Below are 61,675 nucleotides of genomic sequence, written 5' to 3'. Positions count from 1 at the left end.
TGTCTAAAGGTTTCAAATCCTCTTGGAAAACCCCAACACGCCACTTTTTAAAACTCAGTCAGTGAACTTCAAGTTACTTTTGCTGATTTATGTATTATTTTAAAAAGAAAGTTAGGCTCACATGAGGGAGGCTACCTTCTAAATCGTACTGTTAAGAAAACCAACCTCAATGGTACATATATAACCCTTTAACAATTAGATTTTATATAAACTTCAATAAATTTGTAATAGTGTACTATTTAGTTGTAACACCCTGTATGTAAAGAGCTTAATTCGGCCTCCCATCAAGGCGCTGCCATCGGTAACCTTCCACTTTTACTTGTATTCATATTGTTGATAGTTCCCCCAAATCATTTTCTCTCCCTTTTTATGCATATCTATTCCCTCCTCTCGATGCTCTGACTTAGACTTCTTTTCTCCTTCATTCAAAGAAAGAAGGGTCAGTCAGACGGACGGACGGAAAGAAAGAGAAAAAGGGAGAGTACAAAATTAAATTTAGGGGAAGAAGAAAAGAATGAATATGGAATCTATTTTGTCTCAGAAAGGGGAGGCATACGAAGGGAAAACTGTAGGCCTACTCAGTCAAAGGACAGTACACTTGACAAATTTATTTAGAACAAAAGGTACAAACTCGTCAAAAAGGTTCATATGACTATTTTTAACTAATTTTCGGAGGTAAATATATTCTATTTTTTTTTATAGAAATTCATATCCTGACTATGTCAACTAAGATTTTGAAAATAGATGTGCCAATATTTTCATGGAAGCTTTTTAATAAATCTGAATAATGTTTAGGCTTTTCAGGGGATTGATTAAACATTCCTTCGAATGGTATTTAAAAACTAAAAGTTGGAGTTTACCAAGAACCACCCAAACAAAGCAAGACAGTTTTGGGGCGGAGTAACTAGTTGACCCGTAGAGTTGTCGTAGAGGGTAAGATATTGCAAACTGGAATTTACTGGTTCTATTTGTTTAAGCTTTAAATAAAAAATACTATATACATATTAAAGGACAAAAGTATCTAGATAATATATCAATGTTTTCAAATAAGTATTTAACCTACATTTTCAATCGCTAAATTAATTAGATACTTTGTTATTCCTTTTATTCATGTTGGACTAAAATTATATATGCCGTCTAGTTATGTCTTATTCAGATAGATTCGGTTTACTGGATAACCTCACAGTGAAAATTTTAAGCACCTTCAATCCTTTTATCTAAGTTGTGCACACGATTCTGTATTTACGTATTGATGGCTGATACTTCTGTTCATAGAGTAGCTTCGCTTTAAAAATTATGGGTACGTACAGTCCTTTTATTCATGTTGGACACACGTATACGTCATGACGTCTAAAACAGAGTTACAGGTCATGACTAGACAGAGACAAGTATTATCCAAACTAAAACAGCGTTACAGGACATAACTAGACAGAGACAAGTATTATCCAAACTAAAACATAGTTATTATCTAAAGTAAAATAGAGTTACAGGTCATAAATAGACAGAGACAAGTATTATGCAAACTAAGATATATTTACAGGTCATGACTAGACAGAGACAAGTATTATCCAATCTAAAACAGAGTTACAGGATATGACTAGACAGGGGCAAGTATTATACAAACTAAAACAAAGTTACAGGTCATGAATAGACAGAGACAAGTATTATCCAAACTAAAACAGAGTTACAGGTCATAACTAGACAGAGACAAGTATTATACAAACTATAACTTAGTTACTGCAGGTCATGACTAGACAGAGACAAGTATTATCCAAACTAAGATAGATTTACAGGTCATGACTAGATAGAGACAAGTATTATCCAATCTAAAACATAGTTACTGCAGGTCATGACTAGACAGTTCGCCATTGTTTAGCAATCCGCAGATGCGGCTGACCAACAGAAAACTTAATGAAAAAAACATAAACGAAAAGGGCTGTTTTCTCCTTTCTTTTGGGTTTATTCCTATTTTCAATTTATCTAAAAACCTGCAGGTGGAGGGGAGGGGACAAAATTATGTTGTGCTATTTTAACCTATACTTAACCTAAGCTAACCTACAATAAGCATAAAAAAGCTTTTTTCAAAAGAGAAAAGTTTAAGGTCTAAATGCGACATTAGGAACCCCCCCATCTTTATTTAATAAAAAAAACTGTCTCATTTCCTGAAAAGCGTGGGGGGAAAAGGAGAAATAGAGTGAGAGAAAACGAGGGAAAAAAGAGATCAATTAAAAGAGTACATAGGAAAGGGTAAAAATCTAATTAGATCAAAAATGTATTGACGACAATTACATGAAAGAAAGGTCATATGATTAACTGCATTGCATATCATTTCAATCATATTTCTACTTAACACCTTTATAAGATTAACATGATATCTTTCTGTATGTGTGTCTGTAGCTCAAGATCTCACTAATCGCTGAACCGACATGGTTCTTCTTTACATATAGATTTACAAGTGTCTCTTGAGGTGTAGCCACAAATTTTACAATAAATTAAGAATATGATTTTATTGTATTAATTTAAGTAGACTTTATCTAAGTTTAAATGTACAAAAACCATTTTAATAGAAAGTAGCTGCGCCCCGTACCTCTTGGAATGTTGTTTAATAGCGATTTGAGGCTAAAGTGTTAACAAGAACGAGACGTGTTCGAACTACACCCTAATACAGAACCGCACACAGCTTCGTTTAAAAGCATTTCTACTAGGATTTGTGGTGTTATAAACATTATATCAAAAAGGCACCTTAGGAAAATAAAAGACAAAAACCTTCCCGAAAATTGTAAAATTAGGTAAAATAGACCTTAAATTTTGATAAATTATTCAATAGTGTTGAGTTTGTTTTTAAAAGGTTTCGTGATTATTTTCAAATATTTCCAAAATGGATAATAATAACAAATTTTATCAACTAAAACACCTCCAGGAATAGATATTAAGGGAGTTTATTCGTATTCTCTTATTAAATACCGGCCGTGGGATGCAGCAAAGGGTTTTGCCTGGGGAGTGAGGGTGTTACTTTATAGGGGTGTGTTGCAAAAAAATAAACAATTGGTTTCAATTTAATTTCAGACGGGTTGGTACTTCGTCTATTTATTGAAAAATGACAGTTGAATTTAGATATAAATACATAATTTACAGGTAGTGAGAACAAGTTGGGGAGGGGGGTACTGTCTCTTATCTGCATAAAATCCCAATATTACAACTTGAAACATGATATACAAATAAATAAAAAATGAGAGGCATAGATTTTTTAATGGACAACAGATGTCTTTTTTGAATATTCAGGTATTTTAAGGGATAAAACAATTGACGAAAAATTAATGTACATCCCCTACGATAATAACATGCCACTTATATGGATTTATGTTTGAAAAGTTTCAACCAACAAATGAAGGACTCTGAATGTCTCTAAAGTTTTTACTTCAACGAATCAGAGAACGTTTTTTTATAAAATTTGGTTGCCAGAAACATTTTGACAGAAAGTATAGCATGTATTGCTTATAAAATACTAAATATCCTATTCTTTTCAAATAAAGAAATCATTATTTTAAGATAACTACTTTCTTAAAACTTTTGATATTTGCCAATAAAAAGAAATTTTCATTCTCTACAGAACCAAAAAAAGGCTAATCAACAATCAACGCTTGTAAATTTTGTTATTGCAGCATAGAAAATCATATATTAACGTACAAAAAACATACATAACGAAAAACCCTAGTTATAAAGTACCTGGACAACTAAAGATATGGAATATTATAATTACAGTTAGAATTCAGAAATATAAAATAAGCATATTTAGGCATGAACACGACGTGTTAAGAAATAGGTATGTAATGTTATGTACATGATTTATACCTGTCTTTTTCTCTAAATAAATATTTACTATTTTACTATTTGTTTCAAAAGAGGCTTCGCCCGCACCTTTAGGGGTTCCGACCACACTTTTTCCATATTTAGGGAAGGGGGGGTAATGTTTATCCCCCCCCCCATCTCTTCCTCTAAGTGTCTTGTTAGCCTAATACCTGCCTTAAAGCTTTTACGAGATTTTACTGTATATTTACTTCCTGTTACTTTAGCATATAAGATTCGTGGCTAAGGTCCCAGCCTACAAAGCCATTTACTATTTTTTCTTTCGATGGATTGACCTATGCAAAATAGAAAGTTTTTCAGCTATTTGAAAATCTGTCATTCCAAAAATACAAAAAAATAAAGCAATTTGACATAAACAATATTTTTGATGCATTTTTAATGAATTTGCGTAAATTTGAAATTAATGAATGAAGTGGCGTGCATGAAGTTTTAAGAGGAGTGTGAGCATTATATTGCAAGGCACGCATATGTCAACGCCTTTTAGAAATGTTTGATAATGTGGCGCAAATTATTTTTGCTTTTGGTGAATTTTTTAACCTGATGCCTCACCTTGTCTACCTTAGGACAGGAATAAGGTAAAGCCAAAAAGCGAAATAAATCTAAAATGATATTTGGAGTGCAGATAAAAAGGCTGTCTATTACACAATGTGTTACCCTCTCAAACGAATAATAATAATGATAAAACGTATAGGTTTCGTGATTTTTTTTCAAGAATTAATTTCGTTGTTGGTATAAGGTGGCCTTTGGGAAATATTTCAGAGGGGTGTAGGTAGGGGTGTATCCACCCCTCTTTCAGTACGCCATTGTATAAATGTTATTGTGCAGTTCAAGAAATATTTAAAGAATGCAATAAGTCAGCAACATAATTTCAGTTTAAATTTTTATTTTTGTTTTTCATGTTACAATTCAAGGATAATAATGTAAATTTAGATTAAAAATTATCAAAAATCAAACTTAAGGATTTTATATCTTATCCAAATGCAAATTTATAATATACAATAATTATATTTGTTAAAAATTTATATATATAATTAAGATAATATGCATAAAGCTAAATGTTTTAGAAAGTTCTATTAAATTAAAATCTTCTTTTGATGATACAAGAGTAAGGGAAAGGTCCGTTTGTAAACCCTGCATCTGGTTCTAAAGATGGAGGTGTTCCATTAATCTGAAAGAAAATTATATTTAAATGCAGTAATTTTTTTTTTTGTTGGCTAGCTTAAGAAATATTTGGCGCATCTATCTATGTCGGGTTCGAATCTCGGAACAACAAAGTATCTTATCTAGATACAGTAAATCGGGTTCCTACTTTAATACATAGAACACGGAGAATGTCAAGCTCAAAATATGAGCAATCTCTTTACCATGCACTTTCAGACAAAGGACGTTCAATTAAATAAGTTGGCAATGGGATTGGAATGTTTAGCTCTAAATTTGCCCTTTTTATACAAATTTTTTTTTATTATTTACACTAACACTATTTCTTGGCAAGAATAGCTCAGAGATACACCAAAACAAAACCTCCTGTTCTTTCAGTTTTTCCTAATGTTTAAATAAAAATTTTTTAAGATTAAAATAGAACATGTAAAACCTTTCTCTTGTTACAAACATGATTTTAAGAGATGAAATAACCAAGCAACTAAAGCAATACAAATGACCAATGATAGGCCACTATACATTTTAATTGACCAATGGTAAAATTTTTATCATTTTTTATCAGGGACTATAAGCAGCTTCTGAAATAACTTACTGGTTTGAATTGATAGTTGAGCATAAGGTTTGCAAAGAAAAGAAAGTTTTCCATTCTAGCCAAAGTTTCTCCAAGACACCTAAACAATGATAGTTATTAATCATAGACAGTTTTCCGCGGATAGTAAAATAAAAAAATTTGATGACCCAATGCAGACACAGTCTGTCAATGTCAGTAAAAAGGTCAAACATTTAAACATACCCTATAGTTTAGAGAATCTGCACCTTGAAAGTCAGACCTCTATCTGTTATATCTTATTATTGTAAATTTACTCTGTCGGATTGAAGTGCAGCCGGACGATTAACCAAAGTTTTGCAGTATAGTCACAGGGGATGGCAAAGGAAGATTTATAGGAAATGTCATTTTGCGGATTTTTAAATCTTATTCAGGTTCAAGGAAAAACCTACAAGCGAAACACATCTAAAATGATATTTGGGGGGGCAGATGAAAGGTCGTCAATATTAATAAGTATTGGCCCCCAACGACCGCTGAAATTACGTAAAGGTTTCGTGATTCTATTTCGAATTAATTTGGTTGTTGGTAAAAGCTGAATCTTGTTACCTTCTTCTTCCAATTCCAAAAGGAAATAATCTGTCACTTGATTCAAACTTTCCATTTACAATAAACCTAAACATAAAAAAAAATATTTTTTACAGTTTTAAAAGTTATTTAGACAAAAAGACTTTTTCAGAAAGGTTTGTTGGATTGTTGAAAAATAAAAATGTAGGCTAAATTGCTTAACAAAAATGTTGGTAATTACAGCTATTAGTTGTTCAGCTGCATATTGCTTAGTAGAAGCTAGTACTCTATATGTTGCATAGACTTTGCAGAAACTTGCAGACAACCAACCTTTTATTTCCAAAAACCTACTTTGCTTTGAGAGATGCTGTTTACTGACCAAGACATTCAATTTTTAAAAATATCTGAAATTACCTTTCTGGTCTGAAGACCTCTGGATCTCCCCAAATCTGGGGGTCCATGTGCATTGTATGAGTGTTGTACATGATTAATGTTCCTTGGGGCACTATGTAGTCTCCTATCTTCACATCTTTGTGTCCTGAAAAAAAAATATATTAAGAGTACAAGTCTTATAATTTTCAATGCCTTTTCACTGGCGGATTTAAAGGTTAAAGAAAACACGCTACGGTCTTAGAAAATTTTTTTATATTCTTCACACTCCAATAATTTTGAGTGTAGAATCATAAAAACTAGGGGGACTGTAAATTCCACTGGTACCCAAAGAATTATACCTACGTTTCATTAAGATTTGTAGACAATACCTGCTCTAGGTGGACCAATGGAGCCACAGCTACATGTCTCCATTCTTTATCAAGATTTGTATACAATACCTGCTCTAGGGGTACCAAATGGAGCCACAGCTACATGTCTCCATTCTTTATCAAGATTTGTATACAATACCTGCTCTAGGTGGACCAAATGGAGCCACAGCTACATGTCTCCATGCCTCATTAAGATTTGTAGACAATACCTGCTCTAGGTGGACCAAATGGAGCCACAGCTACATGTCTCCATTCTTTATCAAGATTTGTATACAATACCTGCTCTAGGTGGACCAAATGGAGCCACAGCTACATGTCTCCATGCCTCATTAAGATTTGTAGACAATACCTGCTCTAGGTGGACCAAATGGAGCCACAGCTACATGTCTCCACGCCTCGTTCAGTGTTGCTTCAGTGTAAGGTATCTTCTCCTGAATGACACAAGACAAATTTAACAAGGAATCTTAAGGGATAGGACAATGGACAATAAATAGCCCGGCCCCAATAATGATGAACAATCTTCTGTAGATTATATTTGATGGTTTATAAACCAACCAATCAAGATTAAATAAGTACCCAAAGTTTTTAAGCCAAATAACGAAAGAAGGGATTATAAATTTTTGGATACCAGTGTTAATTTTATTTCAATGTCCCCTCCCTCCCTGCTAATCATAGAGTAATATATATAGAATAAGTGGATAATAAGACAGGGTTTTTTTCGTCAATATAGGTTAATAAAATAGTTCCTCCATGTCAGGGGAGGGGATGAGGTAAGTCATGAATTATGGATGGTGGGTTCGTTGTATTAGCCTTCTGGGAAAAACATTTTAGTAGAATATGCGAGAATATCTCACAATGTCCATGTGTTCTATATCCATTAGTGTTTCTAAAACTTACCCTATCATTCATATCAATATATTTTCTTCCATTGGCAACAGAATCTAGTTCAGCATGGACCTTGGCTTGGACATCTGGGTGGTGCATCATCAGAGCAATCAAAAACTAAACAAGATTGGTTTAACCTAAAATCATATGCCTTTGTATAGTAATAAGACATCTAAACCTACAATGCAAACCTCATGGAAAGATATTTAGAAAAATTTGAAATTTAGGAAAGTGCATCATCAGAGCAATCAAAAACTAAACAAGATTGGTTTAACCTAAAATTATATGCCTTTGTATAGTAATAAGACATCTAAACCTACAAACCCCATGGAAAGATATTTTGAAAAAATTGAAAATTTGGATGGTGCATCATCAGAGCAATCAATGATGATGCTGTGAGTATTGGTGCAAAAAATATGACGTAACAAAAAAAAATAGCCAATGAGAGGCCGTTATTGACCAATGGTAAAATTTATAGTGGCCTCTCATTGGCTAATTTTTTTTGTTACGTCATATTTTTTGCACCAATACGCACAGCATCAAGATTGGTTTTAGGTAAAATCATATGCCTTTGTATAGTAATAAGACAATTAACATTTTAAAATTTGGCTTGTGCATCTGGTGCATCATTAGAGCAATCAAAAACTGCCAATGCAATGTTTCAAAAATGTTGTTGGACTGTAAAAATAACTGATAATTTGTTTTATAAAGTTGCCTTTTTATGTCCGCATGTGAGTTTTTTCTTTTCAATTTAAACCATTTTTATTTCAATTAGTTGTTTTAAAAGACTTATAGGTTATGAAGGGGGTTGGGGGCAAACTGACCTCCTGACTTTTGCTAGTAGTTTCAGAGCCAGCAATAAATAAATCCATGCATGCATGTGCCAACTGTTCCTCTGTAAAGCTACCACCACTCTTCTCCTTCTCTTCAAGATACAGATCTGTTGTCATTCATTTATTTAAGATTGAATAGATGCTATGCACCAGGCCTCTAGGGGCAATAGATTCAATATGGAATCCCTGGACCTTGGAGAAGTTTCACTATAAAATTGTTAAATATTTATGAAGATTCTTAAATAAAATTCCTATGTAACATTTTTCGTCAGTATCAGCTGCCACCTTTTTTCTTTCGGCAATTGTTTCGAAAACAAATCTCTGTAACAAAAAAAGTCAAATCATATTTTATTAAAACAAAGACTACAAGCGGTCATAACATGGAATGACGAAATGAAATGTATTTAAATCATCTATTAATTCATCTATTTAGATATTAAACAAAATTATATGAAATAAATTATTTACAAACTGGTGTATAAAAAGATCAAATTAATATATTATAAATTGATATTGTATATTTATTAAATTATATAGTTACAGAGTGAGGGAATTAAAGCCTTTTTTGCCAATTCTAGGGAAAAAAATCCCTTACCTTAAAATTTTTCATTTCATACTGGATTTTGTCAAATTTGCTCTTGTATGGAGGCATGTATCTAAAATAATAAATATAATATGTATTAATGCATTTTTTGACAAACCATTTTAATGTATGATAAAAATGTTCTACTTATAATAGAGGACTTATTGTTATTGTAAAAGCAACTTTTGCAGAAAAGTTCTGCTTACATGATAGATGTGATTTAACGAATTACAAGAACATTTATATGCAAAAATGGATGGCCTACACAAAATCTGAGAGGGTAAGTGAGTCAGTGAGGAGGTAGTTAGAGTTGCTTTCACTTAAAAAGATGCTATGCATTTTAAAGCTTGAATAAGTTCCAAAGAATCAAAGCATTATAAAATAAAACAATTTTAGATACTGAAATTATTACAATATTAGGTTTCCGTCAAAAGACTATTATTATAATTTTCTCAAACGACAGACGTACAGACAGAGCCTAGTTATAGAATAGCTGCGCTAATAAAAAAATTAAGAAAGGTTATATTTACCTGAGAAAAGAGATGTTTCCCAAAGGTTTTCCAACTACATCCTTACCCATATTCATAAATGCACCAACAGCAGCTGGAATAAAATTATTAGAATTTAAACAACAAGATTAATAATACACAAAAGAAGCGCAGTAATAACAATCTAAAACTTGAATTTTGTAAGATAACAAGTAGTTCAAGTATAACACAATCCAAAAGAAGAAATGCAAAAAGTAAATAAACCCAGGCGGAAACTCGAGTTCTAGGTTTAATGCTTGATTGACATAGGAATCTTCATCTAAAATTTAACCTTCGATCATAAATATCAGACAAGTTTTGAATTGACGGTCATAAAAGCGTTTTTAGTCAATAAATCTAACAAATTAGAAATCACAATACCTATCAATTTTTGCATTTTTGGGTCATCATATTCAAATCTGTTTCCACCAATCAGATTCCAAATTACATTCAGCGAAGCACAGTTTAGAGTTTTATCTAAAAATATTATTTGTTTGTAAAAATAATTACAGATCTTGAAGAAAAAAAACATTATCAGAAAACAAAATTAAACAAGGTTGACAACATCCATAAAAGCAAAGCTCTTAAATCAGAAGAAAGGACAAACGAAAAATAACGCTTGTCAGAACTTAATAAGTAGAACATTAATTTCTAAATCTAAACAAAATTGTACAAAAATGTATTGCATAATTGCAAAGTTTCAAATTGATAGGATAATCCTATCATGCCTAAATTAACGAAAAGAGCTAACAGTTACGGACGTACGGACAGTAGGACGGACCTAACCTAAGTATAGAAAAGCTTCGCTTTTAAAAATAGATAGTCAGATAGAAAATGTTATAAAAATGAGAACAAGGATGACAACATCAATAAGTAGCAAATCAAGAATTGACGTAAGGTGTATTATCAATCAAATTATCTGTGAGAAGAAGAAAAATGAAGAGAAATTCATAAGAATTAAAAATATTAGTAATTATAAGAATCACGAAACCTTCGAAAAATCAATTTAAAAATTTTTGTGCATTATAGAGTAGCTTCGCCCCTAAAAATATTCCTCATACAAAACGTAAAAAAAATAAACAACTAACCTAATGTTACTACACCATTGTTTTCCACGATTCTCTAAAAATAACAACGGTTAAATAAAAGTGTGTATGTATTCTGTTTGTAGCTAAAAGTCTAGTTAACCACTTTTGAGTGAAACTCCTCAAGGGAAAGTTTATAACTATGTTGTAGAGAGGTTATATCAACCATTCCAAGACAAATATCCCCTGAAAAAATTCCCCCCCCCCCAAAAAAAAAAAATGTGTACTTCATTTAAAAATAAAATAGTAAGTGCCCATCTAATAGGTTACCATGACAAAACAAATTTTAGAAGCTGAGCTTTTATAAAATTAGGCATTCTCTATATACCTTGATGTAATGGCCGTTTTAATAGATAATATGCCTACGATTAAAGAAGACATTATATGAAAAAAAAGATTTATAAGACACAGATTGTTTCATAAGGTTTATCTTTTATGTAGCTTTTATGTAAGAATGTATTTTGCACTGTATAAAACCAGATTATTTATTTTTTTATGTAAGGCTTAATCAATATGCATATAAGTGAATAAGTTTTATCATGGGGATTGGAAAATAGAAAATATTTTCTCGTATTCATTCGAAACCGATGGATAAGAATCGGTTTTCATCTATACGAAAATACTATGTCTAGCATCGTTTTATATACAGTTTTCTACGAATATAATAATGTACAATCATAAAATTAAAACAAGTTTTTTTAGCCCGTGCCTTTTCGGCATCTCGGGTTTTATTTACGAAGCGAGAAATAACTATTATCTTCCCCGATTTCCATGTTAGTAATTTTGCCTCAAATTATAATAGTGTCAGGAAAATAATTTCGAGTAATATAATATTGGCATTTCCCTCCTAGGATAAAAAAACATACACAAAATTTTGCGCAATTTTAAGACAGTTTAACATCGAAATTATGTTCAGATTCTAAAACATATTCAATTTAATTTAAGTGCTGTCTTTCTATAATAATTTACTAGCGGCTAAGCTCCTAGTATCTAGGAGCTCTATATTCTAAGTAGTAAAGAAAGTAGGAAAATAGCCTAAAACCAAACTTTGATAGAAAAATTAAATAGCATTAAAGCATCCAGTTACCTATAAGAAGCTTCTATAAAACGGAGAACTTAATCGAAATCTTAAGCTACAGACAAAAAAAACTTACTACTTTACATAACAGGTATGATTATGAGCTCCGCCCATTATCAAATCCGGAAGTTTAATTACCTGGTCAATATCTTTTATGAGCAGCTGTAGTTCATCCAGAATAGATTGTTCAGACCCTGTTTTTCCAAACCCCAGGTCCCTCAGTGACTTCAATGTAAATCTTCTTAGTTCGCGCCACTTAAATAAATATATAATTAAAGAATTAGTTTATAAACACCAGGAAGATAATATTAATAGCGAAGCTGCTCTATAATAATCATTAGTAGTAGTCCGTATGTCCATATTCCAATAAGAAATGAAAAATCTTATTGCTTCATCTGCATTTCAAGATAATTAGCTGAAATTTTTATAAAATTTGTCAAATAGCAACTAAAAAAATGTTGAAAGTGGTGTAGAGGCCGTTACTTTAGAAAAGACTATATAATTATATTCGGAAGAGGTTTTTACATTTTGACCAAAACAAACATCTAGCTGTCCACAAAACACCATACCTGGAACTTGAGATCAGCCTGTTCATCCATGCCTCCAAAAAAGAATCCAATAGTGCTTGGATCTGTGCTGGGATCAAACACCAGGAATTTACTAGTACCTGATGGCCCCCTTAATTAAAAATGTTATGTTGTTATACAATTTTCCCCTGAAAAAAATAAGGGATTGGTAGATGTTTTCCTGTGCCTAACCCCTGTGGGCGATCTTAGCTCTACAGGGGCCCTATACCTGCGGTTCTAATGTTGAATAAAAAGATTGCTTGCACTTTTTTTCATGGCAAACAATCATAGCCTTACCTGTTATCTAGCTCTTCATTGTTCATGGCCTCTTTAATATCTAAAATCATACATAATTTTAGATCTATTTGACTATGATGTGTAATTATTATTATTGTTAAGTTACGATTAAATTAATAACATAGGTGTTTAACGATATTTAAACAGACAAGCAGAAAAAAAATTACTACTTTATTGTTTAGAATTAAAAACTTACCTTCATATTTGGATAAAATCATCATATTTTGCAGACCAAGACATATTCTGACTACAGGCCCGTACAACTGACTGCAAAAAGTAAATAAAAGTAACATGATATCTATGAGTCTAGGCGTTTGTCTCAGTGCTGAACCGATATGGTTGTCCTCGTAGGTCCTGGAATAGTTTTAATTTATTTTGGAGGATTTTGCCACTCAAGAGAAATCGCCCCTAGAAAAAAAAAACCACAACCCAAAATTGTTTTATACATATTTTTTTAAAAGCTAATTTGGATTACTTTAGTCCAAAAGAGGCCTCTAGTGGCGTATCCGCTAGTATTAAATAGAAGACAATGTAAGATAGATTTGTGTTTTCAGGTAAAATTTTACCTTTGATGACTAAGTTTAGAGTTTGAATGTGTGGTCTTTAGTTGTAGAGTAGATGCGCACGGCTATAATTTACCTGAGTTGATAAAATGCTTTGTAAGGAACAGGGTCCAAAGCTGCCATCGCTGGTATGCTTCCTAAAAAAAGACATAAGTTAATTGTTGAAATGCGTGGTGTCAAAGACTATTAAACGTAGAAATATTTTTTCTTGGTTTTTATTTATAATTCAAAGAAAATTTCTAATAATGGAAGATATATCATTTCTTTGTTATCTAAACACAGTTTGACTCTCAAAGATATATCGCATCTGCAGCTGTTGTAGAAAATAATACCAGTTTAATAGAAATTCATAAAAAAAATCATTTGAATAATACATTTAAAGCATAAATTGGCGTTGAAGTACATCGTGTTTTTATAATGTACATAAAACTAACTCAAAATATATACATTTAAAAATAAAATAGTCTAAAACTAGATCGAATTTTTTTAAGGGGTTATTTCTCTTGGGATGGATGAGATATTCTCCCCCCCCCAAAAAAAAAAAAAAAGTTTAAAAGAATCCCTGTACCTATAAGAAGCTTCACTATAAAGAAAAACCATATCATTTCAGAGGTTAGCTACAGACAAAAAAAAGCTTACTACTAGGATGATTTATTATGATAGAAGAATAAAAAAAATTACCCAATATAGGATACAGGTAAGGTCCTGGAGGGCTGTTTTTCCATTCTGTTGCCTTCTTTGTATACAATGCTGAATATTATACAAAGATTAAATTTAGTTTCAATAATATGTTTAAAAAAGATTTATTAGTCCTGTTTTTACACTACTCTTAAAAAGGACTATTTTTTTGTCATAATTAATGTCAAGTAAGGCTCGTCATCCACAGGAAAATCAACTTTTTACAATTGTAAAATTCAGTTTGAAGTCTAAAACTGGCTCAAATATAGCAATCTCAATTTTCAAATAAATTTCCTTAGCATTCGAACGGCCGTTTAAATTGTAAGCTTAATCGTGGCTGACGCGCGGCGTCCGAGCCCTGGTCAAAAGTATCCTTAACAATGTATGGTTCAATGTCAAGAAATAAGGACAGAAGTACATAACAATCTGACGTATAAACCATCGCTATAGAGTAGCTTCTATGAGATTAACTTTTCCATTATGGCATCGAAACCGATTAATATCCGCTGGATATGAACTGGTTTTCAGCAAAACTGAAAAATCATGTGTAGCATCGAATTACAGAAAATTTTCCACGAATATTAAAATGAGAATCATAAAATTAATACCAGTTTTATTTGCTCGGGTCTTCGACCCCTCGGGTCTAACAAAATTGGTTTTAATCTTATATTTTTTTATTTTAATATCCCCGGAAAGCTGTTTATAATAAGATGCGATAAATGAATAATACCTATAGCAAGAAAAACCACAGCTATCACTAAAAGCATAGAAACAGCCATATCCTAGTTATCACACGAAATAAAATAAACTAACCTAAAATTTAAAGGCGAATTTTAATGTTTACAACCAACCTCCTAAAAATGTATGTATATGAAAATGTTTTCAAGCCAATGTTGTATAAGGCCCATAGGCCTGTAACGCTTGTTATGAAAGAGGCTGCAATTATACAATTTTTGAATGTTATGAAACAAAAAAGAAATCTTATATAAAATACACTCTCACACACAAACACACCCACGCGCACGCTCAAACGTTTATTTATCTTCGTTTAACAATTGATGATTCAATTTAATTTAAATTCAACGAGATATTTGCAGAAAAATAGTGTAACTACACCATACTTAAAGTATATATACAATATAAGTTCTAAAGTAACTGTTATTTTTCTTATTTTTCGATAAATATGAAATTGGTTTGGCCAGTAGATTATATTAGTTTGTAAAGTTTTTAAAGCACTATTTCTTAATCGATTGTGTAGTGGGTCTTACTTGAGATACTTGTAAAATAAGCAGAATGGCATTTTCGTGATCCTAAACGCGTGGACAGATTTTTATGAAATTAGTACCATTTTAAAGCGTTAAATTTTCTCTATTGATTTTTCTTTTATCTGAATTTTTAAGCCCACAAATGACGGATCTCGAGTTTTAATTATGAAACATTTGTACTTATTATATTCTGTTAAAATCTTGTGATATCTCATATGAGGCCATATTTTTCCAAGAAATCAATATACATATAATGCTCCGCATTTATATGTATATTTGACCTTTCTATCATCTACGCGTGTAGGTTTTAGGCGATATTTAACTTATGTACTTTTGTAGAAGAGAGCTCCAGTTATCCAGGGATTTGGCATCCTCAATGCATCACGGAGATTTCCCCTGCACAACTGAACGTGACTAAACGGGAAACTCAACATACACTCCGGCCTGCTGATATATCCTACGCAGACCTACGTGTATCCCTTGCCATCCCTGTATGATCAGAAACGCCCCCTCAATACTTCAATACTCTCTGTAATTTTCCTATATGTATATTGATATAATATGTATTCATTAATTTTGTGTAAACTATACTTGTCTATTGAAAATACATCAGTTCCGCACAAACAGTTGTTAGTAGAGTATCAACTCCAATTTGTGGGCAGCTAATCATAGCTGCAATTAATTATCCAGAAACATATAAAATCCCCTGTGGGTACTTGCGTGTAGTATTCGTTATTTAACTTAGCGGAGACGTACAAACGAAGGGAACGAGTTGCTTCGCTCTTGGATCGCTTCAGCCACAACGTTACCATTCCAACGTGAAGTGCCGCCACACCGCTCGAGGCGGGCTTTAATAGTTTTTAAAAAGCTATCTATTACGTCCGATCTGCTACAGATTGGATTGTACAAATCAGTTTATTGCATATTGTCTTATCTTTTAAGATCCCTGTTAGGACAAACATTTTTTTTTTTGTAATTGATAATTAATTTAACTAGTTGCAGTACCATAAATGTTATTTTTTTTGTCACATATTTAGACAAAATCAGTGTGAGCTCTTTATACGGTTATGAAAAAAAAATGAAGTCATGCAATAAAAATGACCAATGTTAGGCTAATACACAGACCAAAGAACCAATGGCAGCCCAGTAAACATTTTATTTACCAATGGTAGACCAGTATGACTTCATTTTTTATAGTCACTATAAAAAGATTTATTACCGGTTAAACATATCGTCACAATTTGTGTGATTGTTGTAATGATATGCGGTTCTAATGACTATAAGTTATGTATAATATGTGCGGAATTGAAGACTCACTAAAAAAATCTACCTAACAAATCAAGTTATACGCTTTGCTATGACACCAGTCACGTGCGCAGCAATTCACCAGGGGAGTGTGAAACCATGGGGAATAAAAAATAATGATGGTAGGACTTCCCAATTAAAATTTTAAGGCGGGGGCTAACACCACATCACACCCCCTTACCGCACGCCAATGAATTACACTGGCACACTTTCAAACTTTAAATTGTGTTTAGCTTGTTATATCATTATCCTTGTTTTGAATGAGATTTATTGTGTAACTGCTTATTATCAAACTATTAGGTTAAGTAAATATGATAATAGCATTAATTTTTAGTAGCGCAGTTACTCTATAACAATACTTGGATGTTGCACCAGATTTAATCTAATATGTGATACTCGCAACATGCTAAGATAACAATACCCTTCATCCACCCTCTTTACGTCATCCCCTTCGCTTTTACTGGAGGAACGAACTTACCACAAATGAGGTCTATATTACCAACTTAAATTGACGACATATTTTATATATCCTTTTCTAAAACGGATTTTGATTCATTATACACAACTGACAAAAATGTCATATTTCGGGATTTATTAACAAAAGAAATAACTCAAGTTTTTGTATTTTGCTTAAAATATTCCTGATTTTCTTTCTGTTAAAGTGTTGTTAAGCTTCAAGTGGAATTATTTATTCTGATTCTTCTTAATAATTATTACATTTAAAGTAAATATTGACTAAAAGAAACCAAGTATCTTTACATTTATTAAAGCGAGAAAAATTTATCCCATAAAAATTGATACACGACTGAACCCCTATCTTTGATAGCAGTCTTGAAAATCTAATGTATAAAAGAAAGGAAGGACGTACAATCACTAGTTATAGAGTAGCTACGTTTCTTTATTAAAGTTAATAATATTTTTTTCTATAGCAACATAGTTTTTTTGCATGTTTTTTTTTCTATATTATATCTTTCATAAGAATGTTTTATAGATGCTTTGTAATGGTTATGAAAAAGTTGTTTAGCCACTTTCTTATTCGAGTGCCATGCGTAGAAACAGGGACATTTTAGTTTATTAGTTACGCAGCAATAACAAAAACAATAATTATGAATAAAAAAGAACAGGAGATTGTGATGCGTCAATAATAAAATGACAAATTCTATTCTCAAATAGATTTTTATTCATGAAACGCATGATTTAAAAATATGCTATTTAAATGATTGATGTTAATTTTTATATCAGCATAAGATAAAGGGATTGTAAATACTTTTAGAATAATTTCTTTGTTTATTTTGCCAGTATAGTAAGTCATCATAACTTTTTATTTTGCTGCTTAGAATCTTTGATGGCGCTAACTACATCTCGCTGCGTAGAATCCACAATGTAAGAGTACCTTCAAACACTGATGATCTGAAGGACAGACCCTAATTATATAGTAGGTATATTCAACCAAAAAAAATTGCAAAGTTGCAAATCTATCAAATCAATTGTTACGCATTAAAACATGCACTGTCAAAATTGTTGGTTTTATATCGATATAAAATTTCAAGTATTTATGTCTACTATATGGCTTCTATGAAAAGTGATCGTGGCAGATATAATATCGATATACTTTTTTTGAACTATATTTTTTCCAGTTTTACATCGACATGGCTTTAATAAAAAGTGGCATTGGCTGACATTAGGTAGCGTCGACAGTCTAATGTCTATTTATTTAGAGTTTTGGATGTGAATAAATATATGATAGTTTCTTTTTTTTATAGGTTTTATGTATGAGCCAGCCAACATATGGATGAGACATAGTTATAGAATAGTAATAATAAAACATTCATAAAACATCCATTTTCCCCTGATTTCTATGAATTATAAAATATGGGCAAAAGTATTGGTACTTCAGTAGGATAGAGAGACAAGTATTATATAAAGGACAATTGTGGACATAGGTAGCGGAGCAATAACATGCGTACAAAAATAATTAAATGGATCATAAGCTGATACGTCCTTTAAGGTTTTTATAATAGCACTTTTGTGGGAGCAATTTCTCTTGGGAACTTAAAACCTTCCTGGAATCTATAACACAAACTTTACTATAAAGAAGAACAATATCGGTTCAGTGGTTAGGGGTTTCTTTGGGACAGGCAATTAGTGTTTTTTTTATGAAATGGTCTAGTCCCTAAAAGAATACTTAATTGCCCAATCTTTATAATATAATAAAAAATTTTCAGTTTCTTGAAATTCTTTTGATTCTTCATAAATTTCTGTTTGAATTTGCTTCAGAATACATTTCCATGTATCGTATTGTGTGTGTGTAAATTTAGTGACCATGGAATCTTTTTTAAAAAAGAAAGCATATTATTGTTAAATTTTTATTAGTTCATAGTAACCAATAAAGGTGAATAATATAACTGCATTTTTAACAAAAATAGTCCATTTTGTAATAGAAATAATTATCCTAATGAAATTTGAAATATTTTGGAACAGGTTTATGTACATGTGAGCTAAACTAGTGACTAATTCTTTTATTTTATTATTATTATAATTGTATTTTTCCCTGACTTTTAACGCCGAAGCTTTTCTACAATTTAGGCATGTCTTAACTTCCGAGTAAGATCAAACAAGTGCAAACTAGAACATGTATTCCTTTGACAAATTGGTATAATTTGAAAAGCATTGCAGCTCTATAGTCTTTACCAGAAAGTCCTGACATTTATGCTAAACAAGTTCAGTTTTGCTTTAAATAGTGCATTTACTCTGTCCTTTTTTACTGAAAGAGATTTAAATCGATTTTGCGGATTTTTAAATTCTATTTTATGTTGATAGAAAATTATAATTAAGAAGTGAAAATGGAGTTAAACATGGAAATTATAATAGTATTAATAGCAGGTACAATTTTAACAAATAACGAGCTATTGAATTGTTTAAAAATAATAAGATCATCTTTCCTAAATGTCTGCAGCTACTCTATGCACTAGAGTTTACCGTTTGTCCGACCACATGACAGTCTATCTGAAGGAGTAATGAATCATACACTTTTTATAAAAAAAACTTTGTTTGATTTAGAATTTATGGATCGGGAGAGGTTAGGACAATATCAAAATATCATTACCAAACTTTACTAGTAATAGTTGTATTCTACAAATGGCAGAATTGTAATCCCTATAATTGGTGTAAGATTAATCTATTGTCCATTGTCCAATCTCTATATTACTGATACAATCGATAAAAATGCAGATAAAAAAAAAACTCGTGTAACAGATAAACATACAATAAAACACATCCAATTATGCTCGCTTTCAAGTTTCGAGTCACTTTAACTTTACTAAATATAACTCAAGATATAATTTTCAAAGGCTCTTGATTGATGTTTATAAATAATTCTTTAATTTTTTAGTTTTGTTTTTGTTTGTTCTGATAACTGTTATCGGAGTTGGAATCTATATTATGAAAAATAAACAATTTATTAATGCTAACAACTTATCGAAAAGGTTAGTTTACTTATTTCTCTTCAGTTTTTGTTTAAATGGATGTTCTTATTTCCAAATATTCATATTTTTTAGCAGGCAATCTTCTGTAGTTGTATTTCCCACTTAGAAATCCCATTTCAACTACAGATGTATGGACGGACGGACACGATATCAATAACGTTTATTGTTTAGTTTAAGAAATACAAAAATAATCAGAAATCTGTATCAAAATATAGCAACGGAGTGTATTTTATTTCCTCAGTAGCCTAATAAATCTAATGTTAAGTTATGAAATATGCAGCTTGCCACTGTAAACCGCATCTGAAAAAAAGGGATTGTTAGCCGCGCGTAAGCCACCTATAAGCTGGAGTGATATTGACGATTTATAACTTCTTTAAATATGTCAATTCTTCTGATCAGTTAATTAAAAAAAAAAAGATGTGTAGCCTTGGAGCTTTGAATTGTCATTTCACTGCTTGAAATCTGTGTGTTTTAGAGTTTGTTTCTGCTGTAACCCCCAACAGACATTAGACCAAAGGAATATATTTATTTTAAAATCATGCTGAATGTTTATGTTTAGTGTCTCATCAAGAGAATACGCATCTAATCTATCAAGTCCTGTCTAAAATTAGTGCTTTGCTATTTGTATAAAATCATAAACCATTATCTAAACCAGAGGTGGATTCTTTTCGCAGATTTTTTCTTTCGCCAAAATTGTTTTTGTGAAAAAATCCTCTAAAATCACATAAAAAAATCTACAAAAATTAAATAAAATCATAGAAGAGTTATTAACATAAGATTTATATAATTTTTATAGATTTTTTATGTGATTCTGGAGGATTTTTTACAAAAACAATTTAGGTGAGGCAGCGATGCAGCGACCCTGATCTTTTTTAAGAATCCACCTCAGATATTTTACATAGACATAGGGGAGGGAAATTTTACCGACAGAAAAAAAAACTATTTGGCCTCAAGTTTGACCAACTGTTAGAAATGAATTTTTAAAAGTAACCCATAAACCAAGAATTCTTCATATGCCTACAAACTCACATTTTGAATTAATAAATTTATCTGTTAGAAGTAAAAGAATGGGTTGCTGTCCAAGTAGAAAGAATAATATTAGCAGATACTGTAATACATGCACAGGTACATAGATTCTTTGTCATGAAGTAGTTAGATGCAGGAATCTTAAGGGATAAGACAAAGGATGATCATTTTTCTCAAATTTTAGTCAAACAAACTAATCAAACTTTTATATAAATACTCAAAGTTTGGAACCAATGAATAAGATAACGTGGTTACAAAACTTTGGATACCAGTCTAATGTACCTTTCCTCAATGTGTTATGCAAATGCATGTGTATGTCTAGAAAGATCTCTAAAAAGAAACTTGGAAGACATGTTTTCTCCTATTTTTTTCATTCTCAAATCTTTAAAGGCCCAATTTAAGAGCAAATATGAAAGAGGAGAGGATATGTTAAACCTTCTTTGTTCATTTTTTACAATATTTACATATATTACCCATATGATTTTCTACAGATTTTATATCATTTCAGGGAAACTGAAATCCCAATTATCAAGAATATTTCCTTTCTGTAAGTGTTTAGAAGAAACTGTGGAGCCTTTACACAGAGAACAGGAGAATAGAATAATAATTTATTTGATAACAAGGACAATTATGTTTATCTTAAGTAGCGCGACAATGACAAATTTAGATAAATGTGAATTTGGGGGAAAACTTTAGGGTCTGATTCTGAACTGTGCACTATTGTACATATGAGTTATACAAATATTTTTTATAAAATGTACAAGACAAAACGGATTTATAAACCCATACATTAAGTTAATTTGAGTTTTAGTGGCTATTTGACCCTAAATTTGTATACATAAGGAATTAAAAAAAAAATTATAGTATCTATAATACAAAGTAGAATGATGTCTGTCTGTCTGTCCATTTTTCCGTCTGTCTTAAGATCTCGGTAACAACTGAACCGATCGGATTCTACTCTTCAGGGTATATACCTATTGGTCCTGTGGTGGTTTTAAGCTATTTTCTTGTGGGGTGGGACACCCCCAACCCCCCCTTTTTAATTTTTTTTTTAATTACCTCATGGGGCAAAGCCCATAGAGGCTAGGGGCGAAGCCGCTAGTGAAAAAATATAGCATTAAATAAAACAAAATTTTAAGTATGAGAAAAAAAAATATATGTACAACAAGATGTTACATTAAAAAAATTGAAAATTACACTTACTTCTCATCTAAAACTAATTATTATTCTTTGATCAGGAAATATCTCCAACTCCTTCTAAAAAGCCTTCAACTGCCAAGTAAGAATTTTAACTACCTTTCATTAATACCTTTAATTAATACTGTCCTAAGTTATAAATAAGTAATTTGATGTGGTAAAATGTTTTTGTTCAATAAAGATCCCATGAACGGCTTTTCTGAAGCTTTGTATGGTCATAGCAATAACTATTTTTTTAAAAACTATTAACAATGATATGGGGGCTAGGGGCAAATCCAAAACAGTTTAATGTAACATTTTTAGTATCGAAGCTACTTTTTGTTTGTTTGTCCGTCAGTCCGTCAGTCAAGCCTTACCGCTATACGGGAAATGTGATTTTATCAGCTGCTATTGAAGATAGATAATTAAGATTTAAAATTTTACCCGTCTGTCTGTCGGTTATTCTTCAAAAAAAAAACATAGAATTATGACGAACCCCAAACTGTCCCACTTTGAGAAAGACGATTCTAGTGACGTCATATACGTTTAGTGAAGAGATTTTCTTCCCCCCTTCCCTTTTTCTTTCCCGAAACGTATATGACGTCACTTGAATCGTCTTTCTCAAAGTGGGACAGTTTGAGGTTCGTCAAAATTATTTTTTGAAGGTTCCGATACACATTTGTTGTATTCCTTTATGTTTTAGGAGACTGAACACAGACAGATACATAACATTAGATGATCATCTTAATGAGATATTAGATAGAGACGATGAACCAGGTAAATTTAAAACTAGTGAAGCTGCTTTTAGAATTACATTATCGGTCCAGTAGTTGGTAATTTCCTAAGCTAAGTTACCTACAGACAGGCACCCTGCTACTTAATGTTGTTAATGGTGACCTAATATCCTTGGGTGTTTGGACAGAGAAGGGTGCGTAACAGTCATCCTTAGTTCTTCTGGATTGCTGGACCAGGACCTGGACAGTACATCACGTCGATAAGGTCCTTGACTGCAATCCCGCACGTACGAGGTAATTGAAGGTACCCTGCTACTTTCCATGCAGATTACATTGACTAAAACACAAGGGACGATGAACCAGGTTAATTTTTAAATAGCAAAGCTACTCTATTACTCTTGTTGTTACAGTGGCTGTCGAGATGTGAATTTGAAAATGTAAAAATTCTAATTTTATTATTTTAGAATATGAGATAAAAGAGAAAACAGGACAGACTATGGAATTTCTACCTGATGATAATACAGTTATAAAGGTAAATCTAAGTCTATGTGCATAGTTTTAGGTCTTTTTTCACACGGCTTTGCTTTCGCCTATTAAAGACATACGGCTGCGGCAGTATGACAAATTTGCAGCTGAGGTAAAAGCTCTTAAAAAATATATAAGTTATAATGGCTGCAGTTTTGTTGACTCTGCCGTTAAAAGACGACATTTAACGCATACTTCATGCTGCGATATGTTTTAATTGCTGTGGCTGCTTAGCCCTGTAATAAACTGTTCCCATTTTTATTACTATATATTCTTAGGTCGAAGGAACACAAAGCCGAATTACAAGAATAACAAAGTAAGTCAGTAAAAAATATTTGTTAATGTATAACAATAGAAATATATATATATGGATATGTGTGCATTTTATTTTTATTATCACGTCCGCATAATGTTAACAAATTTACAACAACAACAAAAAATGATAAATAATAAGAAGTGTATAAAAGAGTGAATCAAAGGTAAATGGTCATTTTTGCTTTTTTTTATAATGAGTATAGTTCTGAAATTATTTGATAATAGGATAAATTAGTGGAAGTGAATACAAATACACACAGAGTATATGAAATTAAAGAGTACTGTGTGCTATAAAAGGAATTTGTCGCATCGTATTATAGTCAGCTTTCCGCGGATATCAAAATGAAAACTGGTTTTCATTTTTATGATTTTTATTTTGATATTTAGGAAAATCGTCCGTCATACGATGCTATACACAATTTTTCAGTATGGCTGAGAACCGGACTAATCCGGTGGATTTTAATCGGTTTCAAAGCCATTCTGAAAAAGGAATTTTTAGTATTAATATTTAATGAAATCATTTAGGCATAGGAAATTACAATTTATCATATTTTGGTTTTACATTTACTAACTTAAAACAGATTAACTAATGTTTAATGGAGGGGAAATTGGACTTAAAATTATAAAGTCACCCAAGTTTATTGGAGAGCTTTATCATATGTTGGTTTATTAATTTATTTTTTTACAAAAGGGACATTTTGGTAGTTGGGGATGCTTAACAGTTTATTAGCCATTGTCTTATCCCTCAAAATCCATGTATTTAAGCCTAAAATAGACTTACTATTTTAGGTTGTTAATTACCTTCTGTTTGACAGTTTGTACACTTTTAATAGATACAATTTATAAAGAAAATGTCAGAGATGCACATAAAACATTTAGTTGAAGACTGCACTTTAATCAACCCTGTTAAAATTGGAAACATTGCTAGCATACCACTCTAATTATATTTTTTTAAAAAATTATTCACTGGCTTAACTGTATGCATTTACAATAACTTAATGTAGTAAAAAACGCTTTTGATTGAAAATGGGATTGTTAGTTTGTTATAATACAGAATTAACAAATAACGAAACAAAATTACTGCATTACTAAGACAAGCACCTGACATATTTGTGCAAGTAAATTATTTTGATTTAATTTTCAGGACAAAGATTACTATTGGAGATGTTTTGTCGCAGCATGAATTTTTCTCAATCCACACAGGGGAGTTGCACCAGGTAATTTTCAAAATTTGTTGGAAACATTTAAGGCCCAAGTGAACAGTTAGGTACATAATTATAGAGAAAGAATTGTACTTTTTTAGGAAGTTAACATACATTGTTTTGCAGATATTGTGAGTAAATCTGTACTAATGTAATAACTAGCTTGGCTGAAATTCACGTTGACATAATACATCCAATTTCAAATATTACTAAATTTGTCATTTAATATGACTGCAGTTTTATGTTTACATCACATAAACTCCAGCGTGTGTAAAGCTTCTTAAAGGGTCTTTTCCCAGAGCTCGGCAGCCGAGCATCACCCACCTGTAAGCCTCAGGGAATCAACCTTTTATATTTTTTTAAAATCAGCTTAAACTCTAAACCTGACCCAAATATAAATATGTAGAAATCCCCCTTTTCAAAACATCCAAACAGGTTTAGATTTGTGGGTTAGTCGCGGATGCTTTTCTCAACCCACCTTAGAATCATAAACTTATTCTTACCTAATATCGTTTTATCTAGGACAAAATACTGGTGTATGTAGTTCCACTGTACCCTCAAATATTTGAAGAAATAAAGAATTATATTATGGATAAAGATTCTCAGCTACCAACACTGATTCAGCATCCAAGATATGTTAGGTCATGCTTCAATTTTATATCTATCTATCTATCTATTCTTGCATACCCTGATGATATGTTTGTCCCAGCTGGCTAATATAACGATACTCCCAACATTCTTATGACTTAACCCCATCCCCTCCTCTGAATGTAGGAATGTATTGATCAAAATCTGAAGACTATAATAGCAACCTAAATAAATGATAAAAATTACCCTGTCATAATATCCACGTATTCTATATTCTATTTCAGATCAATCTACCTTTTTTAGTCCTGCGTTTTGTAAAACTGGATAATATCATGAAAAGTGGGAATGTCTTGACAAATAAATAGATATTAGTCATAAACAGTCAGAAGTGCATGTTGTTTGAGTTAAAAATTTAAATAAATATCAAAATATGTCCTCTGAAAGAACAGTAAGGATTTTTTTATTATTCAATGTCTCCCTTACCCATTAACAGATTGATTTTTCATTTTTAGTGAAACTTTACATAAATATAAAGATGGTTTTAGACTGTTTTCGACTATTAGATCCTACAGGATCACCGGCTGGTAAAATATATATAATTTGTAATGTTTATTTTATTTAGGTACCTTGGAACTTGCTTTAATCACAAGAAGTATGTTGCCTATGTTTTAAGGTAGACTATTTAAAACTTTTTAGATATTGTTTTGTCTGTCTGTCTGTCATGCTTAAAAAGATTTAAACCTTTTCAAAAGAGGTTTCGTGATTTTCTGTGAGTTTTGCATAACTGGTATATAACTTACATTTTGCATTTGTCCATTCCATGATTTATGGATGTTGTCATCCTTGTTAAGTATCTGTCTACATAAATTTTGATGGAAAATAATTGTTTTTCTCGTATTCATTCGAATCCGGTGGATAGGAACCGGTTCTCATCCATACGAAAAAACTATGTCTAGCATCGTATTATATCCAGTTTTCTACGAATATAGAAATGTACAATCATAAGATTAAAACTAGTTTTTTTAGCCCCGAGGTGACGAAGTACATTCTATATCCGCGGAAAGCCGTTTATAATACGATGCGAGAAATAACTATTCTCAATTATTATTAAAAACATACTGGTTACATTTAGTGTGGAAATTCATATTGTCATTGAGCATTAACTATACAATTACTTGTCTGTCTGCTATGCAATGTTTAATATAGATATTCTTTTGATGGAATATGAAAGTCTTCAGCTTATATATATTATAAATGTTCTAAATTCTAACTTTAAACTTCTTTAAACTATTTTTATCACCTCTCCCTTGCAGCAGCTTGGCTTATCTTCTTGAGTTAATATTTGTGAGCTTCGCCACTCATGGATCTCATTTAATTTATTATTTTAGTGACTATATAGCTGGGTGTACATTGTTGGATTATCAGAAGACTAAACAACTTAGAGAAGTTTTAAGGTATTAAACTCTTGACACTAAAGATAGAAATTTTCTATACTACATGTGTTATGTGTTTAAACAGCATATGGATAGGATTGGTTTTCTGTTACTATTCTCTATTTATTATTTTGCTCTCTATTTTCCCTAAATGTATTGTGTTGCTTCCCCTCAAAGTACCATTGGGCAATGAAACCTTCCTGCTTACTTCTGATATAAATTGAAAAAAATGGGGTTAGCGCAGTGGTTGTGTCTTTTCCCTATTCTTAACCCCTTTGGGGGACCTTGACCATTCGGGGACACCATGGAAACTGTCCCAATTTTGTATAACTTTTGCGGAACATGTTCCAGTTACGTCATATTTTTCTTTCCCGAAAAAGGGAAGAGGGAAAGAAAAAAAAGGGAAGGGGGGAAGAAAAAAGAGATGGGAGAAAAGGGGGTTTTCCCCATCTCTTTTGAAGAGATTTTCTTCCCCCCTTCCCTTTTTCGGGAAAGAAAAATATGACGTAACTGGAACATGTTCCGCAAAAGTTATACAAAATTGGGACAGTTTCCATGGTGTCCATTCGGGGCTTTAATTTAGCCTATAATTAGCTTTGTGACTTACGGACTTAACTATCATTGTTTAGGATAACAGAAGAAGAGAAGTTGGAGGGAGCTGTAGATGTTGCAGAATCTGTTTATTATCTTCATAATCTTTCCTCTCCCATAACCCATCAACATATAGCTACCAGGTAATTATTACAATACTGTTAGTAGCACAACTACTCTATAAAGTAGATGTTGCAGAATCTGTTTATTATCTTCATAATCTTTCTTCTCCCATTACACATCAACATATAGCTACCAGGTAATTATTATAATACTGTTAGTAGCACAACTACTCTATATCTCTATATAGCTACCAGGTAATTATTATAATACTGTTAGTAGCACAACTACTCTATATCTCTATATAGCTACCAGGTAATTATTACAATACTGTTAGTAGCACAACTACTCTATAAAGCATATGTTGCAGAATCTGTTTATTATCTTCATAATCTTTCCTCTCCCATAACCCATCAACATATAGCTACCAGGTAATTATTAAAGTAGCGAAACTATTCTAAAATTGGGAAACCGTGAATTTCTCAGCTGGTATTCAAGATAGACAGCTTAAATTTTCGTTGAAAAATGCCTATACCAATGACAAATAGAATAAAATGATTTGATCTGTATGTCTATTGGCCATGTGTACAAAATACATAAATGAAGTTTTACTTTATACGTTTACCGATACTCCTCCACTTTGTGTGTTGAGTAATGCTTAATTACTTTACATTCAATAGCTCTATTGTTTGGCGATTTTTATCATCTTTTAATCATGATTCTTTATATATGATTTAAGGCCTAAAATGTGCTTGAGTTAATATATATCCAGTATGACAGACTTCCATTTTGAACTTAGAGTTAAGGACTTTATGAACAAATCATAAAGTTAAAATTTTGTAATGATACAATTTAATCTTTCAGAAACATTCTTGTGGATGGAAAAACTTTAAGGTTTAGACTGAGAGCCCCTGAAATACAGGTTCGTTTTGTTTTTATATTTTGGCGTATTCTCTCAAAGTGCCTAGTCGAACACAAAAACTACTCTACTATCCCCTTTTTGACATAAATTGATAACAAGGGAGTGAGATTGTTTTATATAATAATAATTTGTCTATCTGTCTGTTTCTACAGAAGTATCTATCTATATGGTTTTCCAGTTTACAGTAAAGTTTTCATAGGTCCAGGGAAGGTTTTTAGGGGAGGATAACACCATCATACCACGAAGTTGCCACAGAATTTTTGCTTTCTTTTTCTTTATAAAACTAAAATTAAAGGTTGAGGGACAAATGCCACCTTTACTCAAATGTTGCTTTTATTTACTTAACCTGTATTTTTCAAAATAACTGGATAATTTCATTTTTTTGCAGAGTCGAGTTGAGGACATGGTTTGGTGTGCACAACATGGAGGAATAAAAGACTATCTAGATAGGTGCAGTTTTAGTGATTATGTTCAGGGAAAGAGGGGACATTGGGCTGTTTAGTACACTAGTCTCCAAAGTCTTATAATAACTTTTTCTTATTCGCAGGCTTATCAATCTTGGGGACTTCTATAAATTTTGATTGGTTGGTGCATAATGTTAATTGTCCAAACTTTTCAACCACTAATTGTAATGAACATAACTGATGATTGTGAGTATCAGCATTGTGGATGTACATCAATTTATCGTTTTTTGTCTTATCCCTGCAGATCCCTGGTTTGTAGGCTTGTTTATTTCTAAATAATAATGATTTTCAATTCTTTTAATTTCATTAATTATTGATTAATATTCATGCAAAACGGAATTAATTTTGCATGTTTGTTAACTTTGATCTTTAGGAGTAACATGTTGCATATGGAGCAGGCCCCAGAATTGATATTATCCTCCAAAACAGCTGATCTTAAATCAGGGATCAAGACAGAAATATGCAGTATTCTATTCTTATCAAATTTACGACTAATCATTACAGGTTCATATGCTATTAAAACAGGATTAACAAGGCTTTCAAAAAGTCTTCAATAACAAAGCTCTAATAATACAAAGGAGGCGTGTAGCTAGAAGAAAAACACACTCAAAAATGAAATTTAAAATCCGTTTACGTATGCAGTTCATTATTAGCACAAACTTAAACAATTTAGGTGGCATTCATTCATACAGGGTTTTCAATATTTCAGTATAGTATGCAAAAAAAAACGGCTAAAAACGGTCAATGGCATATGCATAACATGAATCCTGAGTATTCACACATAAAAAATAAGACCTTCATCATTAATGGTAGCTGAGATAACTAAAACATGCTCTTGACTTGATCTGAAATCAGATATCTGGGCCCTTGGAGCGGTCATCCTGGAGATTCTACTGGAGAAAAAACTCTGGGATGTAGGAGCACTAAGGAAGGGGGCGGATCAGACTAATATTTTTGATGTTTTAAGGTTTGATATCTTATAAATAATTCTAAAATTAAGCAGTTTTAGTAGAATGTTGAAGAAGGAACTCTTTTATCTGAAAAAACTTCAAATTGTCTCAAAATTAGTCATAAAACACATTGCAATATAACTCAATATTAATCATTTTCACCTATTAAATTTTATCTTCCCTAGAAAATCAATTCATACTTAACCAAAACTTGCATATCTTTTAATTTTGCATCAAATGGGTGTTAAAATTCAGTAAGGCAGTATTGAAAAAAACACTTGTAAATTCCTGTTTAAGCGCCCTATTGCAAAGAACGTATTTTCAATAAAGTTAAAATTTTCAGGGAAGCAATGGTAAAGAGATTATCTCCAAGTATTTTGAGTGAACTAGAAAAAGTTCCCAAACTAAAGTTCCTTTCTGACTGTTTTCAATATTCTGCCCCAGGTATCATCTATTTTAATGGCAAAGCTACTCTATTAACCTCTAGGTATGTGTGTCCATACTGAATTAAAATAGGTAAAAGTTTAAGGAAATAGATAAATGAGGAACTTAATCTAAGAGATGAAAGTATCTCATTTTTAATCAAAGAAACTTGTTTTACATAAATAAAAAAATATTTTTTAGATAAAATACATTAGGTACTGGAAAGCCCCGCAAGAATAGAACCCGTAAAGTTATTACCACCAGCAGGAGTTAGGCATAGGGAAAAAACTTCCATTCACTTTTATCTCTAAATTGTTGAAAAATAAGAGAAGAGGGGCTTAGTTGTGCTCAATAGGCACTTTGATCAAATGCACTGAAAACTATTTCTATAGCTATAACTTATCACAATAATAATTTCTTTTTAGTTTTTTAAATTTAATAATATATATATATTATAAATTTTTAGAAAGACCCTCTTCAACATTTATCCTGCGTGGTATGCAACAGTTTCTAAGTGAGGTTAGTTTCTTTTAAAATTTCATCCAAAAGAAATTGTATAAATGAATCTAGGGTCTTTAGTTGTGTCCTTAAATATCTCCAAAACTGCAGTTAGTTTTCTATTATTTTACCAAAATAAGGATACTAGTTAGACCTATTGATTTGATTTTTTAAACCTTGATATATAGGCTAAAGAGATGTATAGTAGAGGTAATGGCGTCACTACAAGTGTTCTATTCCCTGCAAGTTTATATATACATATATATATATAGGCTAAAGAGATGTATAGTAGAGGTAATGGCGTCACTACAAGTGTTCTATTCCCTGGACGAAGAATTCAAATAACAAATTTAAAATATTCTCAAGATCCATTAGTAAGACAACAGGTAAAAAGATTTTTTGTTTCTTGGTTTCGTTAAGAATTGTTAAACACTGAGATTGAGTTTTCTAATATAGGTAGGAATGCTTTAAATATGTTCCACGGTGTTTTTGTGTTATTTTATTTTTAAACTCAGTGGTGGTGAGGATTTAGGCTATAATTCTACCCTGTTTTTTTACCATCGAGCCCCCCGATGCTAGGAGCGTAGTTGAGAGTTTCTCTGAGAGGAAAGAAATGTAAGGAGAGCTAAAGTATTTACTATTATGCCAATCAATTATAAATTTTGTGTAAGAATATGAAACGCTTTTGTCAAGTAATTTGCCCTATAATTTTTCCTTTTTAAGTTTAGGGACAATCTTATACTTGCATCTGAGAGTTTTTTCTTGGAGAATAAAATAGGAACATAAAGACCATTTTAAAAATGTCTAACTTCCAGCCTGTGAAATAATGAAAAACTTTAAATGTCATAATTTGTTTTTTTTTAATTATTGCTGGATATTTTGTTTCTATTTCTAATCTTTAAGATTATAAAAATGACTACACATAATTTAAATATTTGTAGGTTGAGTGGAACGTACGACAGGAACGCGGAATGAAACGTAGGACGCTGCTTATAGGAAACAGAAATTATCTGGGGAAGGAGTGGGCTACTCTGTCTGCTAACCCTATGAATGATATCAAGGATGTTAGCAATCTTCTAGCAAAGTAAGATATCCTTTCTATATCCTGACTGACACAATTGACTTTTAAAGTAATATCTTTTTTATTAAACATTTTTTTTTATTTTATGTGTCATTATCTTTTTACTTTGAATAAAATTAGAACAAGGACAATTGTGCTAATATGTAACATAAGTACTGATTTTATATTATAAGTGCTAAATCTTTAAAAATTAACATTTTTAATCCTGTTGTATAAAGAAGTAAATATTTTTTTGGCAGAAGCAAAAGATCTCCAATCTGGTAGTACTTTTACAGGGATGCCTTATTAAGGTATTTTCCTGACCTCCCCGTCCACCCCATAAGGCTAGGGATCAACTAGAATCAACTAATATGAATCATTATTTTGTAAATGTGACATTGACAATATTAATTTTGTACTAAAAATTATTGTGTCACTTAACTAACAGCATACAGAGTCATTTATCACTATGGGTTCTAACAGTCATCATCTCGTTGTATGAGTAGCTGCGCTTATATATTAATTATTTTATATTCAGGGGTGGATATGGCACCAATAATTATTATGAAAATATTAATTCTACAAAAGAATTCATATTTGTTATTCAGGGGTGGATATGGCACCAATAATTATTATGAAAATTTTGATTCTACAATAGAATTTATATTTGTTATTCAGGGGTGGATATGGAACCAATAATTATTATGAAAATTTTAATTCTACAAAAGAATTTATATTTGTTATTCAGGGGTGGATATGGCACCAATAATTACTATAAATATTAATTCTATAGAATAATTTATATTTGTTATTTAGGGGTGGTTATGGCACCAATAATTACTATAAATATTAATTCTACAGAATAATTTATATTTGTTATTTAGGGGTGGATATGGCACCAATAATTACTATAAATATTAATTCTACAGAATAATTTATATTTGTTATTTAGGGGTGGATATGGCACCAATAATTACTATAAATATTAATTCTACAGAATAATTTATATTTGTTATTTAGGGGTGGATATGGCACCAATAATTACTATAAATATTAATTCTACAGAATAATTTATATTTGTTATTTAGGGGTGGATATGGCACCAATAATTACTATAAATATTAATTCTACAGAATAATTTATATTTGTTATTTAGGGGTGGATATGGCACCAATAATTATTATAAATATTAATTCTACAGAATAATTTATATTTGTTATTTAGGGGTGGATATGGCACCAATAATTACTATAAATATTAATTCTACAGAATAATTTATATTTGTTATTTAGGGGTGGATATGGCACCAATAATTATTATGAAAATATTAATTCTACAGAATAATTTATATTTGTTATTCAGGGGTGGATATGGCACCAATAATTATTATGAAAATATAAATTCTACAGAAGAATTTGCCAGTCTTGTTTCTTCATATGTGGATGCAGGTTATATTTATTTACTTAATGAGTAACATCTGCACAAAATTCAGAGATCTAAAGGGATAAGACAATGACTGATAAATTAATGCACATTCCCATTCTAGATTAGATTACAAAAAGGAATATAATTTACCTCCAAAGATTTTGCCCAAATTTTGTAAATAATGCCAGGTTCAAACTTGTGATGCTAGGCTCCGAACTTGTGAGTCCCAAAAGTTTTTAAGCAAACGAATACGAAAACATTATCAAATAACTTTGGAGACTAGTGTATTAAACAGCCCATCGTCCCCTCTCTCTCTCTCTCTCTGACAAAATTAGTTCATGATCCATCACTGCTTCCTGCTTTACTCAGACTTTACTGTTACCTGGCCTTCTACTATATACCTGTCTTAAAAATCTTATTACTGTTATTGAAATAGGGAGTATGTGGACGTTATAAAACAAATTGGGTATATTCCCTTTCGTGTTAAGTAAATAGTAATGGATTTATGTTTAAATTGAAAATCTAAACTATGTTTTCCTTTATTTGTTAGTAAACAAAGACCCAGAAGATATAGATATTCTGTTGTTTTACTATTCTGGTTATGGAATACAGGTAAATATAATTAATTATTGGGTGTAAGGAATGTTGAGAAATTCTTAAAAGTAGAACCAGGTTCTTCAATTTTCCAACCTTATATAAAAGTAACAGTTTGTCTCTATCTGTCTGTCTGTACCCTAAGGTCTAGCTAACCACTGTATCGACTGGGTTATCCTTTACAATGAAGCTTCTTTAAAGGCCCAAGGAAGGTTTTTTAAATTATTTTCCCAAGAGTAATCGCTCCTAGAAAAATTACCCCAATCAAAATTTCTTTTTGAGAATAATTAGAGAATAATTATGTTGTCTATTTACCCCTCACCCCCCCACTTACCCCAAGTACCCCTCCCCCCATATTCCTCTAGGGACGTAGTCGCTAGTTTTAAATAAAGTATTACCAAAACATTATATTTTAGGGTATTCCAGAGAGTATTGAAAAGAAGTTGAAATATGGAATATTCAGTGAAGAAGGAGGTATCATTTATGACACAGCTCTAGGTAAACATCTTTATTAATTGAGGCTCTATTTCAATTTCTTGAGGTTGATTTAATAATCTATTTTATACTTTATTATTTTTATTTTTTAGGTTTTATATTAGGACTTCACCTTACAATAGAGAACAGGTGGATTAATCTCCCCTTAAATTTTCGAGTTTAAATAAACTAACTTCGGCAAATAGTATAAATCCTTGCTTTCTAAGTAACGCTATTAAAATTTAAAATATAGTATAAACCCCTTTAAAGATATATAGGCTAAATCCTATAAAATTGCTCAGGTTAGTAAAGAATTTCAGAGATTTAAATAAATATGTAAAAACTTCTAGGTTAGAAAATTTAATGGGATCTTACTCAATGATTTTATATCTTTAGTAATGTGCAATGAAACAATGTTTCCTGTGGCAAAACTTCAAGTCATTATCTCAAATCTAAATCCAAGGTATTTATGATAATTTTGTCACACAAGAGCGCAGTCACTCTATGATTTAGTCTTAAAGCAAGTCAATTCAATTGAGAGTTATTGAGACACTTTGCAATTATTTAAAATAAATATTTTTAACATTACATTTCCTGAATATCCTTGAATTAATTCTGTAAATGTGTTAAACATTATTCTGTTTATATTTTTCTGTTTTTATATTCCCTTGTCAGGGTTAAGCTAGCCTTCCACCAAATATGAAAAAAAGGCCTGCCTTGAAAGTTTTTTTAAATGTAAGAACCACTAGAGATTTATAAGATATCCTAGTACGACAGACAGATATACATCCTACCTCTACGTCTACATATTATATTATTGATTGATGATTTCATATTCAGAGTAAAACGAAGATTGCTTGTTTTGGATACAAGAATAAAAATAAAAGCAGGAATTGGAACACTTCCAAATACACCAGGTACACAGTTTTTAGAGAATTATTTTATGAGTTGAGAGGATATTTATCATTCAGTTTGATCGTCTGACTGTTGTTTGTTTTTAAGGACGTTAACTCCATAGTTTGATTTTACAAATACTTCGTACTAAAACTTCTTGGGAAGGGAATATTACATAGTGTGTTGAGTCTTTTTACTGGCCAAGGACATTGCTTTATACTATACTATCACTAGAAATGTCTTTAATCTATTTATCCACAACATTAAAATTTTCTTTTATTTAGGAAGTTTTATTTCTGATGATTTATCAATTTCTGGCTCCTCCCACTTCACTAATTCATCAAAATCAGGTATTTATTATAGAAGTACAACTACTGAATGATCATTTAATTTTACACGATAACTATTTAGCTTTTAAATTTTATTGCTTTTTTAGGTTAGGAGTTCCTTTAGGTTAGGAGTTCCCTTGCAGGAAAACTAACCCTTTAGGAAAAGCCATCAAGGGCTAGAAATATTTTTAGTAGCGAAGCTACTCTATAATTTGAAATGTCCGTCTGTCCGTCTGTCCGTATGTCCGTCTTAGTTTGGGGGAAACGTGATTTTCTCGGCTCCTATAAAAGATAAAAGGCTGAAATTTTTTGACAACATTCCCATTATCAAGGAGCACAATTAACTATAAAACATCATTGGCGATAGGACCGCTTTTTAGCAGGTTTTAGGCTATTTTTGTATTTTTCACATTTTTCTCCATATCTTTGGTGTGTATGGTCCGATTTCCAAAATTTTTTCAGTTTTAGAATCAAAATTAAATTTCCTATCGTTTCAAGAAAACAACTATGACGGTCAGACTGCCTTTAAGCAGGTTTTAGGCTATTTTTGTATTTTTTACATTTTTCTCCATACCTTTGGTGTTTATGGCCCAATTTCCAAAGTTTTTCAGTTATAGATATCAAAATTAAATTTACTGTCGTTTCAAGAACACATCAATGGCGGTCAGACTGCCTTTTTTGCAGGTTTTTGGCTATTTTTATATTTTTCACATTTTTCCTCATGTCTTTGGTGTTTATGGTCCGTTGTTTTAAATTTTTGTAGTTAAAAATATCAAAAATAAATTTCCTGTTTGTATCCAGTATGTAATTTACTTTGACCGTCAGTCTGTTAGTCATAGTACTGAAATATAAAAAAAATATTAAGAAATTAAAAACTAATGTTGAAAAGGTTTCGAGATTTTTTCCTAATATACATTCTTTTGTCAACTAATATCTAAATTCCTATTTAATTGTTTATGATTCGCTACTTATGGATGTTGTCATCCTTGTTTTTCTTCAAAATTTAAAATGATGGAGAGGAAGAGGGGTGGTGGTCAAGAAATATATTTGAATACATGCATTTAAAACATATATCCTGTAATGTAAAGTAGTAAGGTTTTTTATCTGAAGCTAGAGATCTGTAGAATTGCTGGTCCAAATTGGATGTACTTTTCGTGGAATCTTATGGATATCTTGGAATTGTTTTATTCTATTTTCCTTTCTTCCCTGCCCTCTCATAGGCAACACAACTAGCATAGAATGTATCATATATTATGTATAGGAGCCTCAAAGAAGTTGGATTGGGAGGTTGGTAAGATTCCCGAAGAGACCGAGGCTAAACTAAACTCTATGTTTACACTAAGGTAAGATACCTGAAGAAACCGAGGCTAAATTAAACTCTATGTTTACACTAAGGTAAGATACCTGAAGAAACTGAGGCTAAACTAAACTTTATGTTTACACACAGTAAAGATTCCTGAAGAAACTAAGGCTAAAGTAAACTCTATGTTTACAATCAGGTAAGATTCCTGTAAAGACTAAGGCTGAACTAAACTCTATGCTTACACTCAGGTAATATTTCTGAAGAAACTGAGGCTAAACTAAACTCTATGTTTACACACAGGTAAGATTCCTGTAAAGACTAAGGCTGAACTAAACTCTATGCTTACACTCAGGTAATATTTCTGAAGAAACTGAGGCTGAACTAAACTCTATGTTTACACACAGGTAAGATTCGTGAAGAAACTGAGGCTAAACTAAACTCTTTGTTTACACACAGGTAAGATTCCTGTTGAAACTGAGGCTAAACTAAACTCTATGTTTACACACAGGAAAGATTCCTGAAGAAACAGAGGCTAAACTAAGCTCTATGTTTACACACAGGTAAGATTCCTGATGAAACTGAGGCTAAACTAAACTCTATGTTTACACACAGGTAAGATTCCTGATGAAACTGAGGCTAAACAAAACTCTATGTTTACACACATGTAAGATACCTGAAGAGTCTGAGGCTAAACTAAACTCTATGTTTTACCTAAGGGAAGAGAAAACGAGGCAATGATAATAAGTGATAATATAGTTGCTACAAGATTAAGATTATAAATCATTCTCACAGTAATTTTCATATTTCAGGACAATTGTGACAGACCCTAATTTGATTCCAAAAGCAGTGGACTCTCATCCTAGAAGGATGAACGGTTACCTTACTGGTTGCTTCATACAGGTCAAAATCAGCAGTTTTCATTAAAGAACCTTGTCGAGCAGAGAAACCCCCCCCCCTTCTTATTTTAAATAAATTTATATGAAAGTTAGTTTTAAGTTTGTTTGGTTTTTGCTCAAGGTTAAGTTATATTGGTTATGTGGTAGCAACGCAAACATAGGATAGTAGCAGGGTAAATATTTGATAACTAGTAGTTTGTAATTATTTTTGGTATATGATATTTACACCTTCTTTTATTCCCTTTAATTGGACGTAACGTTACTTGTTTTATTCTGAATCTTATATTTTTAAATACATTTCTGCCTTAGGTTATGAAAGGAGAGATTCCAAATATTTCTGAACTTCCAAGATTCTTGACAAATCAAATGCAGGTTGAGTTTTTTTTAGAATATCCGCGGCTGGTGTAAAACTTGGTATGTTTAAATGACCATGTTTAGATTAGATTAGATTAGATTTATTATTCTTGGGTGTACATACAGAGAAAGAAAAATAATAAATGAATTAAATGAGTATTATATACATTATACATTTATATATACAGTCAAATTTTATTGATATGGTTAATTTATAAAAAAAAATTCTTCCCAAATTTCCTAAAAATTAGGAATTATGCAGTAATGTGTATTCACACATTGTTTTCATACAGGCCATATAAGTAAGACAAAAAATAGAAAAAAAGATAATAAGCAATAGATAAAATCATATTGGAGAGGAAAGAATGATAATAGGAAGGATTGATTAGGGCATACAAGTCTTACACCATTATTGTAATAATAGAAATTTAAGAGATGTTTAACAAATAAATTTTAACTAATGAATAATACACACAACTGCCTAAACAATTTATTGTTTATTTTCTAGAATAGATTTAATTTAGAATGTGACGCAAAGATCCCGGGGATATCATACTTTTAATTTTTTTAGTAGGACAAGAAGATCCCGGCCCCACAAAATTATCTTATCTCAGCTTATACCAACAACGGAATTACTAAATAAAAAATCATGAAACTTGATTTTTAGCTGTTCAATACATAGCAGAATGACGACCTTAACATCTGCCACCAAAATATTATTTTAGATTTATTTCGATGGTTGGTTATACCTTATTCCTGATCTTAGCCCTATTTATTTTAGTATAAAACACGAAGATCCCGGGCCCAGACGTGTATCGTATTCCTAGTTATTCTAGAATGACATATGAAGATCTAGGGCCCAATAGGGTATCTTATCAGCTGTTTTGTTTTAGAATGAGGCACGAAGATCTCGGGCCCACAAGGGAATAGAGTGCAAAGCAGAGTATTCCAACATTGGAAACATATGGGATGCTCCCCTCGTAGCTAACTAATTATTATCATAATTATAGAAAAGCTTTTCTATAGTTAAGGTCCGTCCGTCCGTACGTCACAGTTAGTTCTTTTCGTTAATTTAAACAGGTTAGAATTGTTCTATCGATTCCAAACTTTGCATGATAATTCCTGTAGTAGTAAGGTACAATTTAGAAAGCGTAGCAACTCTATAATCAATACCAGAATGAACGAATGTCTATTTTAAACATGTTGATTTTTATCTTTTTTGACAACAAATTTTTGTACGTTAGAATTATCCGATTCTTCTGATTTTATGAAAAATGATTCCTATTACAACAAGGTACAATGTTATAAGCAAAGCATCTCTATAAACAAGTCCCAAAAATGTAAGTATGTCCTTAGAAAGTATCATCTATTTATGCAGTTTTGCAACAAATTTTCTTTTAATATTTTTTGTACTGATGCATATAATTAATATTCTGCTAATTCAGTTCTGACAATCTACAAGTGTTAATGTTCGTTTGTCCTTCCATTTCAGAGCTTTGCTTTTATGGATGTTGTCATCCTTGTTTTATTGTATAGTGATGGCTTGTTATTGCTGCGCTTCTTATGGATACACTTGTCCTCAATTTCTTATATAATTAAACCTAAAAATCTAAATAATTGGCGATTTCCCAAAAAAAGATTAAAAATGGATTGTTGATAACTGAAACTCCCCCCCCCCCCTCACCCCCATCCATCCTCTTAGTTTTTCAATGCCATTTATTTGTTTATTGTGTTAGTCTAGGTAATGTTAAATTATATTGGGTACTGGCCACCAATATAGGAAAAAAATTATCCGTTTCATACTTTCAATTTATTTAAAAAATAAGGGAAATAAGTTTCAGTGCTCGTCAGAAACTCTGAGGGAAAGCACATTATAATTTTTAGAATCATTGTATTACATGAAATTTTTATGATATCAAAAATGTAAAAATTCAAAATTTTAACTGATTTTTAAAATATGTGATACTTAGATATTTTTTAAAACATTGAACATAAATTTAATCTAAATCACTATAAAGCAATAAAGTTTGTAAAATAAGTCTTTAAAAAGACATTTAAATTGCGTTTTTCTTCTTACAAAGTTATTTCTTGTTTACTTGAGAAAGACAGAACAACAAAGAAACTTATGTAAAGTAGAACCTTACCCAAAACGAGATTGATTACATCAATAAGTAGTTAAGCTGATAAGTTAAAGATAAATTACTTGCAAGTATAACAGACGGACAAATTGATTTCATGATACTTTAATTACCTCGTACGGGCGGGATTGCAGTCGACTTGATATACTGTTCAGGTCCTGGTCCAGCAATCCAGCAGAACTAAGGATGACTGTTACGCACCCTTCTATGTCCTAACACCAAGGATATTGGGTTAAGTAACGGGTGTCGGCCCGAGATTCGAACCTATCACCTTCCCGACGACGAGCGGATGCGCTACGTGGTGAGCCACGGTCGCGGGTTTGATTTTATGATAATAGCAAACTGGAAAATACAGTTTGCTACAGAAGTTTGATGGCCTTATAGAGAATTACTTATAAACTAACTGACAATGAAGCTGTAGAGTAGATTGTCTATTGCCGGCAAAAGCTTCATAAAAATAGCCACATATCTTTGAAAACAGCCGAGTAAAAACATTCACTTAACAATTAAACACACGTTGACCTTAGCACCGCATTTAACAAAGCTGGATCTTTAAATCATTTTAGTGGTGAGCCAGATCGGGGTGAGTCAGATCAGGATGGCTCACCTCGATCTGGCTCACCACTAAATGATTTAAAGATTCAGCTCAATAAAATAAGTTAATCTTTTGATTATATTCTAAGAATTTATTTTTATAATGAAAAAACAATAAACTTATCATTACAAAAATATACATTATATAAAATAAAATAAGATAAATATAAACCTAACATAGATAAAATCTTTTAATTATATAGGAATTTAGTTAAAAAGCAATACAATGTGATAAATAGTTCAATAAAGCTATATGTTTTTTTTATAATTAAATAACCTGATTTTCTGACATGATTTACATTCAGTCTAAACAAAATATTGCTTAGAAGCATTTCTTTAAGTTTGGTTTTTAGCATTAAAAAATAAACATTTTATATCTTATAATAGAATACATAAGTTAACAAATAGTTTACAATCTTTTTGATTAAATACATGATTTTTGGGATTTTATGTTTTTTGGAGATTCAATACAATATTAATGTAACAATTAAAACAACATTTCAAAGCAGCAAAGCTTAAAATCTTTTTTTATATGTAATAGATATAAATTATCATACATTTTACAATTATTACTTACCTCATTTTTTAATTAAAAATGTTTTTTTGTTGTAAAGAATTCTAAAAGGAATGACAAAGTAATGATTTAATAAATACTGATAACAATAAAGTAAAACTACATCATATTTATATCATTAAAAGCTTGTCTACAATTGAGATTCAATTAAATACTGTTTATAAAAATACTAATTTTATATAGATATAATTTACAGCCTATTGAAATAGATATTACAAAAAAGAAGTTTCATTATAATAGTAATTTTAATAAATATGTAGTTATAATTTAAAGCTTATTGAAGTAGTCATTGCTAGAAAAATCTTGTTTTACATAGGTACTGTTTAAAGGCTTTGTTTTATTTTTTGGTAAAGATTTTTTCTAAATATTATATTTGGAATAGATTGTTCGAGTAAAGAGGTATTGCTTGAAAGTAATTTTATTGTTTTAAAAGTAAAGTGTGTTAAAGTCAACGAGGTTTTGCTTATAAGTGGTTTAAGGGTTTAAACTTACACATTTTAATGTGATTCCAGCTGTCATGTTTGAGCAATAAAAATAACTATTACATGTTCGAATATTGGGCATCAATGGTTACATTTATAAAAGTTGCTTGAGCAAAATGGAATTATAAAAACTCTTATTCAAGGGGGTTGCTTTAAGTGTCTTTAAAAAAAGATTTAGTTCATGAGGTTAAATGATATCTAGGATTCTTTAACTATGTATAATTATAAATATGTATATAAAAATAACATTAATAATTTATAAAATGAAATTATTAACTATTCTAAATATCAAATGATCAAATATTGAGCATTTAAAATATTAATAGTTACAAAATATTCTTATAGGTTAGATATTTTTTATAACTATGTCTAATAATAAATATATGATGATAGCAGGAAATACATAACGGTAGGTAAACAAATTTACTTTTGTTTTGAAAGAAGGTACTTACATATTTTAATGTTATTCCAACTATCTCATTTGAACAATAAAATTACAAACTATTGTTAAATACAAATGTTCGAATATTGAAAAATCTAAATTATCAATAATTACTTAAAACTTTGGTATTTATAAGGTATTGCGTGATTTATGTTAAAGCATTTTTTAAAAGAAGTTTTATTTTTAAAACAGGAATCATTTGTAAGGTCTTGTTTGAAAAAATATTTATTTGAAAATAAATCAAAATAGTCATGAAAGAATTATAAAATTCCTTGCTCAAAAAGATTTTGTATATGTTTTTTGAAAAGGTTTGGGTCAATGAGATATTGTTTAGGAGCATAAACAATATTAAAGTTGAAACTATGTCTAATAATGAATATATAATATGATATGTATATTACAAATTACATAAATATTATGTTTACAAGTAACTATTGCACTTTTTACTAAAAAGATTAATAAAATTTGGTACTTCAATACTTTTTAATACTTCCCTTTAACACTTTGGGAAAAAAAACTATTGTTACAAGTTATTGCAATTTTTTTGGTCTAGTTTTGATGAGGACAGTCAGTTCAAATATGGCTCAGCAGCTGTTAAAAAGCCATTGAAATCATTATTATATCAATTTAAACCATGTGTGGTAGTGAGCGACCAACGACGTAGAATAGCATAGCTACGCTTTTTTCCAAAGTTGTACCAGTTCAGTGGTTTGTTTGTTTGCTGGGTTTAAAACGTGACCACCTACAAAAACGTGGATCTATTGTGTTATTCACCTGTCTGCCTGCCCAGTATGACCGCTGAGATAAAAGGGAAGGGATTCGAGCCCCAACCCCATGCCTAATAATTACTTTTAATGATAATACCAATTTTTTTAGCTGAGCTCTGACAAAAAACATATTCTCTGTCAATTTTTTTCTTTGATTTAGTTGTCTTTTTTGTTGTTTAGATTCATAACTCCGTTCCTTCCTTCTCTGCTAACTTTCTGATAGACGTTGGGGAATGCTTCCTCACAGAATGGGAGGCTGGCTCGAACCTTAAAAATCAATTAAGTAATTGTTAGAATTAAAAACCTTATGATAACATAGGATTTCAAATAGGGCCAATCCTAAAAAAATTCTATAATCTAGAGCTAGGTTAAGGCTACCTATCGAATACGTGGATTTTGTGACAGGGGAATTTTTCTCGTTAGATCATGTTGCTTGAATAGTCCTCAGATATTGGTAAATATGTTTCTCCATGGTCAGGAAAGAGGGTGAAATAGTCATAAGGGGGGGGGGGGATTAGCCAGCCGGGAGAAACACATATCAGGATATGCAAGGATCTCTAACAATATCCACGTATTCTATACCCAATCTTAAGTCTTACACACTACTTTATATTAATGTTAGGCTATGGAAACCCCAACTCCTATGCTAGACTACGATTTTTTTAGGTTTGTCCCTAATTCGAGTACTAGGGGAGGGGGAGTTGAAGGCAAATATTTGTTCTCTATGAAAGAAATCAAGAAATTAGCGTGAAATGTGTAAAATGTATATTAATTATTATAAAAGTAATTATTATTACCTTATCATACAGGGTAGGAGGAAACATTTCTTTAAACTCATCAAAATTCATCAAAGTTTCTGCATACAAAGCCTTAAAAGTAAAATATTGATAGACATCAACTTTTCATTGAAATGGGCAAAAAAAACATCAATAGCCATATACATACAAACAAAAATTAAATAAGAATATATTTGTTTAGATTAATAATCCTTTTATTTAATGTAGTAAGTTTCTTTTTCTGAAGCAATCGATCTAAGAAACTACTGGACTGTAATTTTTAGGCAAGCTTAATAAATGTATTTGGGTGGTTATAGGCTGTTTTTCTGACCTCCCTCGCCCATCCATAGAGGATAAGGGCGAAGCAACTAATATGTTATATAACAAACTATTGGCAAACCTTATTAATGAAAATTAACCAACCATTTGATCGCAAGTCTTTTTGGAGGAAGATCAAAATATGATTGAAAGTGATTTGCACCATGGTTCAGCCCAGGCATTCCATCTACTCTTATTTTTAATGTATTATGACATAGCAACAGTAGTTACAATTCACATATTCTTTTGTTTAGTGGCGTTTTAGGTAGAGATTCGAACCCACAACTAAATGATCTGTTTTTTTTTCAGATATCTAAAGGGATTAGATTATGGCTGATAAAATGATGTATATCCTCAATGATGATACACAAATTACCACTTCTGTAGAGTAAAATTAGTGGTTGAAACATTTTATCACAAGACTTAACGAATCAACCAATCAAAATTCACTGAAGTTCCCTAAGCCAAAAAATAAGAAAACGTTATTATAGGACTCTGGGGACAACTGTAATTAACAGCCAAATGTCTTTTCTCTCTGTTTTTTTCCGCATATACTTGATAAAAGATTTATTGACAATACCTGGTAACCATCATGTTCTAGTGTAAACTTCTCAAAGGCTCTCAGAGTTGCATCACGTCCCTGAAGAAAAAATATCACTGTGTTATTGATGCATTATTACAGTTAAAAACTTTTTAGTAGCGAAGCTTATCTATAATTCACATTGTCCGTCCGTCAGTCAATCCGTAACACTATAGGGAAAATGCTATTTTCTCAGCTGCTTTTGAGGATAGTAACTTAAATCTGTAGTGACGATTCCTGTGACATATGCGCATCTAATCTATACATTGTTTTTTTGCGTCTGTCTATCAGTAGCTAATACTAGTAACTAATAAAACAATAAAAATACGTTATACCCTAAAATCCTTTCTGAATGAAACTCCATAAACTCCCAGGTCAATGTAGATAACCTTTCCTCCTCTGGGCTCAACTGGCGTCTAAAAAAAATTAAGAATTAAGAAAAAATGCGTGCATTTAGTAGAAAGAAGTTTGTCCGTCCGTTAGACCGTTAGATTGGAGCAAAAGATTTCAGCAACCAACGACTAAACTGAAAGGTTTGGTGTTCTGATAATAGATAGAACTCGATGTGTATGCTTAACATTTATTATTGCTAAGTTTCTTAAATTTTACTTTGATAAAATAATAAGTGCTAACTCAATAATGTTTTTTTTTCTGTGTCAATTTGGTTTACTCTCAAGAATTGGCTTTTTCCTATAAATAATTGTAAACGCATAAATTCATCGATATTTATTACATTAAAAATAAGAATTCACTTACATTATCAGCATGTAGCTTGGATGGGACCATCCAGATTGGCCAAATATCTGTCAATGCGGCACTAAGTTTGATTCCCTCCTTGATTAAACAAAAACTTACAATTATAACATATAAAAATTTTAGAGAAATTACAGAGAGAGGTAGACAAAATATTTAATTATCTTATGATAAAATTTGACAACATAATTTTGAATAGGTATTAAATTTTGAGTAAAAGTTTTAAGCCCATTGGTTTTAGAGTTTGTCATGGAAAGTTTTCTAAAATGCTAGTAACTACAGAAGATAGAATACAATGCAATATTAACAATCTTCCCCAAACATTAAATGATATTTTCTTCTTTTAAAAGTGTTTCCAATTTATCAAAGATATTTTTGTTTTTATTTTTGTGATAGAGAAAAAATACTAAAAAGTGTTACCTCTAAATGTTGGATAGGTAGCATAAAATCTTGTAGAACAAAATTATCCAAGGTGTCCAGACCAAGAAGATTCTCCTAAAATTTTAACATTGATCAGATATGTTATTAGTATCAAAGCTATTCTATTATTATGGTCTGACTGTACGTCTATGTTTGTTGTGAAAGCATTTATTTAAAAAAATTACGCTACCAGTAGAAATAATTGTCCCTGTATTAAGTTTTATCAGTTGGAATAACTTGAATAAAAATTATTTCTGTAATGGATGAAATTAGCCTTGATACAATTATAAATACTAGCGGCCGCGTCCCTTACTTATAGGGACTCGGTATCCAAAGTAAAGCAGAAAATAATCTAAACTCATCCTGGGACATATATAAAGCTTTCTTCAAAGTAAGAACTCAATCAGTTTAGAAATCATTGAAATCTTCAGTTATAAAACATTCAAAAAAACTTACTACTTTATCTAACAGAATATAATTATATATGAAATATTTTACCCTTAGATATTTGAGCAGTTGAATATTGATAGGCATCAACCAACCAAATAGATATCTAAAAAAGAATATGATATTTACTTAAAAAATATATTGATATTTGCAACGCGTTTGATAAAAGAAGTGAAAGGATGAACCAATTCATAATATTATCTTTTTATCCGAAAAGCTATAATGCTTTGATTGAAACAATACCCATATCAAAATTAGTAACTAAAAAATTTTATATAAAAAATTTCAATGTCAGAAGTCTTATCATATCGTTTTATAGAGACTGTTATCCTCTTCTATGAAACAAAACGATACATGACTTTTCATCACTCGGATAAAAAAACGGATGTCTCAATAATAAGAAAAATAGTTTTTAATGTTTATACCTGCCAATAGCACTGGAAGCCCATGGAGCCCATAGAGGGGTCAGCCAGAAACAGGGTTTATTGTGTCTCTAAAAATAATAAAAGATTTTTCATTTATTTTATGAGGTAACCAACCACATCTTTTCATTCATCCTAACGTCTGTCCGTCCGTAATGATTAGGTAAGACTGTTCATTTAGGCATGTCAGAATTGTCAAACTTTGCATAATAATTCCTGTAACAGTCAGGTATAATTTTAAAAAGGTAACTACTCTAAAAAGCTTGTTTGTCCAAGTATTTTTTTTTTCTTTCCACTAAAACAGTCTACGAGATCTTAATCAACATAATTTTACCTGATGAAAATGTAGAGTTGGCACATATTCTACTGTTTTACCCTGAAAAAATATAGAAATGCAAGTAAAGATGTTTTCTAAACATTTCAAGCTAAACTTTTGTAATTTACAGGGCAATAATTGCTTATTTCTCCGAAAGTTTTTTTTATGAAGTTTCAGATTCCTTTATTTAATAGATTTTTTTGATAATGCAACCACAATATCGAATTTACCAATAAATATAGAAAGTCTGGATAAAAAATCCTTTAATTAGACCAATAATGAATAATTATATTGTCCCAAAAATGTATGGGATAGATTATGCGTTAAAAAAAATCAGTCTGCTAGAAATTCATCGAATAGCGTGCCTAATGAACTATCTATTGTAATAAATGTATTACCTACCTTTTCAAGGAAAGTCTGTACATGTTTATAGAACCAAGGTTTATACCAGTGTCCCATATTGTTAACTAGGTCCCACTCAACCTAATAACAATTATAATCGTTTCTATTTAAGAACAAGGATGACAACATTCATAAGTAATGATGCAAAAAGTGAAATTATAGACAAGGTTCGAATGATAAAATAGGTTTTTATCGCATCGTATTATAAACAGCTTTCCGCGGATATAAAAATGTACAATTATAAGATTAAAACCAGTTTTTTTCTCGCGGCTAAAAAAATGGTTTTAATCTTATATTTGTACATTTTATATCCGTGGAAAGCTGTTAATAATACGATGCAAGAAATAACTATTATCGCATCGTATAATAGACAGCATTCTGCGGATAGAAAAATTAAAAATTATAAGATTAATTCGAGTTTTGTTGGCCCCTAGAGGGGCCGATTACCTAGGCCAACAAAATGTTTTTGTTTACAAAAGATAAAATCATTTTACCTAAATTACTCTGCATTGATAGAACATATTGATAAAGTAAATGCGCAAACAATAAGTTTGATTTACCTCTTCTTTTTCAACGAATTGTCCGGTCATAATGACAGCCTCCTTCAGGTTGTACATGATTCCCTCAACTGAGTCGTTACCAGATCCTTAATTATATAAATATCATAAGAACAATAAATGAATAAGCATAAATGTATTGTATAACCCAAACAACTACCGCGTTCCAGTGGTTGGAATCCTTTCGTCTGCTAGCAGATTGATTTTTGCTCTTTGGTAGCGACGTGGCTGTGTTAATATTTCTGACGCAATTGGCTGGCATTCAATTGAAAGTCCCCCACCCCATTAACATACAGTTATTTAACCCATGAAACACAATGTAGTACTAGAGCCGTTCATAGTTGTATTAATGTAGAAAATTGCATTAGTAAGAACAGAAAAGAATGCTCTAGCAACTGATCTCTACTCAAAACACAAGACAACGATATGGTTATCTGCTAGTTGTTAGATTACATATAGCCCTTCAGCAATACCACTGACCTCCCTTGTAATTGATAATAGTATTGTATGTAATTTTCTTTCAGTATGATATCCCTATCCTTAAGTTTCAAACTAAAAAAATACATATAGGATATTTGATTACCTTTATGAGTCTCCTTGTCAAAAACTACCATAGCCTCCTCGAGTGAATAGGTTGGTCTATAGGTTATTTTAATGAATGGCTTGAACGGAATTATCTTTATCTTTACTGAAGTCAAAAATCCTGAAATAAAAAGTAAAAACAAATTTACATTCTGATACTTTTGCAGACAATTAATCATTAAATGGTACGAAATTTGTCCTGACTGTGTATGACAATGAGTTGTGCCTAGTTTTGGCCAAGGCAATCTTTTACTATATCTCTATGAGTCGCGCATCTGACAAAACAAGTAAAAGTATAATTTCGTAAGTCTGAACTTTATTGATATAAAGACATTGGTCGATAAATTGATGTTCATCTCATCCAATGATGATAAAAAACTAACTTCTTCTGTAGAAAATGGTCGAAAAGTTTGAAAACACTCAACTCAATAAACCAATTGATTAAAATTCAATTAAAGTCCCCAAAGCTAACGAATAAGAAAACGTAATTATAAAACTTTGGGGTCTAGTGCAATAAACAGTCAAATGGTCCCTCCCTTTCTACTTAACTTATTGAGTTGTTCGGGTTTATCCACTTTTAAAGAACAAGCCACAGGTCACAAAAATGCAAAGCATAAGAACACTATTCATTTAAGACTCAATTAAGAAATTATTGGAAGTTAATCAATTGAAATTATTCTATTGATTACTTATGATATCTAGATTTAATTTAAATGCCACGAGATAAAAAAATGAATTACCTAAAGTGCCGTAGCTGAAAGGAACTGCAAAAAATAGATCTGGGGTGTTCTCTTCGCTTGCAGTTACACAGCTACCATCCGCAGTTACCAACTCATATTCTAGATACATTTGTTTAAAGGCTTCGTGATGTACAAATACAAATATATATAGCGAAATACAGACAATATTCTGTTGTAAAAAAAAACAATAAACTGATATACAGGACAATATTGACATATCCTTTTTTTATTTCCAATGATCGTCCCCCCCCCCCCAACACACAGAAAAGGAGCTGCGAAAAAAAGGTTCAGAAATATTGAAGGCGATGTGAAAACAATCCCTCGTTATTTTTCAATAAAATGGATTGTAAAGATATTCGCAAGCACTTGCAAAATAATGTGCACGAGCAAATTAATTCATTGCATAAATCATTGTTATATGTCTGTACTACTGGTCATAAATCAATTATACATTCTATTAAAAAAATCAACACAAATCGATTTCAATAATCTGCAGGGATAAGGGATAGGAAACCTGGCCATAAATTAGGTCTCGGCCTGGTTTTGAAAGGGATCATGCAACTTTTACCATTTGCCTAATTTAATGACCTTACTGGCGGACGGCTCATATTAGCTACCGCTCTAAACCAATAGTGTTCTGTGATTTGGGCTTATTTTGTATCAACCAATCACCAATTGGCGGAGCCAATTGGTGATTGGTTGATACAAAACAAGCCCAAATCACAGATGGCGGAAATTTTAAAAGCAGACAATTTTAGAAAAAATAATGATTTCGTCTGCTACGAAAAAATAAATATAAATGGTGTTAGATCACATTAGTTTAATTATTAAATCTGCTTAGAGTTAAACATTAAAAAAGGGCCACATAGAAAAAACAAAAATAACGGGATTATTTTTTTGGAAAGAAGGTAGCTACGAATTTTCATTTGGTAGTTTATAAATTAGATGTTGTATTTTGAATTTTAAAAATTTAGTACGGAGTTGATCATAGGCGTCCAAGGGGGGGGGTAATGGGCCATTTGGCACCCCCAAAATTTTGTAAACAATACCCCCCCCAAAAAAAAATTACCCCTACCTTGGGGGTGCCGTAGGCACCCCCAACGATTTTGGGGGGGGTATTTACCCCCCCCAAACGATTTTGGGGGGGTAAATACTCCCCCCAAAATAGAAAATCTCTAACAAAAAAAATTTTTGCGCGCTTCGCGCGCATTTTTAATACTAAATTTTTTATAAAATTTAAATTACCCCCCCCAAAAATTTTACCCCGGGGGTAAATTTTGGGGGGGGTAAACAAATTTTACCCCTGCCAACAGATTTCAGGGGGGGTAATTACCCCCCCCAAGCAAATTTTACCCCCGGGGTAAAAATTTTGGGAGGGGTAAAAAAAATTTGCGGCGCGCTTCGCGCGCCATTTTACCCCCCCCAAAATAAAAAGCTTGGACGCCCCTGGAGTTGATACAACACCTTCACCCTAATTTTTGTACAATACAACACAGTACAGATATATCATTACATTATATCCAGTATAGTATCCAAAGAACTTGATAGAATGTTACCCAAGTGCATATTTATTTATTTATTTTGAATTTTAATTAGCAATGAAATTTTCAAATAAAATTTTTACTCATTAATAAAAATGCAAATAATACAAACTAAAATCTGTCTGAGGGAAACCCAACGATAGCTTTCTGACAGTTCAAATTACCAAAGTAAAAGATAAAAAATTTTGGGAGAGAAAAAACTTCATTTTAACAAAAGCCATTAATATATAGGTTTATAAAAAGTTATGTTTTTTACTTTAAACTAGCTACCTGAATTTGATTCTATACTTTATCTACACACACACACACAGCTTTTTCATTAGCATTTTATACGAACTACTGCGCTATCCCAAAACTGGTTTATTAGGCTAGAAATAGGCCTAGGCTTGAAATAGGCCTGAAATAATATTTTCCTACGTTTCCCATCCCTTATCCCTGATAATCTGTGAAATAAATTATAAGTATCTAAGACTTTAAAATTACCATTATTTAATTGAGAATGATTTATTTGTATCATGGTTATTTAAACCAAAGTCAGCAAAGAAATATTTAATTTATTTATATTACTAAAGCGAGTAGGTACTTTACTTTATCCTTCGATAAAATATAAGAAATAATCAGTAAATTGATGATTATTGTTATGTATTGTCTAATAAACATTTTATACATATAAATTCGTAAAATCCTAATTTCAATATTGGATTACCCATCAACCTTCTTTTTATTTTATTTCTAGCCCCTGCAGAATGCACTAATTCCTTTGGTTTTAACCCATCAGGTAAAGCAAAACTTTTTTTGACCTAACATAAAAAAATCAAATGCTGAAACTAATTTAAATATTTTTAAATGAGGACAGGGGGTATGAAAATGGGATTCGCACTAGAAATATAGAAATTCGTCTTTAATGTAATTCTTACCAATGCAACAATGATGTAGAAGTCCATATTTATGACTTGTTGATTCTATACCACCGCCCATAACCAAACCACCAATTGTCAGGGTGTCCAACTCTGGCACAACAGGCAAGGTATATCCCTAAATATTACTATATTGTCAGGGTGTCCAACTCTGGCACAACTGGCAAGATATACCCCTAAATATTACTATTTTGTCTAGGTATCCAACTCTGGCACAACTAGCAAGGTATACCCCTAAATAATACTATATTGTCAGGGTGTCCAACTCTGGTACAACAGGCAAGGTATACCCCTGTTTATTTACAATTTCAGGGTGTTCACCTCATGAAAACAGGCAAGGTATACCCCTAAATATTACTTTATTGTCAGGGTGTCCAACTCTGGCACAACAGGCAAGGTATATCCCTAAACATTACTATATTGTCAGAGTGTCCAACTCTGGTACAAAACACATTAATTTGCATACCTGTCTGACCAGAAACTTGTTAAGGAAGCCAATACAAACTCCAGGTTCTACGTGCACATACCCGTCCTTGCTGTTCAGTTCTATCACATGGTCAAGCTCAACCTCTACCCTAAAATTAATATATTTAACCATTAATCTTTTTAAAGTGGTAGGATGACCTTTCGACTGTTTTCTAGATTCTACTTGGACGAGTCTTAGTAATTCTCGGTATTTATAATAATCGTATTGCTAAATTTATGCTTAAGCATCCCTTTTATTGACAGTCCTTTATCTAAAAGTCTTAATTTACCTCCAATTTTGGCTATTAGCGTTTCACATCTAACCTTACCTGTACATTTTATCCTTATATCCAAGTTTCTGTTGCGAGACACTCTTCCAGCTTGGACGTGCAGTACACATCTTTCTGCCCTTGCCTTCCACCCTCCAGTTTTTAACCTGGAGCCATCACATAATAAGATATTTATATACTTCAAGGTATCAAATTCTTTCTAATTTTTAGTTTTAATTTTTATCTATAAATTCTTAACTCAAAATAATGCTTACTTAACCAAATCATATAGATATAAGCCTTTATATTATATTTTTTTCCTTAGATAAGTTAAATAAATGGATAAAGAATACGTGGATATATTTATTGACAAGGCAACATTTGTCATCAATTTAGGTTGCTAATATGGGTCTCATTTATTGGTCAGTTCGTTCATCCAGTTAAAGGGGAGGGGATAGGTTAAAGGGGGTGTATGGGTGGTATCGTTATTTTAGCCTGCTGTGAGTATCACTTTGTTAGAGTACATGAAAATCTGGTGCAGCATCCAAGTAATTATATATCGATTGTTAGATAATAACTAAATATTAAAATTTCTTTAGGAAATTTCTTATTTCTTATTATGCCTGATTTTGCACATGGAGTACTCTATCCTTGTGAGTATCTACAACCTTCCTATAACAAAAATAAAATTTTAGATTTTCTGGTAAGATCATTTGGTTATAAATATAATTAGACTTTGATAAATAGATGCGAACACATAACATGCTAAATACTTTTTGATGAAAGAATATTTCAAAAAATCAAACCATTCATTTGACAATTTTGTAAAAAAAAATCTAATTTTAAACAATTCATATTTTAGGTTTGATTTTAAAATCAGCCAATATTATAGATATATCAAATAAGAGATAGAAGCAGAAAAGTAATATATTTTGTCTAAATAATGACTTACCTGGCATGGTATTTGTACAGCATAGAAAAATAAAGCACAGTGTCCCAAATGAAGGAGGGTAGGAGAAGAAAAAGAACGCATGCTGAAACAAAAACAATTTGTTATACCCAAATTAAGCATATTATTTCATGAAAACTAAAAATAGTAAATAAAATTTAGATTTTGATTGTTTTTCTTCCAAACATAAAACGGATTATGGAAAGAAATCGAAGTAGCGGGTTTCGTCGATTTTGATAGGTTTTTTCGGTTAGGTTAGTTAAATGTTACTGATTGACCCGCAGGGTTAGAGCCCCCACAGCTACCTTGAAAATATGATGAAACACGCTACTTCGTTTTCTTTCCATGATCCTAAAAATACCATATTGACAAAATAGTTTTTCTCTAAAGAGACGTCTCTCTCCTCGACAATGTCAAACAAAACATATCCTGAGGCATAGACGTCCAAGGGGGGGGGGGGGGTAATGGGGCGATTACCCCCCCCCCCCATTTAAATTTACTCCTGCCAACAGATTTCAGGGAGGGTAATTACCCCCCCTTAAGCAAATTTTACCCCCGGGGTAAAGTTTTAGTGAGGCAAAAGTTTTTTTTAAAGAATTCATCTCTGGAGTATTTTTACCTTTGAATAAATGAATAACTCATGCATGAATACTTTCATTTGAGATGAATATTAGGTAGCGTAGATTCTCTACACTAATGGTATGTCCGTCCGTCCTTCAAAGTGTACATAAGCTTAAAATTTCCTTTAAAAGCATTTTATTTACAGTTTTTTTAATTGTAATAAAATTTTTACATTTTACTGTTTGTTTTAAATCCAAGCTGTTGTTAACTTCGAATGTTGCGCCGCTTTCAATAGACAAATATTGTCCTTGTTAAAGAGATAGAAAAATCAAATTGGCATAGGATAGATTACATACAAGACAAACATACCTAAACATACCTAAGCAAGACCGAAAACGATCAAAACACGCAAAAATGCAGTGAAATGTAAATCAAAACAGCATAATACTAGTAACTTATTAGTCATAATAGATGTGACTCTAATAAAACTACTCTAATAGTGTTACATATGTAACGCAACACAGACATACAGACAGACATTAGGAGATATTCTAGGTTTTATAGAACACGGTCTGCGTGTTAAAAAATAAAGAATGAGAGGGTTAAAATATAAAACAAACACTTAAGCAAAAACAGATTTGCAGAAAGGTAAAGAGTACAACATGTTTAATTTGTAGAGTAGCTTTGATACTTAAAATTCACAAATAAAAAATGACATCATACAATACAAATAACAAATGATAGGCCAATTCAGAATAAATTACCAATGGCAGGACAGTATACATTTTAATTGACCAAAGGTAGGCCAGTATGACGTCATTTTTTATAGGCATAAAAAAAAGTTTCGGAAAAATAATAGTTATTTCTTTTATCGTATTATAAACGGCTTTCTGTGGATATAGAATGTACAATTGTAAGATTAAAACCAGTTTTTTAGCCCCGTGGTGCCGAAGACACGGGCTAAAAAAATGGTTTTAATCTTATGATTGTACATTTTTATATTCGTAGAAAGCTGGATATAATACGATGCTAAACATAGTTTTTTCGTATGGATGAGAACCGGTTCCTATCCACCGGATTCGAATGAATACGAGAAAAGAACTTACTTTTCTGAATATACTCAGCCACAAGCGGATGCATTTTTAGTAGCGTAGCTACTCTATACCTAAATTCACCTGTAACATACAAAAATAATATCAGGGGTTAGACTTTTTTATGAAATATTATTTTCTCTTGGGTTATGAGTTATTCAGTGTAATATGTGCAGGTATAGTATCTAAATAATCATTACTATTTCTCATAAAAATATAAATTTTACAAAAGTATTAATTTTAATCAACCCTATTTTAAAATTTAAAACCAATTGTTAACATAATTTCAAAAATAACTAAATAAAATCTAATAAGAACTTTCTATATTTATTTTCAATAAAATGTTTAAAACTAATTTGGTAGATACATAAATTTTCTTATCATTTTAGTTTTCATAAGTTAAGTCTCTTTGTGGACAGTAAAAACTTGTTTTTCAAATATTTTAGTATTGGACTGTTAAAAATGCCTTAACAACTTTTTTTATCCACAAAGATTACTTTTCTAGCACCTTATTTTTAGCACAATTTTACATATAAGCACCTTCAATTTTATTTATAGCACATAGAATTATAGCACCGATTTTTAAATGACTTTAGTTATCGTTTTAATTCCTAAAAGCTTATAATGGCAAGTACTTATCCAATATAATTTCTAATCTTTGGAGTAATATTAGTCAAAATCTTACTTAGTAAAAATTTACCCCAAAATTAAAATCATACTCTATGTAATTTTAAATAATAACCTTAGGTCAAATCTTAAAATATTTGTAGATTTTTGGAATTTGAGTATTGGACGATTTTTTTTTTAAAAATATTTGACCTCTTATAAGAGTAAGCATATTGTTTACAAGACATTATTTATCGTGGTTAGATGTAAACATATTTCATAACTTGGTTAATAACAATTATTACAATGTAAAGGGGGGGGGGGGGGGCAGAAGAACATTTTTCAAATGGCTTTACTGCACCAGTGCACATCCCCCTATTTTTATATATATTATATAAGTTAGTCACATTTGTATAAGTTAAAATAAAACATAAACAATATAAATTCACTGGTTAATATTCACAGTTTAATTCAGGATTCGGCGGTTGCCAGCCAGCCGCCGATTATCCGGCAGCTTAAAAATTTTCACTGCTAGTTTAAGGCTAAAGAACAGGATTAGGCATTATATATAAGTGACTTTTAAAGTTTCAAAATGTAGATTCACCGGCGGCTGTTTGGCGGCAGCCGAATTAAATTTTTTAATATAATAATGATATAAATGAATGAATTTTTAGTGAGTAGATTATAATTGTATCATGTGTTTTTGGCAGTCGTCTCAAATAAAGTACAAAGATTAAATGGCTTAAATCACGATCATATAGCATTTGTATATACATTACACAAATATCTGAAGTTTTAATGACATCTAATAGCGCAGCTACTCTATAATTTAATTCTGTTTATGAACGTCTTTTCATTATCATAAGACTATTAGCGACACTTAAAATAAAAACATAATTAATACATGATGAAGTTCCAAATATCACTATAACTTTTTGGCCTCTCTTTTAAAAATGTTATAAGTTTCTTATTTTTAAGCAATTTAATATTCTTTCGACAAATAAAAAATAAAATTCACTAGATAACTGTTTTTATTTTATTTAATTATTACCAATCCCTTATATTTTCATAGAATTTATATTTATTTAATCTGTACTTATTTCACAACGATTGCCAAAATCACACAAACAATAGGTAATATATAATTAAAGGTATAAATGCTATTAAAAACACTTTTTTTAGGCTTTGAACAAGTTTTATTAATTCTTGTTGTTTCTGTGGAACTAATTTTGTGATTGTTAGTTCTTTTATATCTACACTACACATACAAATATTATCATAAAGTTACACTTTTTTGTTGGACTGTGTTATAGGCTTGCAACGGTAGCGCAGCTTCTCTTCAATACGAGCCTTGATCATCGTCGTATTCTGGGTCGGGGAGCGGGGCTAGGGCAAGGCGGTGCAGGCGGGAGAAAACGCCGTGCTTCGGCTGGGTCTGGAAATAAAGGATACCGCCGATGGTGCCGTTGTTCTTGCCGATAGCTTCATCCAAATGTATGCCAGCCATCTCACCTTTGGCAAAATGGACGTTGCCAATGAAGGCAATGCGGCCGCGCTTGGTGCCATCAACCCAGACTTCTTGACCGACCATAAGGTTGTCTGTGTTTTCATTCAGGACAATATCTGTGGCCGAAGGCCGTCTCAGGCCTGCCTCTGACAGCCGACGGCGAGCCATCTCGGCCGCATCAATGTCTTCTGAGTTGCGGCGGCCTGGGGAGGCTCTCCAATCGCGGCGATCAACATTGGCAGTTGATCCTCGTCTTGGCAGACTGTCAGTTCCCGACATGCCAGCATTTGATCCGCGGCGGGCATTGCGCGGCAGACTGTTGTAGTTAGAACCAGAGTCACGACGCTCAAAACCAGCAGCTGACCCGCGGCGGGTCAGGCTAGGCTCACGCTTGGCCATGCTGGCAAATGTTGGGTCAGAATATGATCCACGCCGTCCAGAGTTTTCCAGGTATTCTGACTGTTTTCTGGAGAAACTTGGAGGCCGTGTGCTGGCGCTGATCCTGTTTGATGGCAGTGGACTTGCCCGTCCGTAGCTGCTAACACCATTGCTTTTATCATTAAACTGTTCAGACTGCCTACGGCCGACAGGGGCCGGGGCATAGCGACTGCTGCCGTTATCACCACCGCCATAGCTTCCATAGCTGCCATGGCTGCCGCCACTGCTTGCACGACTCATTCTTGGTGACACAGATTCCTGGCCAACACGAGTTATAGGAATGTTAAAAGATTTTTCAGAGCCCCTTCGGGTGTTTCCAGGATTGTCAATTGTTGAGGATCCCCGCCTGTAATCTCCGCCCGTGCCAGGCATCATCATGAGGTGTGCTCCGCCCATAGACAGCCGCCTCGCCTCATTTGCCAATCTTTCTATATCAGGATCCTTCTCTATCTTTATTATTCTCACATTGTTCGACATTTTGAAGCAATTTTCAAGATTTTTTTTACAAAAAAATATTATAAGTGGATGTTTCTGATTTTATAGTGCTTTGCACTTCTGAAAAATAAAAAGAGTTAATGGCAAATGCATTTTAATTAACTATAATTTTGAAAATAAGTAGCTTAGCTAAGATTAATATGTAAAAGAATAGAAGGCATATCAATTTAGGTCAATGTAAAACATGTTACGTTTTTATATGATATAATTATCCTATTAATCTGGTGATTCCTAGGACAAAAAGGTAAAATGTTCCACGCAAAGCATCTCAATAATTAAGTTCTACAAATGTAAGTATGTCCTGAAACAAAATCTCGTATTTCAACAATTTTGCAACATATTTACATACATTTTAATGAAGACTTTATGTTTATTAAGTTCTGTCACTTTACAAGTGTTTTTGTTCTTTTGTCCAATCGTCTGATTTTATCCGTGTTAATCTATATATGCCTTGTTTTATCATTTAGATCTATTCAAGCCTTGTCTAAAAACTCTGGTTAAAAAATATTTAATAAAAAGTGCAACATTTTGGAATTAAAAGTATGGCAAAATCACTTGTATTGCCATTAAACAACTCAATTCTATCCCCTCTTCCTTATTTTCTAATATTTCTAATTTTTGTGTCTGATTCCTTCGTAGCTTAACTACTGTTTTTAATCTAGCCAAACTAAAATAGAGGAAAAGCTTACAGTTTACAAACTTTTTGATAGGGGGGGGGGGGGGTGTGCTCAATGGCAATCTAAAGTAATTGTGTGCCGTGTACTTCTATTATGGAAGTTACTAAATTAGGATGTAAAACAACAAGAATGACAACATCTAAAGTAAGTGTATCGCAGACCATACAAAATTTATTTGTCATACTTCACATAAATTCGACTAGAAAAATACTATTTATTGGATTCTAGTTTTTTAAAGTGAATGGGTTTAAATCTCGGCTAAAACTGGCAACATTTTTTAATGTAACTATTGCTTCAATAACAAATGGTTAACAAAAATTAAGGCATGTTTTGGCTATCGAGAATACTAAAAACTATACAAAAGTCATACTCAAAGGTCGTGTAATCAAAGATATAGCTGTCTGACTATTAATTGAAATAGCTTGAGGGGGTTGGAGGATTAGTTTTAAACAATTATGATAATGGAATCTGGTCCAGGAGATTTTAACGAATAGAAATAGAGAAAGCTGACCAATTAGGTTAGGAACAAACAGACGAATGGTCAAATCATTCAAAGAGTAGCTTCGCTATCACCATTGAAATCTTTGCTTGCAATCAATTACGTAAGAAATGCAAAAATTACATACAGATGAAATCATTTTTAAATTATTTTTTTTGAAGTAGTGGGAAAAATATATGATAACCAAAATTTTAGAAAAGCTCAAATTATTAATACCTCTAGTTGTAAATAATAATAACCCCAACGAAAAGGACCTAGCACTGCATGATAGACTCGAAATAAAGTATTACCAAACTTTACCAATAAACTGTAAACAAATATGATAAATATACAAGCAAAATAACAAGTTAATGTTGAATTTCAATTCCTTCTCGTCCCTTCTTAAGCATAAAATGAATTTGAAAATTTTGAAAATAGATTTTAATTTCCTTATAAGGATGTTGTTTTTATATGTCGTCTTTATGACAGGTAAATATTTTATAAATATATTTCTTAAATTATATATAAAAGAAAATATTATACAATAATATCAAATTAAATTAAAAGTATTTCAACTTGTTTTATTTTTTTTGGTACTAAACTCATCCCTGACTTGAATGAGAGAAAAAATTTGTTTTGAATCAGATTGCAGAAAGAACATAATAATAAAATACACAATAGTCTCTTTGTGAGTTTAAATTCATAACATTATTTTTTGTTAATGAATTAATGAAAATTATTTTGTTTAAAATTTGACTAAATGACATCTCGTATAATATACTTTACATTCCATCTTAAAAATAAATCTGTAAGGTGTATATATATGTTTAGATATCTGTAAACCACCAATTTATGACTATTGATTTTTGATCAGCTGTAGGTTTCAATACTAGATGTTTTTTTTAAGTAGCGCAGCTACTCTAAATCTAGAGAATAAATCTAATTTTGCTTAGAATCTACTTTTAGGTGTTTTAAACATTGTAAATTAAAGATTTTATTTTAATAATTAATATTTTACAACAATATCTTCTAAAAACTGTGAGGAAGTTTGATAAAATTACGTTTATTTTGCAAGCTTGTTTGAAAATATTTCATTATTTTTATAATTCTGACAAAATAGATTTTCTGTTTAAATAAATAACATAGCCACAAAAAGGTTTAAGTAGTTATTGAAATATTCTATTACTATTCTTGCTAATTAAATATTCGTTAACTATGTTTAATTTGCATTTTTAAAATAGACAAGAAAAATATCCTACTTAAATGCTAATTTTATGAAGTTATCTTAAACCTTTTCCAAAAGTTTGTTTTATAAAACTTTTTTATTTTTCATTGATTTTATTGATTATATAGGTTAAAAATATCAAAAGTATTTTTCAAAGGCTATAGATAAATTTTGATTAATTTCGATTTTTGATTTTTTAAATTTTTTTAAAAATCTGCAAGAATATGCATGTCTATTCAAAGAATAGATTATATAAAAAACAAAATTAAACATATTCAGGCTATCAAAAAGAAAAAAATATTCTTTTTTACCATTAAATCGCAAATATTTAAAATCATTAGATTTTAAGCTTATTTTGCATGGAAACACATTTTTTCAGTTATTTTTTCTCAACAATGGATCTTAAATGATTATTACTGAAAACTTTATGAAAATGTTATTATCCAAAACTTCAAATAAAGGAAATAATTGCCGTTTGCAAAAATGTGTGCAAATAGTTGCCAATATCTCGTTAGAAGGGACTTAATGGATTTGAATTCTTACTGCTTATGAGTTAGTGGACTATAAACTATTAGAAAAGTGTCACTTTAAGGTGAAATTTTGAGGGTCAACTTTTTTTCTTTTAAAATTCGCAGTGCTAGTTGTACAGTTACATACAATTATGTCTTTGGTAGTTATAAAAATAAGCTGACTAAAGCATTCCTCATACTCAACTCAGGTATCTACCCAAGATAATTTTTAAAAATGCATAGTTTCAAGGCATTTTTTGTTGGTACTTTTTTCAGGTCTTTTGTAAATTTTAAACTTACAGCATGAATATTTACACTAAGAAAAGACACAATACAGTTTTTTTACTATGAAGA

General features: G+C 31.3%; 5 protein-coding genes across 5 annotated transcripts; 2 read left to right on the top strand and 3 right to left on the bottom strand.

Annotated features, from left to right (window-relative positions):
- Positions 1–4,733: 4,733 nt before the first annotated feature.
- Positions 4,734–15,019, bottom strand: LOC145322411 (methyl farnesoate epoxidase-like). The gene is made up of 19 exons (XM_080164401.1): positions 14,723–15,019; positions 13,996–14,064; positions 13,391–13,451; positions 12,948–13,018; positions 12,752–12,791; positions 12,458–12,566; positions 12,027–12,143; positions 10,814–10,847; positions 10,107–10,202; positions 9,729–9,801; positions 9,211–9,271; positions 8,869–8,936; positions 8,607–8,724; positions 7,795–7,899; positions 7,247–7,328; positions 6,551–6,674; positions 6,179–6,244; positions 5,618–5,696; positions 4,734–5,035 (listed from the first exon to the last, which is right to left on the bottom strand). The coding sequence occupies exons 1-19, from the start codon at positions 14,769–14,771 to the stop codon at positions 4,946–4,948; spliced, it is 1,512 nt and encodes a 503-aa protein (XP_080020527.1). The 5' UTR covers positions 14,772–15,019; the 3' UTR covers positions 4,734–4,945.
- A 4,067-nt stretch (positions 15,020–19,086) lies between these two features.
- On the top strand, positions 19,087–29,640 carry LOC145323073 (uncharacterized). The gene is made up of 17 exons (XM_080165453.1): positions 19,087–19,445; positions 19,954–20,047; positions 20,523–20,564; positions 21,105–21,172; positions 21,582–21,660; positions 22,308–22,352; positions 22,953–23,026; positions 23,448–23,515; positions 23,787–23,824; positions 24,968–25,040; positions 25,548–25,666; positions 26,236–26,286; positions 27,002–27,067; positions 27,676–27,780; positions 28,562–28,619; positions 29,008–29,069; positions 29,457–29,640. Exons 1-17 carry the CDS (start codon positions 19,406–19,408, stop codon positions 29,638–29,640), a joined length of 1,266 nt encoding a protein of 421 aa, XP_080021579.1. The 5' UTR covers positions 19,087–19,405.
- A 290-nt stretch (positions 29,641–29,930) lies between these two features.
- Positions 29,931–39,770, top strand: LOC145322413 (uncharacterized). The gene is made up of 15 exons (XM_080164403.1): positions 29,931–30,050; positions 30,377–30,477; positions 30,923–30,975; positions 31,227–31,340; positions 31,896–32,038; positions 33,377–33,462; positions 33,990–34,051; positions 34,450–34,531; positions 34,904–34,970; positions 35,348–35,424; positions 35,686–35,751; positions 36,992–37,073; positions 37,843–37,933; positions 38,239–38,301; positions 39,177–39,770. Exons 2-15 carry the CDS (start codon positions 30,384–30,386, stop codon positions 39,273–39,275), a joined length of 1,179 nt encoding a protein of 392 aa, XP_080020529.1. The 5' UTR covers positions 29,931–30,050; positions 30,377–30,383; the 3' UTR covers positions 39,276–39,770.
- Positions 39,771–41,092: 1,322 nt separating this feature from the next.
- LOC145322410 (delta(24)-sterol reductase-like) lies at positions 41,093–55,540 on the bottom strand. Its single transcript, XM_080164400.1, has 19 exons — positions 55,402–55,540; positions 53,738–53,819; positions 53,409–53,457; positions 52,846–52,952; positions 52,518–52,626; positions 52,052–52,169; positions 49,594–49,692; positions 48,855–48,974; positions 48,275–48,360; positions 47,715–47,795; positions 47,331–47,372; positions 47,000–47,067; positions 46,626–46,680; positions 46,128–46,202; positions 45,711–45,788; positions 45,290–45,370; positions 44,955–45,014; positions 44,078–44,149; positions 41,093–43,547 (listed from the first exon to the last, which is right to left on the bottom strand). Exons 1-19 carry the CDS (start codon positions 55,433–55,435, stop codon positions 43,437–43,439), a joined length of 1,527 nt encoding a protein of 508 aa, XP_080020526.1. The 5' UTR covers positions 55,436–55,540; the 3' UTR covers positions 41,093–43,436.
- On the bottom strand, positions 55,471–58,523 carry LOC145322412 (uncharacterized). The gene has a single exon (XM_080164402.1). The coding sequence runs from the start codon at positions 58,412–58,414 to the stop codon at positions 57,332–57,334; it is 1,083 nt and encodes a 360-aa protein (XP_080020528.1). The 5' UTR covers positions 58,415–58,523; the 3' UTR covers positions 55,471–57,331.
- Positions 58,524–61,675: the final 3,152 nt, after the last annotated feature.

Source organism: Acartia tonsa, chromosome 6, assembly GCF_053477335.1.
Source record: "Acartia tonsa isolate MP-2025a chromosome 6, ASM5347733v1, whole genome shotgun sequence".
Lineage (NCBI taxonomy): Eukaryota > Metazoa > Arthropoda > Copepoda > Calanoida > Acartiidae > Acartia > Acartia tonsa.
Note: the sequence above shows the minus strand (reverse complement) of the source record. Positions and strands in the feature narration are given on the sequence as shown.

Coding starts and splice junctions, on each gene's coding strand:
- LOC145322412 (XM_080164402.1), bottom strand. CDS start 58,414: ATGTCGAACAATGTGAGAATAATAAAGATAGAGAAGGATCCTGATATA.
- LOC145323073 (XM_080165453.1), top strand. CDS start 19,406: ATGGAGTTAAACATGGAAATTATAATAGTATTAATAGCAG. Junction 21,661..22,307: donor GTGGAGCCTTTACACAGAGA/ACAGGAGAATAG, acceptor ATTATTCTTTGA/TCAGGAAATATCTCCAACTC. Junction 22,353..22,952: donor AAAAAGCCTTCAACTGCCAA/GTAAGAATTTTA, acceptor TTTATGTTTTAG/GAGACTGAACACAGACAGAT.
- LOC145322411 (XM_080164401.1), bottom strand. CDS start 14,771: ATGGCTGTTTCTATGCTTTTAGTGATAGCTGTGGTTTTTCTTGCTATA. Junction 10,848..12,026: donor TCATAAAAGATATTGACCAG/GTAATTAAACTT, acceptor TGTTATTTTTAG/AGAATCGTGGAAAACAATGG. Junction 9,272..9,728: donor GGAAACATCTCTTTTCTCAG/GTAAATATAACC, acceptor TTATTATTTTAG/ATACATGCCTCCATACAAGA.
- LOC145322410 (XM_080164400.1), bottom strand. CDS start 55,435: ATGCATCCGCTTGTGGCTGAGTATATTCAGAAAA. Junction 52,627..52,845: donor TATAAGGATAAAATGTACAG/GTAAGGTTAGAT, acceptor TATTAATTTTAG/GGTAGAGGTTGAGCTTGACC. Junction 46,681..46,999: donor GCTTCCAGTGCTATTGGCAG/GTATAAACATTA, acceptor ATTCTTTTTTAG/ATATCTATTTGGTTGGTTGA.
- LOC145322413 (XM_080164403.1), top strand. CDS start 30,384: ATGGTAAAGAGATTATCTCCAAGTATTTTGAGTGAACTAGAAAAAGTT. Junction 34,052..34,449: donor ATTCTGGTTATGGAATACAG/GTAAATATAATT, acceptor ATTATATTTTAG/GGTATTCCAGAGAGTATTGA. Junction 37,934..38,238: donor TTACTGGTTGCTTCATACAG/GTCAAAATCAGC, acceptor TTTCTGCCTTAG/GTTATGAAAGGAGAGATTCC.